The sequence below is a fragment of the Chenopodium quinoa genome, unplaced genomic scaffold, assembly GCF_001683475.1.
Source record: "Chenopodium quinoa cultivar QQ74 unplaced genomic scaffold, ASM168347v1, whole genome shotgun sequence".
NCBI classification, from domain to species: domain Eukaryota; kingdom Viridiplantae; phylum Streptophyta; class Magnoliopsida; order Caryophyllales; family Amaranthaceae; genus Chenopodium; species Chenopodium quinoa.
The window spans coordinates 646,937-719,025 of record NW_018745482.1 but is presented as its reverse complement, the minus strand read 5'-3'; the positions used below and the strand labels follow the sequence as shown (position 1 = coordinate 719,025).

The 72,089-nt window shown below is 39.0% G+C and overlaps 1 protein-coding gene and 1 long non-coding RNA gene across 2 annotated transcripts; one reads left to right on the top strand and one right to left on the bottom strand.

Annotated features, from left to right (window-relative positions):
• Positions 1–45,914: 45,914 nt before the first annotated feature.
• LOC110715191 lies at positions 45,915–47,055 on the bottom strand. The gene is made up of 2 exons (XM_021893763.1): positions 46,573–47,055; positions 45,915–46,194 (listed from the first exon to the last, which is right to left on the bottom strand). The coding sequence occupies exons 1-2, from the start codon at positions 46,853–46,855 to the stop codon at positions 46,100–46,102; spliced, it is 378 nt and encodes a 125-aa protein (XP_021749455.1). The 5' UTR covers positions 46,856–47,055; the 3' UTR covers positions 45,915–46,099.
• A 6,258-nt stretch (positions 47,056–53,313) lies between these two features.
• LOC110715194 lies at positions 53,314–55,753 on the top strand. The gene is made up of 3 exons (XR_002510254.1): positions 53,314–53,644; positions 53,738–53,813; positions 55,680–55,753. It is a non-coding gene; the product is annotated as an uncharacterized LOC110715194 (long non-coding RNA).
• The last annotated feature ends 16,336 nt before the right edge of the window (positions 55,754–72,089 follow it).

Below are 72,089 nucleotides of genomic sequence, written 5' to 3'. Positions count from 1 at the left end.
TTCCTAGCCACTGTTTTCTCAAGAATTACCTTGATTTGGCGATTGGAAACCTCCGCTTGCCCACTTATTTGTGGGTGATAAGTCGTGCCAAAGCGTTGATGGACCCCATTCTTTCTCAGCATCTTTTGAAACACATTATGAATAAAATGAGAACCATTATCGCTAACCACTGCTCTACGGATCCCAAATCTTGGAAATATCACCTTTTTGAACATCTTCATCACTACCTTGTGGTCATTAGTTGGGGAGGCAATGGCTTCAACCCATTTAGAAACATAATCAACCGCCACAAGGATGTATTGATTTCCATTAGATGAGGGAAAAGGTCCCATGAAATCAATGCCCCACACATCAAACACCTCAAGTTCAAGAATCGGTTGTTGAGGCATTTCATTTCTCTTCGAAACATTACCGGTTCTTTGGCAAGAGTCACATGTTTTCACAAAACCCCATGAATCTTTGAAGATATGAGGCCACCATAACCCGCTTTGTATTACTTTCAAGGCTGTTTTGTTGGCACCCATGTGCCCTCCACAAGGATCGGAGTGGCACATCTTCAAAACACTCTTCACTTCATCATTTGGCACACATCTACGGAGTAAACCATCTACTCCTCTTTTGAAAAGGATCGGATCATCCCATATGTAATGCCTTGCTTCCCTTTTCAACTTCTTCTTCTGGTTCCTTGAAGCATTTGGAGGAAACTCCCCACAAGCCAAATAGTTCACCAAATCCGCAAACCAAGGAAGATCTTTCTCGACCAACAAGTAAAGCACATCATCTTTTAAATCATCACAAATTGGGACCCCATCGTCATTATCTTGCACGTTCTCTAACCGGGATAGATGATCCGCAACCACATTTTCGGCCCCCTTTTTGTCCCGAATCTCTACATCGAATTGTTGAAGTGATAGCACCCAACGAAGAAGACGAGGCTTGGACTCTTTCTTTGCCACAAGGTACCTAATAGCCGCATGATCAGTGTAGACAATAGTTTTGAAACCAATGAGGTAGTTCCAAAACTTCTCAAAAGCATGAACCACGACAAGAAACTCTTTCTCCGTTGTGGTGTAGTTCCGTTGAGCTTCATTCAAGGTCTTAGACATGTAGTAAATCACGTGAAGCCTCTTCTCTACCCTTTGCCCCAATACTCCTCCAATCGCAACATCACTTGAATCGCACATAAGTTCAAATGGCAAATCCCATCTTGGCCCTTGCACAATTGGAGTTGAGATTAAAGCCTCCTTTAATTTGTTGAAAGCTTGGAGACACTCTTCATCAAAAATAAAGATGGCATCTTTTTGAAGAAGAGCATTTAGGGGTCTAGCAATTTGTGAGAAATCCTTGATGAATCTCCTATAGAACCCGGCATGCCCCAAAAATGACCTTACTCCTCTCACATTGATTGGTGGCGGAAGCTTTTCTATCACTTCAACTTTGGCCTTGTCAACCTCAATCCCTTTGTTTGAAATCTTGTGACCAAGGACAATTCCCTCTTCCACCATAAAGTGGCATTTCTCCCAATACAAAACCAAATTGACCTTCTCACATCTTGTCAAGCACTTGCCCAAGTTGGACAAACAATCCTCGAACGAAAGGCCCCCTACCGAGAAATCATCCATGAAAACTTCCATTTCGGCTTCAAGCATGTCCCCAAAAATACTCATCATGCATCTTTGGAAGGTTGCCAGTGCGTTGCAAAGCCCGAAGGGCATCCTCCTATATGCAAAAGTTCCATAGGGACAAGTAAAAGTTGTTTTCTCTTGGTCATCCGGGTTTATAGGGATTTGAAAGAAACCCGAATAACCATCAAGAAAGCAATAATACTTGTGCTTGGTTAGTCTTTCAAGCATTTGGTCGATAAAAGGGAGAGGAAAATGATCCTTGTTGGTGGATGCATTTAGACGTCTATAGTCTATGCACATCCTCCAACCAGTCACCGTTCTAGTTGAAATGAGATTACCATTCTCATTTTCAACTACGGTCATTCCTCCCTTTTTAGGGACCACATGAACGGGGGAAACCCATCTAGAACTCGAAATGGGGAAGATGATGCCGGCATCAAGGAGTTTGGTGATTTCTTTCTTCACCACCTCCCCCATTTGAGGATTGAGTTTCCTTTGCCTCTCAATGGAAGGCTTAGCACCCTCCTCAAGTGTTATGTGGTGCATACATAAAGCGGGGCTAATACCTTTGAGGTTATCTATGGTATAGCCTAAAGAACCTTGGTGATCTCTCAAAACACCACATAACATTTGAGTTTGGCACTCGTTCAAAGAAGAATTCACAATAACCGGAAAAGTTGAATTGGGGCCCAAAAACTCATACCTTAGGTGTGATGGTAGAGGTTTCAACTCTACCATTGGAACACCCTTACCTTCTCTTGAGGTAGCTACTTCTAATGCATCATGTGTTGTGATTCCCATGCACACTTGCTCATTGCTTGATTCCGTACTTCCTTCAAGCATCTCTTCATACAATGCCATATCTTTGCTTTGGTCACCTATCTTTTCCTTGTTCAAAAGGACATTCTCAAGGGCATCGTTAGTAGTGAGCAAGTGCTCATGCATAGAAGTTACAATAGAATCAATAGTATCAATCATCATGCAATTATCAAGACTAGAGCTTGGATATTTCATGCTCTCATTCAAATCAAATTCTATCACCTCATCTCCTACTTTTAGTGAAATTTTAGCACTTTGAACATCTATTAAAGCACCCGAAGTAGCAAGAAAAGGTCTTCCTAGAATTATTGGAATGTTAACATCTTCATCCATCTCTAACACAACAAAATCCACCGGGATTACAAACTTCCCCACCCTTAGAGGAACATCCTCTACCTTACCCTTTGGGAATTTAATAGAGCGATCGGCCAATTGTAGGGTGATGTTGGTGGGTAGAAGTTCCCCTATCCCAAGTCTTTGGTATATCGAGTATGGCATTAGGCTAACACTAGCCCCTAGGTCACACAAAGCATTATCAATTTGCATCTTGTATATTGCACATGGGATAGAAAAGTTACCGGGGTCTTTTAATTTGGGTGGCATCTTGTTCATGATAATTGCACTACAATTCTCGGTGAGACTCACCGTTTCAACCAATTCACACTTTCTCCTTCCACTCAAAATATCTTTCAAAAACCTAGCATAGTTAGGCATTTGCTTGTCGGTAAAAGGAATTGAAAGGTGAATTTGTTTCAATGTCTCAAGAAATTTTCCAAATTGCACATCTAATTTGTTTCTAACAAATTTGTGAGGATATGGTAGTTTTTGCAATTGTTTTGTTTCTCTCTCTTTTTCTCTTCTCTCTTCACTCTCTTTTTCAAAATCTTTCTCTTTCTCAAATTCTTTTTCTTTCTCACATTCTTTCTCCTTTTCATTCTCATGGTTTTGCTCTCTCTCTTGTTCAAAATCACTTTTAAAGGGAGGCTCACTCATGTTCATTCTCTCATTGCTTTTTTTAGGAACACTTTCTTCTAAAACTTTACCACTCCTTGTTGATATAACATTTACGGGCCTCTTAGGATCTAGTCCTTGGGGTTGTAGTTTAGAAGTGCTAGTCCCTTCCTTCAAAGCATTGGCCAATTGTGAAATTTGTGTCTCTAGCATTTTATTATGGGTCATCACTTCACTAAATTTCTTTTCACTTGAGGCCATGAAAGAATTGAACATTTTAGTTTGATTTTCCATCATTTCCTCCAAGCTAGACCTACTATGTGGTGCTTGTGCATAGTGGTTGTCTTGGGAAGCCCTATTACCTCTAACATTCGAATTGGACGTATTTTGATTAGAAGAACCTCTATTATTATTGTTGTTCCAATTGTTCCGATTATTAGAGTTTCCCCCTTGGTGAAATTGCCCTTGATTCCCATAGTTTCCTTGATTATTATGATTATGGTTACCATAACCACCTTGTTGGTTGTATTTACCTTGGGGATTTTGGTCCCTTTGGTTCCTACTTCCCCATTGATTTTGATTATGGTAATCGTAATCATTTCCTCTTTGGTTATAGGAATTCCCCCCTTGTTCTCTTCTATTTGGTGGTAAGTATCTTTGATTGTCATTCCTATGTCTATTATCATAAGACAAGGCACTGACTTGTTCATTTTCATTTTCATTACCATCTTCGTATTGGGGTTGGGGTTGGAAATCATAATTACAAGAAGAGGTATCATGGTCATAAGACCCACAATTTTCACAAAACAAACATCCATGAGGCATGTTATTAGAAGTAGAGGGAGAAGAGTTAGAATTCATACCTCTCCCCTTAGATTGGGAGGGATGCTCTTGTGTTGAACTAGAGGTCTCTAGTTTTGCCTTAATGGACGTCATTTCCTTTCCAAGGTTGGCGATTTGGGAGGTCAAATTGTTGATGGCATTAAGGTGATCAACGGAGTAAACCGCATTTCCTCCCTTGTTTAGAGAATCTCTCTCTCCTTCTTGCCAATCCATGTGGTGCCTCACCACATCCTCAATTATCTCTATGACTTGCTCCTCCGTCTTGTTCATAATCGGGCCACCCGCTCCTGCATCCAAGCTAGTCTTTCCTTGTGGGCTCAAGCCCCCATAGAAAATTTGAAGCACTTGATATGACGGAATGCCATGATGAGGGCACTCCCTTTGATATTCCTTGTATCGTTCCCATGCTTCATAAATGGTTTCACTAGCTTTTTGACGGAAACCTTGGATCAAAGCTCTTGCCTCGGCCGTCTTCTTTTGGGAATAGAATCTTCCTAAGAAAGCCGTGGTGACCTCGTCCCAAGTTCTCAAGGAGTTAGGCCTCACCTCCTTCTCAAGCCATTCAAGAGCTCTTCCTATCAAAGAAAAAGGAAACAACTTTAGTCTCACAAACTCTTGAGTTACCCCATTTACCTTGATCGTGTTACAATATTTTTCGAACTCGTTCAAGTGTGCAAGAGGGCTCTCATGTTTTGCTCCACTATATTGCCTCCTTTCAATCAAATTAATCATTGCGGGCCGAATCTCGAAGTCATTGGCTTGAGTAACGGGTGGAGCAATGCTGCTTGAAGCTCTATAAGCTCCCGGAGTTCCCAACTCCTTTAAAGGTCTCTGAGGTGGTGGTTCCGCGTCACCCATTTGATCTCGACCCTCCTCGAAATTGGTCTCCCTAGCTGGGGGAGTAGTAAACGGCCTAGAACCGGCTCTTTTTCTCCTTCTATAAGTTTGCTCAATCTCGGGATCGTAAGGTACCAAGATCCTGTTATGAGTTCTGCGCATACACTCTCAACAAACGCAATTAGTACCAAGGCTACAAGTGTAGCAAAAAAGAAACAATCTTTTTGAAATTTTTTTATGGTGAACTAGACTCAAGTAATCAATTAGCTATCAACAACACCGCTCCCCGGCAACGGCGCCATTTTGATGGGCGTTAGAACGGTCGTACATTCCACACTCAATCAAACACATTTATTAACAAACACCTTACAAACCAAGCATAATGACAAGTAAGAGTTCGGTCCACAAGGAACGGGATATGATTGCCAAAGATCTTTACACTTAAGCTAACTCGAAGTCAATTGGTGAATTGGGGTTCGTCAAGAAGACAAACAAACTATGGTTCTAAATCAATGAATTAAAGATACTAGGGAATGAGATCCACTCAACCAAGGCAAATAGGCAAACGGGGAGTAAAGTAGACAAGATATAGCAAGGACTATATGTAAAATCAACCTCATGCAATTAGAAAACAACTCACACTACTAAACTTAGATTCCTCATTAGTTTAGCAATAGATGATACATAATCAAATTACAATAAGTAATGACGTACTCAATTTACACTTCCATGTCAAATTAGGCATATCATACTATCAAACTCCTTAGTCAAGGGTAGCTAAACCTATCATGAGGAACTAACAAGCAATCTCATATAATCAATTTAATTGCAATACAAACATCAATGCTTCTCCCACATTTGCATAGTTAACCCAAAAGGTCGAGCTTCACCCAACCCCTAGCAAGAAGACTACTCACAACTCATGTTTATCAACATGCAATCAAGAATTAGGGTTCTAAATACTTCAATAATTGGGGAAAAGTGGTTAACAATTGAAATAACTATCATCCAATAACAAATTACCAAGAACTAAGAAGATTTAAATAACATGCAAATACCAAATAAAATCTGAAATTAAAAGGAAGAAGGTTGGAGAAATTACTAATTGAAGCTTCAAATGTTGAATACAAATTGCCAAACTTTGAGAATAATTCTTGAATTTCACTAATACAATGATTTGATTTGATGAAAACTAAGCTAAATTAATCCTAAGGAATGTTTCAAACTAAGAGTGGTTTCTGAAAACTAGGCTACTGTCTTTTTTTCTTTTTTTTTTTTCAAAAACGATCTCAAAAGGACCTTAAATAGTCCGTACAAAATTGGCTGAGTTCGGGAAAAGGTCCGACCGAACTCTGGGTAGGTTCGGTCACACTCAGGGTAGGTTCGGTCGAACCCTGTGTAGGTTCGGTCGAACCTCCCTGATCCTTGTTTGGTCGAACTTTTGAGGTTCGACCTCTTCTGCAAAATTGCTGAAAACTGGCTTGACACTGCCTTCACTGCACCCTGGAGGTTCGGTCAAACTTTTCAAAAGTTTGACCACACCTAGGTTCGACCGGACCTTTCAGAGGTTCGGCCACACCTCCTATTGCACTTCCTTTTCTTTCTTCCTCTCCTTCCCTTTTGCTCCTCTTGCCTTTGTCCATGGCTTCCATACTTGGCCAAGGGGCCTCCCACCGTGCATAGGACCGTCATGGAACCTGCAGAAGATACCAAAGTTCACGAGAGCATGGGGATGATAAAATAATGCATAAAGATTATCAAAATAAGCGCAAATAAGCATTACTTTTCATCAACACATAAAGAAGCCATAAGAGGATAAATGAGGTGGAAAAACCTAAGAAAAATAAGAGGAAAAAGACCTAAATACTACCCCTAAGAGTGACATAAATGTCACTCATCACCTAGCCCGTCTGACAGTATATGTTATGTTTTGGTCATGCAATGCATGTACCCATGGGGCACCAGCCCAACTATTCGATCACCTACTCTATGTTATGGGAACCGACCCATCACGGAAGACGTTCCGCCATGTCATACTGTCTAGCGACTAGCATGTCCACCAAAAAGATTACGAATACATGAATTCTATTAAAGGACTTATGAGAACTCACAAGGATACTCTAGTTTTACAATGTACAGATATGTACGATAGTTCATAAAGATATCTTAACATCATACAAGGTTATAAGAATGCTATGAACGACATGTATTTCTAGTTATTTTATTAATTTATAAATTATGTGTAAGTGAGCTGTTATGTTAAGCCCTTGTTAAAGTTTAATGTTAATGATTATTTTATTCAATTAAGTGGTATGAATTAATGATTATGATATGTGTCAATGTGCTATGAATTTTTATGAAGTGTACAATTGTTCTAAAATGATTTAATATGATATGATAGATGAAACTTTTGTCGGCATTGGAAAGTGAACTGAACGTTGAAAATAGGCGAGTTACAGGTGGAGGAAAGTATGTTAATGAAAGGGGGAAACATTCCCACACGAATGAAAGTTATGTTATGTCCAAAACCTATACTTACCTATGATCTTACACAAAGGGAATGATCCTTGCCGACACAGCTTTTAAGATTAATGATGTTAGATTATTTATGAACAACTATGTATGTATGATATATGCTCAAATGATTTTGAAAGAAAAACTGTTTTTACAAGCTAGAGTAACGTTACTGAGTTTTAACTCATTTTTGGATTTTCCTGTGTTTTCTCTGTTTTCTATTTTTATGGATAATTACAGGGATAATGATGACAGAGCTGAAGTTTATCTAAAGCAAAGGGATTAAAGGAATTTATTTAGTTTAGGGATTATGGAATCAAGGCTTATGTATTAGGGATCATTGAGAGCTGAGATAGATTGATTATTTTATTACAGTAAGGAAGATTGGAGTTGTATTTTTTTTTATTGAATATTCTCTTTAAGGAGTATGTTTATTTGTGGGCCCATAACCCACAAGTGGCTATGAGATTATCTATATATAATTGATTCCGCTTAGTATGATGAGTAAAGAATGGTTTATCTATGGTTAATTAATTCCGGTACAAATGACGAGTTATATACGGTTCGGTGACGCCGATTAAAAGTCGGGGCATTACAGTTGCTCAAGCCAATAATTTGTATAAAAATCAAGGGGTTTTTGGTTTTGAAGGAAAGAGTTCGTAAAATTTAATACTACCTCCACTTCGGATTACTCGCAACAGTTTCCTTAAATGACTGCTTCACATTACTCGCAACAAATTATTTTTTTTCCTTTTTTAGTAAGTTTTTGTCTAAGAAATGACAATGTTACCCTTGCTTTTTTTTTTTTCTAAACATCCTAATTAAATTATAAATCTATTTCTATTACATTAATCCCTAAGGTTAATTAATTTTACTTTACCATCATATCCATCCTAATTCATTCCTCTCCTCATCTACATTCAACATCTTCCTCCATAGTTTTCTCTCTCTTCCTTCATAATCTACCACCTTCAATGGCAACCACCACCACCACCATTTTTAATGGAAACCACCACCTACATCGCCGCCTTGTATTCTCTCTCTTCCTTTGCTTTTTGTTTCCTCATAGGCAATGAAACCCAAATTCGAAGGTTTTATTGTTAAATTTAACCATCAAAACTCTAGATCTACAGTTTTGAAGAGTTTTGATTGTTAAATTTAACCAATTCAACCTTTAATTGATGATAGAGAAGGATAATGGGTTTAATTTCGGTTTCAAATTGTGGGTTTGATTTTGATTGTGGGTTTGGTTTCGGTTTGTGGGTTTGATTTCGGATTTGGGTACGATTTCTAGTTCTTGGTTTTAGAGGGATTCTGGGCATCGTGGGTTGGATTGGAGATTTTTGGTTTCGGTTGCTGCGGGGTACGGTGGTTTTAGGGTATTGATTGGAGGGTTCGTGGGTGGTGTTGGATGCGTCGGTGTTGGGTGGTAGTGCTGGGTACGTGTTTGTGTTGGGTGGTGGTGCAGGGTTCGGTGCTGGGTGGTCAGTGCTGTGGAGGGTTCGTGGGTGGTGGTGGGTGGTTTCAGTGATGCTGGGTGGTGGTGGTAGTTGGCTTTGGTTGCTGCTGGGTGGTGTGGGACTGGACTGTGGGTGGTGGGGTATTTACTTTAATTAAGGTTAAATTTATTTTTTCTTTTTTTTTTTGGGTTGGATTAATAGTTAAACACATACCCTTATTTTTCCATAATCATGCTTACAATCTTTTGCCTCGGCCTCCGCAAACATGTTCTTTGTTGCGAGTAACATGAAGTGGAGGTAGTATTAGTCACTTAATTTAATTGGTTCTCTCAATAGAAATGTGGTTTTTTTTTTTGATAGTGGATGTAACTTCGAATTACACTCAGTCTTTTATAGATGGAATTTTCCATGTAGCATGTGTTTTGAAAATTTAAGTACAAGTATACATTTTTAGTAATATAAAGTACCGTACAATTATTTGTTTGAATATTAGTATTTATTTTTTGCATTAAAACAATTAGTTACTCCACAATTGAAAGTAGACCTGATCGGCAAATTATAATATGCACCATGGTGCATCTAGTTCTATGTGAACCACCAATAAAAATATACTTTTTCTTCTCTTTCCTCCTCTACTTTCCTAATTTCTGATTGCTTTCTCTTTTATTTTCTCTCTATTTTATTTTTCTCTCTCTTGAATTCATTCATCATCCTTTTAATTAAATTCCTTCATCACCATAGTTGATCATCATAGATTGAATTCCTTCGTTATTATAGATTAAATTCAAATTTTGTTTCCTTCAACCTTCGATTTGAAGCTTTGTTAATGGATGGAGTTTTTACAATGAAGTAGTGAAGCTAAAAATGGCGCCGTCGTCAAGGAGAAGGTGGTTAAGACGACGAAGATGATTATTTTCCGATGAGATTTCATTATCTAAATCACCATGGCTAGGTTTGAGTTTTGGAATATGTAGCTTTCACATTCTTTTGATTTTTTTAGTGATAATTGTGTATTTTGTTATGAACAGTTCCGTATTTGATTATATTTTAGTATTATGAACAATTTAAGTTAAAAATATGAACGTGTGATACGTTTCCTATAAATACATATTTTTACCGATAGGTATTTTTGAACATCTTTATTATAATTTTGAACATGAGATACATTACTTATGAACTTTTTTTTTAGATCTATGTATTTTTAATTTTATTAAAATTTTTGACATTCTCTACTTTATAATTTATATATCTGAACATTTGGCATTTTGAGCAGTGTCTTCAAGTGCAGAATTTTTTGAAGGGTGTTTAATGGTTTGTGGTTGGGGTTCATAAGTTTTTGTAGGGGGTTCATAGGTTTTTGTAGGGTGTTCAGTGGTTTGCGGTTGGGGTTTAAAAGTTTTTGTAGGGGGTTCAGAGGTATTTAAAGGGTGTTCAGTGGTTTGTGGTTGGGGTTCAGAAGTTTTTGAAGGGTGTTCACAGGTTTGTGGTTAGGGTTCAGAAGTTTTTGTCGAGGGTTCAGTGGTTTGTGGTTAGGGTTTAGAAGTTTTTGTACAGGGTTCATTTTAAACTCTCGGTAAGTGAGTAGTAGACTAGTCGCATGAGGTTTTTGTAGGGTGTTCAATGGTTTTTGGTTGGGGTTCAAAAGTTTTTGTAGGGGTTCAGAGGTTTTTATAGGGTGTTCAGTGGTTTGTGGTCGGGGTTCAGATATTTTTGTAGGGGTTTAGAGGTTTTGGTAGGGTGTTCAGAGGTTTTTGTAGAGTGTTCAGTGGTTTGTGGTTGGATTCAAAAGTTTTTTTCGGGGGTTCAGAGGTTTTTGTAGGGTGTTCAGTGGTTTGTGGTTGATGTTCAGAAGTTTTTGTAGGGGGTTTAGAGGTTTTCGTAAGGTGTTCAGTGGTTTGTGGTTGGGGTTCAGAAGTTTTTAACAATTAGTTTTTTCTTATATACATCATCTAATTTCTTCTTTTTTGGTGTTCTGACGTTGAACATTTAGCTAATTGTACAATTTAAAAAATTTAGGGTTCAATTTAATACTTAATTCTAAAAATTAAGAATTTAAGATCGATTTGCGAATTTAAACAATAAATTACTTATACATCTTCAGTAGGAGTAGATAATTTCGATTTTCTACACACAAAAAAAAAAAAAAAAAAGAAAGACAATTATATAGTTGAACATAGTTTCAATTTCATAATTTGTTGAATTATATTAGCAAATTTAACAAAAATGTAGGAAAATCAAAGAAGTTTAAGTGATATTAATTTTTTTTTACGGTGTTTTCTTGTGTTTTTTGTCTTTTGTCATGGTAAATTGCAGTTTTTAGAAAGAGAAAAATGGTGAGAGGAGAGAGAAAATACAAATAAATTAATTCAGAAAGGTTTTTTTATGTATGAGAGGAGAGAGAAATTATTTTAAATGAAATAAAAAATTTATATGACAGTTGGAGGGAGGAGGAACTTTTATTTAATAAAAAAAAATAAAAAATAAAAACTGAACTCCAAGGGCTTCTATTGTCTGGGCTTCCTTTATTGGGTACAGATTGGGCCAGGTGTACCTATTTCTAGGTGCACCATGGTGCACATAATACTAATTGGACCTGATCAAAATCAGCCCAACTGCTGGCTCGGGTTTGGGCAAAATTTTCTGGCTCAAAAGTCATGCCTGGTCCAACCCATGTTTTGCCTCAAGCTTAGGCATGCGTGTTAAGCATTTTTTTGGCCCAACCTATAATAAGCCTGAAAATCCCGTATGGCCCAGTGTAGGGAATAATTTCAAGCTTTAATCCCACTAGCTTGAACCCCACTGTGATCATACACTAAGGTACAGTGGCGTCCAAAAGGGAAGAAGATAGAGAAAAAGAGTCGCCAACAAGTTTTAGGAACTTGTAAACCGTTCATAGGATGAAGGTTACACCCCTTAACGATCCAAGAGATCGTCAACTCCATAAGGTCTAGAACCAAATAAGGGTTTGGGGATGAAGGTACAAATCCAACCTAAAAGAGGTTGAATCGCCCTAATAATAGGCCTCTACTTTATTCTGATCGTATTCATGTGCGCTTTTTAATTAACATGCAATCAATAGGATTAACCCTAAATCTGTTTATCTATGTTGGTTGAATTTAATGCACAAATAAATCTATTATTGGCGATCACTTGAAATTATAATCATAATTAACCCTAACAAGATTATTAATTATCTTATTAAGCGTGATTACAATTACAAATTCCCTTTAAACATGCATAAAAGGCGTGATCAAGCAATAATAATATAAATCAAGCAACATAATAAATCAAAGTATAAAATATAATCATGATCATAAAATTATAACAATGAAATAATCATCATAATAACAATCATATTAACCATAATAATAATCATGTTAATATTAAAGCATAATAATAGCAATATCCTAGGCATGATACTAACAAGGTTAATAACAAACCCTAGCATGTCACTAAACAATAAAAATCAAATCTTTAACCCTAACATGATACTAACAATCATAAATATTAGGAAGAGAATAAAAGGCATCATAAATAAAAGGCATCATAGCAATCATATTAATATTAAAATTAACCTAGACATGATACTAGGAATATCATAATAACAATCTAAACATGATTTCTACATCATAATAACAATTAATCAATTAAAGTACTTACTTTGATGCTTCGTACCTCTTTCTAATAACAAAATACACACGTTAGTAACTTCAAGGAAAATAATAATCAAACAACTAAATCAAATAATTGAAATAGAGATTTGGGACCAAACCCTCAGAAATTAAACCTTTCACGTCTAGGGCGAAGACAACTTCGAATATGGTTAGGTGTTTCTAGATCTTGCGAATGCGGAATTTTGTATGTGAAAACAAAGTTTGAATTAAGGAAAGAGAGAGAGAGAGAGAGAGAATAATCAAGTAAATCTTGATGAGAGTTCGTGAGAATTGGTGATGAATGAATCCATGTAGATGATGTTTTTAATACGATATTTATAGAGAAAATCAGCCAAAAAGATAAATTAAACAAAACTGAGTCTGACGCACAAAAAATAGAGCTGGCGCCAACCCTTGCTAGCTGGCGCCAACACTAGCGCCAGGCACCAACACTAGCGCCAGGCACCAACACTAGCGCCAGGCACCAACACTAGCGCCAGGCGCTAGTGGCTAGCGCCAGGCGCTAGTGGCTAGCGCCAGGCGCTAGTGGCTAGCGCCAGGCGCCAGGCCTGGTTCCAGGCGCCAAGGCCTGGGGTTAGACGCCAAGCCTGATTTTAACGCATTTTCAAAAATCAGATAAATTTTCCGTACTGGAGGATAAAATCATATAATTTCCTCAAAAATGCTATTTGATTTTGATTAAAACTCTGAAAAGTCAACAAAAGTCAATTTATCAATGCTAATTGAATTAGGAATGAAAAGAACCTTCTAGAAGAATCTAGAAGACTAAAACCATTCCTAATTGCATTGGGAATGATAAATCATATTAGGTCCTCCCCTATATCATTGGGCCGTATATAAAGCTCAAATCGGGCCCAGTTTAGTAAATTGGCCATAACTTCCTCAATATTCATCGGAATTGGGCTTATAATATATCGTTGGAAAGTTCTTTGCGAGCCCCATCCAACTACACTACTGTTGGACCCGTATCATGGACCAGACAAACTGGATTGGCTGTTTTTTTAAAATAAGTTTTCAAAAACAGAGAGAAGAGAAAAGAAATTAAAACTATCCGCAACACTAGACTTTCCACACTTTCACTTCATTCTATTATGATTCGACGTGAAACGTACTCATCACCGGGTTTGGTTTTGGGGAGACAAAAATGGGTGTCTACAGAAGCCCCCACTTTGACTTAGTTTGGAGAAACGCAAGTTTCGAAAATAAAAGTCAAAGTATCGATAGGGACGGAGAATGATTCAGAACATTCTGCGATCCTAAATCACTCTTGTAACGCCGATACCTGCAAAACTAGCATTAGTTAAACAGATAAAAGAGTTAAGAAACGCGTATCTTGCACCGTCGAGCACACGTCTCTATAAGTAACCGATTGTTTTGATGACCTCCTACAAGCTAGAGAATGTCATCCCGCTTGAAAACCGCTACGCCCGTAACTGCTTTCAAATTAGAAGATTGCTTCGCCTGAAACGATCCTCCTCCGCTTTGATAATATTCCACGTCCAAGGGAATACTATCGAAGATTGCTTCTCTTGAAACAATCCTCATCCGCATTGATAATATTCCACATCCAAGGGAATACTATTGAAGATTGCTTCTCTTGAAACAATCTTCAGTTGCTTTTTGACAACTTCCCACCATCTATGGAACGCCATCTTGCTGTTTGTTTTGACGATCTTCCGCAATCTAGGGAACACCGTCAATCAATGTTGCTACATCTTGAGCCTTTTCTTGAGTCATAGTGACAACCTTTCCAATCATAGCAAAAGTCATCGAAGACCGCCTCATCATGAACCGCTCTTCTCATATCTTGGTGACAACCTCAACAATCTTAGCGAACGCCGTCGAAGACCGCCCATCTCGTGTTATCTTCTCAAATCTCGGGTGACAACCTCCACAATCTTAGCGAATACCGTCGAAGACCGCCCATCTCGTGCTATCTTCTCAAATCTTGGGTGACAACCTCCACAATCTTAGCAAATGCCGTCGAAGACCGCCCATCTCGTGCTATCTTCTCAAATCTTTGGTGACAATTTCCACAATCTTAGCGAACGCTGTCGAAAATAACTTTACTTGAAGTCATCCTCAGTTGTTGCGATAATATTCCGAAGAAAATTACCGAAGACCAACAATTGTCGATCTTTAAAGCTCGCTCGAACTTTGCTTCCGCTATGCCTGTACGTCGGCGCTTTCGTTGCTTTGAACCTATACGTTGGTGCCTTTTATGCTTTTGAGCCAATGCTTAGGCGCTTTAAGCTAAGTGAGACGATCTTTCATCAGGTCGATCACTTATTTGCGGTTGTAATCAAACCGACTACTTAATCATGTCAAATTGCTTATAGGGGCTAACTGGCGTACCAAGGAACCCGAAATCGCTGTATGAGGTCGAAATCACCTTTTGGAGAGGCTTCGAGCTCTGTCGCTGCTAAAATATCTCTGGCGCCAGGAATTGACTCTGTCGCCGAACGCTGTGATAGGGTCTTCCCTATTCTGCGGCACCTGTATTTATTTTTACTATAGAACTTTGCCAATCCCTTTAATTATCTTAGGGTTGACCTAAGGTTTAGCGTTGCTTGACTCATCGACTTGGCACGACTCAAGGCATACACTTGACTCGCTGTGATTGACTCGAGGTTGACTCGACTCAAAGTGAAAAGACACGTGTGACTCATGACCCGTGTGTGCTTTGTAATTTGATCGTGCGACTCGAAAATGCAAAAAAGCAAAAACTTTTCGTCATTTTTGTGGAGGGTACCGACTTTCTCCCGAAAAAGAAAGAAGCTTTCGAATGCATGTTGAATGAGCTTAGTCAAATGTTGTGCAAGGATTATTTCATCCTAGGCTTTCTCAATTGTTGACTCCACGATGAAAGTATTTGGGTAACTTAGGCACGGAGGCTAAGCACTTCGTACTTTGTGATGTAATGATGAGTGATGTTGATATGACAAAGCATGCTTCAACGGTGTATTAAGATTTCATGACAAAGGGTTCCTAAGGGAAGTATATTTAGTCATGTATCTGTGATGTGTGTGATAGTGACACTAAAGTTAGGCCGCAAGAGCTAAGTGTGTGGAAAGATATTATTGAAAAGAGTCAAATGGTGGTGACTCTTAGGCTAGGTAAGCTAATGATGTAAGGATCAAGCCCCCAAGTCTAGCTCTAAGTGAATAGGGATGAGCATAGGATATCCCTTGATATGATCATGGTGTAAGTGTGTGAATTTAAATATGAATGCATGTTTATTATGGCCGCACCTCGATGCAAGGTTGCCTACGTATCCGTTAGGAATCAGGCCGAACGTAGCTCTAGCCGAACCTCGCACAAGTGTGTGTATACCTCAAAAAGGTCTTTTAAGGGTTGTAACGTGGTTAGGCTAAAGGTTTGAAAGAAGAAGGGGATAAAGGGCTCAAGACCCTAGATAAGCCCCCAAGGTGTGCAACCTCGCTTTCGAATCTTTATAATTTTATGCTTGAGCTTCTACTCTTTTTTAGTCTTTTTTTTTTTTTGCTTTAGCATTTATTTTATTTTTATAAGTGTGAGCAATCTCGATCATGCGGTCTATCACTCACTTGGCAGTCATGTTTCTCAGGCACGGTACCGAGCACTCCATAAGAGACGCAATCTGAGACGTGTTCTTATCAAAGATATTTTCACATCAAAGACATTGGAACACTTACCCTTTTGTACACTTTTATTTATTTTTTTGCTATTTTTGCTATCTTTTGAATTACTCAAGCCTTCTTTAGAATTGCATAAGTTGCACACTGTCCCATCCCAAGGTTAGGTAGATGTAGGTTGAAAAAATGAGGGGTCTATCGTTAGACGAGGCTCAAAGTGGTTTATGAAGAAAAGATTGTAAATTTGAAAGGTGAAAGGAGATATGATGTGGCTACAAGGGGTGCCTCAAATCATTGGTATACCTTGTGCTTAGTTCGACATGGATTTTTTTTTTCTTTTTTTTTTATGCAATATAATGAAATGATCATATGCAAGAAAATAAATGCTCATTTTATTAAAAGAAAAGAAAGAAAATAATCTACAAAATTAATCTAAGGAGAATAAAAAGGTGCCTATGCTAGACTTATTGGGGAAAGGAAAAAATGAAAAAGAAATAGAAAAAGAGGTCATGAAATCTTGTCGTTGAAGCTCGCCTCTTGTCTTGTGTTGTTTTCTTTATCATCACTCGCTCTTCTTGTTAATCGGAGGCATGGGAAGCTTGTTGTTATCAATCAAATGTTGGATAGCCTCCTTTAGCTTCCAACAGCTCTCAGTAGCATGACCCCTACCTTGATGGTACTTGCAGTGTTCGTCTGGATTCCAATTAGGCATCTCTTTTCAGGTGCGGGATCTTGAATAGGTCCAATGGGAGTAATGAGTCCTTTGGCATGGAGTCGATCGAAGGCAGTATCGTAGCTCATCGTGAAGTCTTTCCTTAGTTGCTTCTTAGATCCTTGGTTATCTATGGCTAAAACTTCACTGAGATCAAAGGTACTAACATTGTTACTAGAGTGGGCGTTTTCATAAGAATAAGGATTGTCGTTCTTCATTCCTTTCCAGCCACCGTGGTTACTATTGTTAGTAGCTTTTTGCTTTGCGAGGTCATCTTCGATTTCAATTTCGATGTCATAAACGACCTTGAAAGTATTCAAATTGTGTTGATATTTTAAATTCTTTGAATACTTCTCTTGATGATTCTTGATAAACATCCTCACAGACTCCTTTTCGGTGGGGACCTCAATCATCTTAGCGGAAGTTTCCCTCCACTTATTAAAGAAAGAAGTGAAACCTTTATTCTCTTTTTGTCTTAGCATCTCAAGTTGTCTATGGTCGGTTTCCACTTGGATATTACACTTGTACCTATCAATGAAAGCTTTTACTATCAATTCCCAGGTAGAGGTTTTCTCTTTGTTAAGGGAGAAGTACCATTGTCGGCAAACGGTTTCAAGAGATAGTGGAACAAAGAGGGGAAAACCTTTTTGTCGATACTCTTAATGCTCATTATAGTTTCGAAAGCTCTTAGATGAAAGTAAGGGTTATCTATTGACTTGAATTTAGGGATGTCAGTGGCGTTGAACTTATGTGGAAGAAGTTCCTTGTCCAGCGAGACCCCTTGTGAACTCATGCCCTGAAATTTATAGTCACTAGATAGCTTACTTAGACTCTCTTGCATGAGGTTCATTTGTTGTTGCTTCACGGGATCATCGATCTTGAGGGTGAGTAGCTTCAGTGTCTCAGTCACGTTAGTCAATTGACTCCTAAGTTCATTAACTTCCTCTTGAGTTGCCATTATCTTCTTAGCCTTCCTCTTTTGACGAATCGGTTTATCAAAAAGTGAGACTTGAACAAAGAGGTTGTCCTTGATTAATCTCCCTTCTCTCCTCGACCAAGTACTATGGAAAAGGAATTTGGGGATATTCATCATTATTTATTTGACTCAAACTTTATTCAACATGCAATGGATGGAGGAAGTGAAGAAAGATGGAAGAATGTGAAGAAGATTTAGGTGGAGGGATATGAAGAATTAGGAATAAAATGTACCCCCCCAACTCAAATGACGGAAAGACCGACTCATGCATGGACCTAAGACATGGTCATGGTGATGTACTCAAAGTGTGTGCTAAGACTAATGAGTGTAGGTGATATGTTAAGACTCGTGTCATGACCATGTGGCTAGATTATGTGACTAGACTCGATTAAAGACTAAGTTCTCACGTATATGCATTAAACTGGACAGACTGTGGTATTTTAGTCATAACTTTTGATCTGTGATCTGATTTAGATGAAACCAACTCCAAATTAAAGATAAAACTCGGGGCTACAGATTCATAGGCTGTACAACTCGTAGTTCTTTCTAGAACTCCAGATATGACCAAAACAAGTTGACGTTTGTGTAGTATGCGGGAATAAAAATCTGGGTTGACTTAAAGGAACTATGACTCCATTTTATGTATATTTATTAGCTCTAATTAATTAATTAATTAATTAATTAAACAAATTTCTTTAGTCATTAATCAGTTTATTTAGTCTTAACACAAGTCAAACAAACGGTTAGGAAAAATCACATAGAGTATGCACAACAAATAATGCACAATTAGTCAAGTAGGCACAATATGATGCAATGAGTTTGCAACCTAACCATGACTCTAGTTTTCTAAAGTTCGGGATATGGTTTAGTCAATAGAGGGTCCATGGTTAATTGTCCGGATACACCGCGCGGAAGCCTAACCGTGAAGGGTTGGCGCGAGTGGATGGGACAGCGCGAGTTTTAGAAAAAACTCGCTTCCATGGTTTGGTGAATTCAACATCTCGGATGTACCCTTTGTTGCACGGACCGTTCAATCGGGTAGATGGAGCATGAATTTCCAGAGGGTTATGTCCATACGTAGAACACATATGGGTTTCAGAAAAGTGAGAAAAAATTCAATTAGGAATTAGGATCGAGCAAACAATACGAAAAACCGGTCGAAATTAGAACGCATATTTCTGGTTCGGTATTAGGGGAAATTGGCGCCAGCAATCAGAGATTGGCGCCAGCTTTTAACTGTAGTGCCTGGTGCCAATATTGGCGTCTGGCGCTACGACTAAAATGCTGGCGCCAAGCTCTAGCCCCTGACGCTACTTCCCACATGCCTCAACAGCTTTATGTGCTCGATAAAATTTTCCAGTTTCGCGCGGTGTTATTTCAGTCCTAGTTGTGAAAGTGTAGGGAATAATTTCAAGCCTTAAATATCCCACTAGCTCGAACCCCACTGTGATCATACACTAAAGTACGGTTGATTAGGGGATTTTGCTCCTACCAATCGGAATGCGCCACGTGGGCCAATCAGGACCTGCCAAGTGTCCCCTAGTTGGAACTGTCAGGGCTTGCCACGTGGCGCGCGCTTATTCGTCCACCTTGGACCTGTTATGTCACGACATGTGGCATACTCCATGCCTAATGGAGAAACCGGCCACCCAGGCCCAACTTCCGAGGGAAGCCCAATCGGCCCTAGGTTTACCTAAACCTAGGATGGGCACGTTTCCCAAGGTTATAAATACCTCCCTTAATCCTCATTAAGGGGGGGACAAAAACAACACGCGAAAAACATTACGGAACACACTAATAACCGGCTGATCTCGCTAACAAAGCAGATTACCTACATTAAACATTCTCACCTAGAGAGACCTTATTACTTTAATTTCCGCATTAATTACTCCTTAATCAGGTACTAACTTGACCGTTGGAGGCGGAGCTCACAGGAGTCTCCGTTATTTTGCAGGTACAGGCGTCCAGTTCCAGTCTCGGAATTGTAACTCTCCCGCAGGACATCAGAAAACCCCGAAACAACGGTGGCGTCCAAAAGGGAAGAAGATAGAGTAAAAGAGTCGCCAACAAGTTTTTAAGGAACTTGTAAACCATTCATAGGATGAAGGTTACACCCCTAAACGATCCAAGAGATCGTCAACTCCATAAGGTCTAGAACCAAATAAGGGTTCGGGGATGAAGGTACAAATCCAACCTAAAAGAGATTGAACCTGTCCTAATAATAGGCCTCTACTTTATTCTGATCGTATTCATGTGCGCTTTCTGATTAACATGCAATCAATAGGATTACCCCTAAACCTGTTTATCTATGTTGGTTGAATTTAATTCACAAATAAACTATTATTGGCGATCACTTGAATTATAATCATGTTAACCCTAACAAGATTATTAAATATCTTATTAAGCGTGATTACAAGTACAAAAACCCTTTAAACATGCATAAAAGGCGTGATCAAGCAATAACAATAAATAATCAAGCAACATAATAAATAATCAATATCATGACAATAATTATAATCATCATCAAAATAATAATAATCATAATATTCATAATCATCATAAATTATAATCATTATAATCATAATCATGTTCATGTTAATATTAAAGCATAATAAAAATAGCAAAATCCTAGGCATGATACTAACAAGATTAATAACAAACCCTAGCATGTCACTAAGCAATAAAAATCAAATCTTTAACCCTAACATGATACTAACAATCATAAATATTAGGAAGAACATAAGAAGCATCGCAGGAATCATATTTGATATTAAAATTACCCTAGACATGATACTAGGAATATCATAATAACAACCTAAGCATGATCTCTACATAATAATATCAATAAAAACCATTAAATCACTTACTTGGATGCCTCGTATCTCTTTCTAATAACAAAATACACACGTTAGTAACTTCAAGGAAACTAAATAATCAAACAATTAAATTAAATAATTGAAATAGAGATTTGGGACCAAACCCTCAGAAATTAAATCTTTCACGTCTAGGGCGAAGGTAACTTCGAATATGGCTAGGTGTTTCTAGATCTTGTGAATGCAGAATTTTGTATGAAAAAACAAAGGTTTAGAAAGAATTGAATAATTAAGAGAACGCTAATTAAAACTTATTGTAGATGAGAACTCGTGAATGATAGATGTAGATGATTCATGAAAACGGAGTTTTTAATACGATATTTATAGAGAAAATCAGCCAAAAAATATAAATTAACAAAACAGAGTCCGACGCTCAGAAAACAGGGCTGGCGCCAACCATGGCTAGCTGGCGCCAGGCACCACCACTAGCGCCAGGCACCACCACTAGCGCCAGGCGCAAATAGCTAGCGCTAGCCGCCAGGCTTGGTTCCAAGCGCTAAGGCTGATTCCAACGCGTTTTCGAAAATCCAATAAGTTTACCGTACTGGAGGATAAAATAATATAATTTCCTCAAAAATGCTATTTGATTTTGATTAAAACTCTGAAAAGTCAACAAAAGTCAATTTATCAATGCTAATTAGATTAGGAATGAAAAGAACCTTCTAGAAGATTCTGGAAGACTAAAACCATTCCTAATTGCATTAGGAATGATACATCATATTAGGCCCTCCCCTAGATCATTGGGCCGTATATAAAGCTCAAACTGGGCCCAATTTGGTAAATTGGCCATAACTTCCTCAATATTCATCGGAATTGGGCTTATAATATATCGTTGGAAAGGTCTTTGCAAGCCCCATCCAACTACACTACTATTGGACCCATATCATGGACCAAAAAAAATTGGATTGGCTGTTTTCTTAAAATAAGTTTTAAAAAACAGAGAGAAGAGAAAAGAAATTAAAACTTTCTGCAACACTAGACTTTCCACACTTTCGCTTCATTCGATTATGATTCGACGTGAAAGGTACTCATCACTGGGTTTGGTTTTGGGGAGACACAAATGGGTGTCTACAGAAGCCCCCACTCTGACTGAGTTTGGAGAAACGCAAGTTTCAAAAAACGAAAGCCAAAGGAGCGATAGGGACGGAGAATGATTCAGAACATTCTGCGATCCAGAATCACTCTTGTAACGCCGATACCTGCAAAAATAGCCTTAGTTAAACAGATAAATGAGTTAAGAAACGCGTATCTTGCACCGTCGAGCACACGTCTCTGAAAGTAATTGATTTGCCGCTTCGCTGTTGTACCCTTGTTTTGATGACCTTCTGCAAGCTAGAGAATGCCACCCCGCTTGAAAACTGCTACGCTTCTGAAAGTAAGTAATTTTTGGAAAAGTTGCCAATGCTTCGTAACAATCTTTCATAAGAACTTTGCTACGATCGACAATCCACATCTTGGAATATAACTCTTGAAAGCAGTCCATCTTGGAAATTTGCCAAACGCTATGTGACAATCCTTTTGGGGAAATATTGCCGCGATTGACAATCCGCATCTTGGAACATTTGCAAAAAAGAGTTGACCGACAATCCACTTCGGGAAAATTTGCCACTTGCTGAAATGAATGACAATCCATGTTGAGGAACTTTTGCCGAAATTTATGATGAATAGAAACCTACGACAATCCTTTGGGAAATTTTGCTATAGGGAACTGGGTGTATGACAATCTAATCTCGGAAAACTTGCTTAACGAGCCGATGAATGTATGACAATCCAAACTTGGAAAAACTTGCCAAACAAAGAAGGAGCACGACAATCCACGCTTGGAAACTTTGCCAGAGATGACAATCCAATCTTGGAAAAATTGTCGTTGAAGAAGATGCACGACAATCCATTTTTGGAAATATTATCAGCTGGGGATGACAATCCAATTTTTGGAAATATTGTCGTTTTAATAAGAATGCGCGACAATCCATATTTGGGAAACATTGTCGTTTTAGTGCTTGCTTTTGAACCAATGCTTTGGTGCTTGTAATGAGCTAATACTTAGGCGCTTAAGCTAAGTGTGACGATCTTTCATCAGGTCAATCACTTATTGCGATTATAATCAAACTGACTACTTAATCATGTTAAATTGCTTATAGGGGCTAACTGGCGTACCAAGGAACCCGAAATTGCTGCATGAGGTCGAAATCACCCATCTGAGAGGCTTCGAGCTCTGTTGCTGCTGAAATATCTCTGGCGCCAGGAATTGGAGTAGGGTCTTCCCTGTTCTGCTGCACCTGTATTTATTTTTGACTATAGAACTTTGCCAATCTTTTTAATTATCTTAGGGTTGACCTAAGGTTTAATGTTGCTTGACTCATCGACTTGACACGACTCAAGGTATAAACTTGACTCGATATGATTAACTGACTCGAGGTTAACTCGACTCAAACTATTTGACACATGTGTTAGACTCAAATCAAAGTGATATGACACGACATGACTCAATGTGAACATGACTTGTGCAACTCGAAAATGCAAAAAAAAAGCAAAAATTTTCTGTCATTTTTGTGGAGGGTACCGACTTTCTCCCAAAAAAGAAAGGCGCGAAAAAAAATCGAAGTTTTAAAGGTGCATGTTGAATGAGCTTAGTCAAATGTTGTTTGATGCTATTTCTCAGGGTGCAAGGATTAATTTATCCTAGGCTATCTCAATGGTTGAATCAATGATGAAAGTATTTAGGTAACTTAGGCACGGAGGCTAAGCACTTCATACTTCGTGATGCAATGATGAGTGATGAGCGATGTTGATATAACAAGGCATGCTTCAGCGTTGTGTTAAGATTCCATGACAAAGGGTTCCTAAGGGAAGTATTTTGTCATGTATTTGTGATGTGTGTGAAAGTGACACTAAAGCTAGGCCACAAGGGCTAAGTGTGTGGAAAGATATTATTTGTTAAAAGAGTCAAATGGTGGTGACTCTTAGGCTAGGTAAGCTAATGATGTAAGGATCAAGCCCCCAAGTCTAGCTCTAAGTGAATAGGGATGAGCATTGGAAATCCCTTGATATGATCATGGTGTGAGTGTGTGAATGTGAATATGAATGCATGTTTATTACGGTCGCACCTCGATGTGAGGTTGCCTACGTATCCGTTAGGAATCAGGCGGAACGTAGCTCTAGCCGAACCTCGCACAAGTGTGTATACCTCAAAAAGGTCTTTTAAGGGTTGTAACGTGGTTATGCTAAAGGTTATAGAAGAAAGGGATAAAAGGCTCAAGACCCTATATAAGCCCCCAAGGTGTGTAACCTTGCTTTTGAATCTTTATATTTTTATGCTTGAGTTTCTACTCTTTTTTTAGCTCTCTTTTTGCATTAGCATTTATCTTTATTTTCATAAGTGTGGGCAATCTCGATCATGCGATCTATCACTCACTTGGCATTCATGTTTCTCAGGGACGGTACCGAGCACTCGATAAGAGACGCAATCTGAGACGTGTTCTTATCGATGATACTTTCATATCAAAGACATTGGAACACTTACCCTTTTGTACACTTGTTTTCGTTTTTTATTATTGCTAATTTTTTTACTATTTCTTTCTTTTGAATTTGCTCAAACTTTATTTAGAATTGCATAAGTTGCACACCATCCCATCCCATCCCAAGGTAGATGTAGGTTGAAAAAAATGAAGGGTCTATCGTTGGACGAGGCTCAAAGTGGTTTATGAAGAAAGGATTGTAAATTTGGAAGATGAAAGAAGATATGATGTGGCTACAAGGGTGCCTCAAATCATTGGTATACATTGTGCTTGATTCGACATGGATTTTTTTTTTTATGCAATATAATGAAATGATCATATATAAGGAAATAAATGCTCATTTTATTAAAGGAAAAAAAATCGAGAATCTACAAAAGTAATCTAAGGGAAAAGAAAGGGGTCTATGCTAGACTTATTGGGGAAAGGAAAAAATGAAAAAGAGATAGAAAAAGAGGTCATGAAATCTTGTCATTGAAGCTCGCCTTGTCTTGTGTTGTTTGCTCCGACATCATCCTGTCTTCTCGCTAGCTAGAGGCAATGGGATCTTATTTGCCTCTATGAGATCTTGAATGAGGTTTTAAAACCGGTAGCATTCATCAGTAGTATGACCATTTCCTCGATGGTACTTGCAATAGGAATTTGGATTCCATCTCGAAGATCGATTTTCTGGTGTTGGATCCTCGGTAGGGCCAATAGGTTTGATTAATCCTCGATCATAGAGACGATCGAAAGCAGCATCGTAGGTCATTCCAATGGGTGTGAACTCTCGCCTGGGTTTCCTTTTAGATGCTTTATTGTCCATGGCTAAGACATCATTACGGTCAAAGGTATTAACATTATTACTAGAGTGGGCGTTTTCGGAAGGAGAAGGATTGTCATTCTTCTTTCCTTTCCAGCCACCGTGGTTACTATTGTTAGTAGCTTTTTTCTTTGCGAGGTCGTCTTCGATTTCAATACCTATGTCATAGACGGCTTTGAAGGTATTCAATTTGTGTTGATATTTTAAGTGCTTTGAATACTTTTCTTGGAGATTCTTGATAAACATCCTTACAGACTGCTTTTCGGTGGGGACCTCAATCATCTTGGCGGAAGTTTCCCTCCACTTATTAAAGAAAGAAGTAAAACCTTCATTCTCTTTTTGTCTTAGCATCTCAAGTTGTCTATGGTCGGTGTCAACTTGGATATTGCACTTGTACCTATCGACGAAAGCGTTTACTATCAATTCCCAGGTAGAGGTTTTCTCCTTGTCGAGGGAGAAGTACCATTGTTGGCAAACGGTTTTAAGAGATAGTGATAACAAAGAAGGAAAGACCTTCTTATCGATGCCCTTAATGTTCATTATAGTTTCGAAAGCTCTTAGATGAAAATAAGGATTATCTGTTGCCTTGAATTTAGGGATGTCAGTGGCGTTGAACTTATGTGGAAGAAGTTCCTTGTCCAGCGAGACCCCTTGTGAACTCATGCCCTGAAATTTATAGTCATTAGATAGCTTCCTCAAACTTTCTTGCATGAGGTTTATTTGTTGTTGCTTCACGGGATCATCAACCTTGAGTGCGAGAAGTTTCAGTGTCTCAGTCACGGTAGCCAATTGGTTCTTAAGATCATTGACTTCTTCTTGAGTTGCCATTATCTTCTTAGCCTTCCTCTTTTGACGAATCGGTTTATCAAAAAGCGAGGCTTAAATAAAGAGGTTTTCCTTGATTAATCGCCCTTCTCTCCTCGACCAAGTACTGTGGGAAAGGAATTTGGGGATACTTATTGTTAATTATTTGACTCAAACTTCATTCAACATGCAATGGATGGAGGAAGTGAAGAAAGATTGGAATAGAATGTGAAAAAAAGAAAAAGATGATGGAGAGATATGAAGAATTAGGAGTAGAATATACCCCCAACTCAAATGACGAAAAGACCGACTCATGCATGGACCTAAGACATGGTCAAGGTGATATATACTCAAAGTGTGTGCTAAGACTAGTGAGTGTAGGTGACATGTTGTGACTCGTGTCATGACCACGTGGCTAGACTATGTGACTAAGACACGATTAATGACTCGACAAGGTGTTATTGACAGCGAAAATTAACCGAATTAAACAGAAGACTGATTAATTAGACCCTAAGTGATGGCTCGACAAATAATCTGAATTGTCGGCCAAGCGACAGGACTGGCGTCACACTGTGAAGCTTGGCGCCAGACAACATTGCTGTCGTCAGGCGCTACACTCCATAGTGTGGCGCTACAGCTCAGACCTTGGCGCCAATATTTGAGCTTCGGTCTGGGACTGTTTTCGGTGTTATTAGTCAACTGGGGTATGCCTAAAGTCGTACTAGGTCAATTCCGATTAAAATATTAGACTTTATTGACTCAAATTAATTAATTAATTAGGCAAAGTTCTTTAAGTCATTAATTTATATAGTCTCAACACAAGTCAACAAACGGTTAAGAGAAACATAGAATATATATGCACAACAAATAATGCACAATTAGTCAAGTAGGCACAACATGATGCAATGCACAAATAAACTATTATTTTTTTAGAAACGTCTTTCACAATTAGGACTGAACTCATTGCATCATATTGTGCCTACTTGACTAATTGTGCATTATTTGTTGTGCATATATATTCTATGTTTCTCTTAACCGTTTGTTGACTTGTGTTGAGACTAAATAAATTAATGACTTAAAGAACTTTGCCTAATTAATTAATTAATTAATTAATTTGAGTCAATAAAGTCTAATTTTTTTTTAATCTGAATTGACCTAGTACGACTTTAGGCATACCCCAGTTGACTAATAACACCGAAAACAGTCTCAGACCGAAGCTCAAATATTGGCGCCAAGGTCTGAGCTATAGCGCCACCCTATGGAGTGTAGCGCCTAATGACAGCAATGTTGTCTGGCGCCAAGCTCCACAATGTGACGCCAGTCCTGTCGCTTGGCCTACAGTTCGAATTATTAGTCGAGTCATCACCTAGTGTTTAATTAACCTGTTTGCTAATTAATTCGGTTAATTTTCGCTGTCCGTAACACCTTGTCGAGTCATTAATCGAGTCTTAGTCACATAGTCTAGCCACATGGTCATGACACGAGTCTTAACGCACCATCTACACTCACTAGTCTTAGCACACACTTTGAGTACATCACCATGACCATGTCTTAGGTTCATGCATGAGTCGGTCTTTTTCCGTCATTTGAGTTGGGGGTACATTCTATTCCAAATTCTTCATATCCCTCCATCTAAATCTTCTTCACATTCTATTCCAATCTTTTTTCACTTCCTCCATCCATTGCATGTTGAATAAAGTTTGAGTCAAATAATTAAAAATTAAGTATCCCCAAATTCCTTTTCCACAGTACTTGGTCAAGGAGAGAAGGGCGATTAATCAAGGACAACCTCTTTATCTAAGTCTTGCTTTTTGATAAACTGATTCGTCAAAAGAGGAAGGCTAAGAAGATAATGGCAACTCAAGAAGAAGTCAATGATCTTAAGAACCAATTGGCTACCGTGACTGAGACACTGAAGCTTCTCGCACTCAAGGTCGATGACCCCGTAAAGCAACAACAGATGGACCTCATGCAAGAGAGCCTAAGCAAGTTGTCTAATGATTACAAGTTTCAAGAGCATACATCACAAGGGGTCTCGGTGGACAAAGATCTTCTTCGCAGAAATTCAACGCCAACGACATCCCAAAATTCAGAGCAATTGACAACCCTTACTTTCATTTAAGAGCATTTGAAACAATAATGAGTATCAAGGATATCGATAAGAAGGTTTTCCCTTCTCTGTTCTCACTATCTCTCGAGACCGTTTGCCAACAATGGTTCTTTTCTCTCGAGAAAGAAAAGACCTCAACCTGGGAGTCTATAGCAAACGCTTTCGTTAATAGGTACAAGTGCAATATCCAAGTTGAAACCGACCATAGACAACTTGAGATGCTAAGACAAAAAGAGAATGAAGGTTTTACTTCTTTCTTTAATAAATGGAGGGAAACTTCCGCCAAGATGATTGAGGTCCCCACCGAAAAAGAATCCGTGAGGATGTTTATCAAGAATCTCCAAGAAAAATATTCAAAGCACTTAAAGTATCAACACAATTTGAATACTTTCAAGGCCGTTTATGACATCGGAATTGAAATCGAAGACGACCTCGCAAAGCAAAAAGCTACTAACAACAGCAACCACGGTGGCTGGAAAGGAAAGAAGAGCGATAATCCTTCTTCTTTCAAAAACGCCCACTCTAGTAATAATGTTAGTACCTTTGACCATAATGATGTCTTAGCCATGGACAATCAAGGATCTAAAGGGAAATCCAGGCGAGAGTTCACATCCATTGGAATGACCTACGATGCTGCTTTCAACCGTCTTTACGATCGAGGATTAATCAAACCTATTGGCCCTACCGAGGATCCAACACCAGAAAATCGATCTTCGAGATGGAATCCAAACTCCTATAGCAAGTACCATCGAGGGCGCGGTCATACTACTGATGAATGCTACAGGTTTCAAAACCTCATTCAAGATCTCATAGAGGCAAATAAGATCCCATTGCCTCTAGCTAGCGAGAAGACTGGGTGATGACGAAGCGGATGACACAAGACAAGAGGCGAGCTGCAACGAAAAGATTTCATGGCCTCTTTTTTCTATTTCTTTTCATTTTTTTTCCTTTCCCAATAAGTCTAGCATAGGCACCTTTTCCTTTCCTTAGATTTATTTTGTAGGATCATTATATTCTTTCCTTTAATAAAATGAGCATTTATTTCCTTGCATATGATCATTTCATTACATTGCATTAAAAAAAAAATCCGTGTCGAATTAAACACAAGGTGTACCAATGATTTGAGGCACCCCTTGTAGCCACATCATATCTCCTTTCACCATTCAAAATATACAATCCTTTCTTCATAAACCACTTTGAGCTTTGTCTAATGATAGACCTTTCTTTTTTCAACCTACATCTATCTATCCTTGGGATGGGATGGTGTGCAACTTTTGCAATTCTAAAGAAAGCTTGAGCAAATTCAAAAGATTAAAATAGCAAAAATAGCAAAAAAAAATAAAAGTGTACAAAAAGGGCAAGTGTTCCAATGTCTTTGATATGAAAATATCTTCGATAAGAACACGTCTCAGATTGCGTTTCTTATCGAGTGCTTGGTACCGTGCCTGAGAAACATGAATGCCAAGTGAGTGATAGACTTCATGATCTAGATTGCCCACACCTATAAAAATAAAATAAATGCTAAAGCATAAGCAGAAAAGAGAGCTAAAAAAGAGTAGAAACTCAAGCATAAAAATACAAAGATTCAAAAGCAAGATTGCACACCTTAGGGGCTTATCTAGGGTCTTGAGCCTTTATCCCTTTCTTCTTCAAACCTTTAGCCTAACCACGTTACAACCCTTAAAAAGACCTTTTTGAGGTATACACACTTGTGCGAGGTTCGGCTAGAGCTACATTCGGCCTGATTCCTAACGGATATGTAGGCAACCCTGCACAGATACATGACCAAATATACTTCCCTTTAGGAACCTTTGTCATGAAATCTTAACATAACGCTAAAGCATGCCATGTCATATCAAAATCACTCATCCATCATAATCATCATTGCATCACGAAGTATGAAGTACTTAGCCTCCATGCCTAAGTTACCCAAATACCTTCATCATTGAGTCAACAATTGAGATAGCCTAGGATGGGTTAGTCCTTGCACCTTGAGAGATAGTATCAAATGACATTTGACTAAGCTCATTCAACATGCATTCGAAAACTTCGCTTCTTCTTTTTCACGTCTTTCTTTTTCGCGAGAAAGTCGGTACCCTCCACAAAAATGATGGAAATTTTTTTGCTTTTTGCAACACATTGAGTCATGTCGTGTCATATCACTTTGATTTGAGTCTAACACATGTGTCATTTCACTTCGAGTCGAGTCAACCTCGAGTCAGTCAATCATATCGAGTCAAGTTTACACCTTGAGTCGTGTCAAGTTGATGAGTCAAGCAATGATAAGCCTTAGGTCAACCCTAAGATGATTAAAAAGATTGGCAAAGTTCTATATTCAAAATAAATACAGATGCAGCAGAACAGGGAAGACCCTATCACAGCGTTCGGCGACAGAGTCAATTCTTGGAGCCGGAGATATTTCAGCAACGACAGAGCTCGAAGCCTCTCAGAAAGGTGATTTCGACCTCATAAAGCAATTTCGGGTTCCTTGGTACGTCAGTTAGCCCCTATAAGCAATTTGACATGATTACGTAGTCAGTTTGATTACAATCGCAATAAGTGATTGACCTGATGAAGGATCGTCTCACTTAGCTTAAGCGCCTAAGTATTGGCTCATTACAAGCACCAAAGCATCGGTTCAAAAGCAAGCACTTAAACGACAATGTTTCCAAATATGGATTGTCGCGCATTCTGACTAACCGACAAAGTTTTCCAAATAATTGGATTGTCTTCTCTGGCAAAGTTTCCAAGAATGGATTGTCGTGCTCCTTTTTTATTGGCAAGTTTTTCCAAGCTCGGATTGTCATACATTCATGGATCTTTGGCAAGTTTTCCGAGATTGGATTGCCATACATCCAGTTCCCTATGGAAAAATTTCCCAAAGGATTGTCGTAGGTTTCTATTCATCATAAATTTCGGCAAAAGTTCCTCAACATGGATTGTCATTCATTTCAGCAAGTGGCAAATTTTCCCGAAGTGGATTGTCGGTCGACTCTTTTTTCCAAATGTTTCAAGACGCGGATTGTCAATCGCGGCAATATTTCCCCAAAAGGATTGTCACAGAGCGTTTGGCAAATTTCCAAGATGGACTGCTTTCAAGAGTTATATTCCAAGATGTGGATTGTCGATCGTAGCAAAGTTCTTATGAAAGATTGTTACGAAGCATTGGCAACTTTTCCAAAAATTGGATTTTGGCAAATTTTCCGAGATACGGATTGTCGTTTCATCGTGGCAACATTTCCAAGGATGGATTGTTACGAAGCATTGAAAACTTTCCCTAAATCGGATTGTCATACATCATACAAGAGTTGTGTTGGCAACTATTCCCAAAGAAAAGAGGATTGTCATCACAGCAAAAGCACCGACGTACTGGTTTACAAGCAGCAAAGCGCCGATGTACTGGCATAGCAACATTAAAAAGCAGTGATCTTTTCGAAGACTATCACAGCGAAAAAGAAGCTCTTTGTTCAGAGACGAGTGAACATCGAAACAGCAAGGTGGCATTCCCTAGCTTGCGGAGAGTTGTCACAAACATTTGGAGGTAATTTCAGGCGAAGTTGTCTTCGATCATATTCCTTAGGCATGGAAGATGATCATAATGCAGATGAGGATTGTTTCAAGAGAAATAATCTTCGATGGTATTCCCTAGGATGTGGGATATTATCAATGTGGATGAGGATTATTTCAAGAGAAATAATCTTCGATGGTGTTCCCTTGGACGTGGAATATTATCATTGCAGGGAGGATCGTTTCAGGCGAAGCAGTCTTCAAATTTGGAAGCAGTTACAAGCGTAGCAGTTTTCAAGCGGGATGGCATTCTCTAGCTTGCAGAAGGTCATCAAAACAAGGATACAACAGGGAAGCGGCAAATCAATTACTTTCAGAGACGTGTGCTCGACGGTGCAAGATACGCGTTTCTTAACTCATTTATCTGTTTAACTAAGGCTAGTTTTGCAGGTATCGGCGTTACAAGAGTGATTCTGGATCGCAGAACGTTCTGAATCATTCTTCGTCCCTATCGCTACTTTGGCTTTCGTTTTTTGAAACTTGCGTTTCTCCAAACTCAGTCAAAGTTGGGGCTTCTGTAGACAACCATTTGTGTCTCCCCAAAACCAAACCCATTGATGAGTACCTTTCACGTCGAATCATAATCGAATGAAGCGAAAGTGTGGAAAGTCTAGTGTTGCGGAAAGTTTTAATTTCTTTTCTCTTCTCTCTGTTTTTGAAAACTTATTTTAAGAAAACAGCCAATCCAGTTTGGTTGGTCCATGATATGGGTCCAATAGTAGTGTAGTTGGATGGGGCTTGCAAATACCTTTCCAACGATATATTATAAGCCCAATTCCGCTGAATATTGAGGAAGTTATGGCCAATTTACCAAACTGGGCCCGGTTTGAGCTTTCTATACGGCCCAATGATCTAGGGGAGGGCCTAATATGGTTTATCATTCCTAATGCAATTAGGAATGGTTTAAGTCTTCTAGAATCTTCTAGAAGGTTCTTCTCATTCCTAATCTAATTAGCATTGATAAATTGACTTTTGTTAACTTTTCAGAGTTTTAATCAAAATCAAATAGCATTTTTGAGGAAATTATATTATTTTATCCTCTAGTATGGTAAACTTATCGGATTTTTGAAAACGCGTTGGAATCAAGCTTGGCGCCTAACCCTAGGCATTGGCGCATGGAACCAGGCCTGGCGCCTGGCGCTAGCCATTAGAGCTAGTGGTGGTGCCTGGCGCCAGCTAGCCAGGGTTGGCGCCAGCCTTGTTTTCTGAGCGTCAGACTCTGTTTTGTAGATGATGAATGGTGGATGTAGATGATTAACAAAACAGAGTCTGACGCTTAGAAAATGCGAAAAAGCAAAAATTGCAAAAAATTTCCGTTATTTTTGTGGAGGGTAGCGAGTTTCTCCCGAAAAAGAAAGACGTGAAAAAGAATCGAAAGTTTGAAGATGCATGTTGAATGAGCTTAGTCAAATGTTGTTTGATGCTATCTCTCAAGGTGCAAGGATGAATCCATCCTAGGATATCTCAATGATTGACTCAATGATGAAAGCATTTAGGTAACTTAGGCACGGAGGCTAAGCACTTCATACTTCGTGATGCAATGACAATTATGAGTGATGTTGATATGATAAGGTATGCTTCAACGTTGTGTTAAGATTTCATGACAAAAGGTTCCTAAGGGAAGTATATTTGGTCATGTATTTGTGCAGTGTGTGAAAGTGACACTAAAGTTAGGCCACAAGAGCTAAGTGTGTGGAGAAAATATTATTTGTTAAAAGAGTCAAATGGTGGTGACTCTTAGGCAAGGTAAGCTAACGATGTAGGGATCAAGCCCCCAAGTCTAGATCTACGTGAAAAGGGATGAGCATTGGAGATCCCATTGATATGATCATGGTGTAAGTGTGTGAATGAGAATATGAATTCATGTTTATTACGGTCGCACCCCAATGTGAGGTTGCCTACGTATCCGTTAGGAATCAGGCCGAACATAGCTCTAGCCGAACCTCGCACAAGTGTGTATACCTCAAAAAGGTCTTTTTTAAGGATTGTAACGTGGTTAGGCTAAAGGTTTGAAGAAGAAGGGGATAAAGGCTCAAGACCCTAGATAAGCCCCCAAAGTGTGCAACCTTGCTTTTGAATGCTTGAGTTTCTACTCTTTTTTAGCTCTCTTTTATCTTTTGCATTAGCATTTATCTTTATTTTCATAAGTGTGGGCAATCTCGATCATGCGGTCTATCACTCACTTGGCATTCATGTTTCTCAGGCACGGTACCGAGCACTCGGTAAGAGACGCAATCTGAGACGTGTTCTTATCGAAGATATTTTCATATCAAAGACATTGGAACACTTACCCTTTTGTACACTTGTTTTCGTTTTTTATTATTGCTTATTTTTTGCTATTTCTTTATTTTGAATTTGCTCAAGCTTTCTTTAGAATTGCATAAGTTGCACACCATCCCATCCCAAGGTTAGGTAGATGTAGGTTGAAAAAAAGATGGGTCTATCGTTAGACGAGGCTCAAAGTGGTTTATGGAGAAAGGATTGTAAATTTGGAAGATGAAAGGAAATATGATGTGGCTACAAGAGGTGCCTCAAATCATTGGTATACCTTGTGCTTAATTCGACACGGATTTTTTTTTTTTTTTTTTTTGCAATGTAATGTGATGATCATATGCAAGGAAATAAATACTCATTTTATTAAAAGAAAATAAAGAATCTACAAAATTAATCTAAGGAAAGGAAAAGGTTCCTATGCTAGACTTATTTGGGAAAGGAAAAAAATGAAAAAGAAATAGAAAAAAGAGGCCATAAATCTTGTCGTTGCAGTTCGCCTCTTGTCTTGTGTCATTCACTTCGTCATCACCCAGTCTTCTCGCTAACTAGAGGCAATGGGATCTTATTTGCCTCTATGAGATCTTGAATGAGGTTTTGAAACCTGTAGCATTCATCAGTAGTATGACCGCGCCCTCGATGGTACTTGCAATAGGAGTTTGGATTCCATCTCGAAGATCAATTTTCTGGTGTTGGATCCTCGGTAGGGCCAATAGGTTTGATTAATCCTCGATCGTAAAGACGGTCGAAAGCAGCATCGTAGGTTATTCCAATGGGTGTAAACTCTCGCCTGGGTTTCCTCTAAGATCCTTGATTGTCCATGGCTAAGACACCATTATGGTCGAAGGTACTAACATTATTACTGGAGTGGGCGTTTTCGGAAGAAGAAGGATTGTCGTTCTTCTTTCCTTTCCAGCCACCGTGGTTGCTGTTGTTAGTAGCTTTTTGCTTTGCGAGGTCGTCTTCGATTTCAATTCCAATATCATAAACGGCCTTGAAAGTATTCAAATTGTGTTGATATTTCAAATGCTTCGAATACTTCTCTTGAAGATTCTTGATAAACATCCTCACAGACTCCTTTCGGTGGGGACCTCAATCATCTTGGCGGAAGTTTCCCTCCATTTATTAAAGAAAGAAGTAAAACCTTCATTATCTTTTTGTCTTAGCATCTCAAGTTGTCTATGATCGGTTTCAACTTGAATATTACACTTGTATCTATCAACGAAAGCGTTTACTATCGATTCCCAGGTAGAGGTTTTCTCCTTGTCAAGGGAGAAGAACCATTGTTGGCAAACGGTTTCAAGAGATAGTGAGAATAGAGAAGGGAAGACCATCTTATCGATGCCCTTAATGTTCATTATAGTTTTGAAATCTCTTAGATGAAAATAAGGATTATCTGTTGCCTTTAATTTAGGGATGTCAGTGGCGTTGAACTTATGTGGAAGAAGTTCCTTGTCCAGCGAGACCCCTTGTGAACTCATGCCCAGAAATTTATAGTCACTAGATAGCTTGCTCAGACTCTCTTGCATGAGGTTCATTTGTTGTTGCTTCACGGGGTCATCGACCCTAAGTGCGAGAAGTTTCAGTGTCTCAGTCACAGTAGCCAGTTGATTCATAAGATCATTGACTTCTTCTTGAGTTGCCATTATGTTCTTAGCCTTCCTCTTTTGACGAATCGGTTTATTAAACAGCGAGACTTGAACAAAGAGGTTGTCCTTGATTAATCGCCCTTCTCTCCTTGACCAAGTACTGTGGAAAAGGAATTTGGGGATACTTATAGTTAATTATTCGACTCAAGCTTTATTCAACCATGCAATGGATGGAGGAAGTGAAGAAAGATTGGAATAGAGTGTGAAGAAGATTTAGATGGAGGGATATGAAGGATTAGGGATAGAATGTATCCCTAACTCAAATGACGGAAAGACTGGCTCATGCATGGACCTAAGACATGGTCATGGTGATGTACTCAAAGTGTGTGCTAATACTAATGAGTTTAGATGGTGCGTTAAGACTCGTGTCATGACCATGTGGCTAGACTATGTGGTTAAGACTCGATTAATGACTCGACAAGGTGTTATTGACAGCGAAAATTAACCGAATTAATTAGCAAACTGGTTAATTAGACATTTGGTGATAAGTCGACAAATAATCTGAACTATTGGCCAAGCGACAGGACTGGCGTCACACTGTGGAGCTTGGCGCCAAACAACATTGTTGTCGTCAGGCGCTACATTCCATAGCGTGGCGCTACAGCTCAGACCTTAGCGCCAATATTGGAGCTTCGGTCTGGGACTGTTTCGGTGTTATTAGTCAACTGAAGGTATGCTTGTGGTCGTACTAGGTCAATTCCGATTAAAATATTAGACTTTATTGACTCAAATTAATTAATTAATTAATTAATTAATTAGGCAAAGTTTTTTAAGTCATTAATTTATTTAGTCTCAACACAAGTCAACAAACGGTTAAGAGAAACATAGAATATATATGCACAACTAATAATGCACAATTAGTCAAGTAGGCACAACATGATGCAATGCGTTCCCAACCTAACCATGGCTCTAGTTCTCTAAAGTTCGGGATATCGTTTAGTCAAAAAGGGTCCATGGTTAATCAAACCTATTGGCCCTACCGAGGATCCAACACTAGAAAATCGATCTTCGAGATGGAATCCAAACTTCTATTGCAAGTACCATCGAGGGCGCGGTCATACTACTGATGAATGCTACAGGTTTCAAAACCTCATTCAAGATCTCATTGAGGCAAATAAGATCCCATTGCCTCTAGCTAGCGAGAAGACTGGGTGATGACGAAGCGAATGACACAAGACAAGAGGCGAGCTGCAACGACAAGATTTCATGGCCTCTTTTTTCCATTTCTTTTTCATTTTTTTCCTTTCCCAATAATTCAAGCATAGGCACCTTTTCCTTTCCTTAGATTTATTTTGTAGGATCATTATATTCTTTCCTTTAATAAAATGAGCATTTATTTCCTTGCATATGATCATTTCATTACATTGCATTAAAAAAAAAAAATCCGTGTCGAATTAAACACAAGGTATACCAATGATTTGAGGCACCCCTTGTAGCCACATCATATCTCCTTTCACCATTCAAAATATACAATCCTTTCTTCATAAACCACTTTGAGCTTCGTCTAATGATATACCTTTCTTTTTTCAACCTACATCTATCTATCCTTGGGATGAGATGGTGTGCAACTTTTGCAATTCTAAAGAAAGCTTGAGCAAATTCAAAAGATTAAAATAGCAAAAATAGCAAAAAAATAAATAAAAGTGTACAAAAAGGGCAAGTGTTCCAATGTCTTTGATATGAAAATATCTTCGATAAGAACACGTCTAAGATTGCGTCTCTTATCGAGTGCTCGGTACCGTGCCTGAGAAACATGAATGCCAAGTGAGTGATAGACTGCATGATCGGGATTGCCCACACCTATAAAAATAAAATAAATGGTAAAGCATAAGCAAAAAAGAGAGCTAAAAAAGAGTAGAAACTCAAGCATAAAAATACAAAGATTCAAAAACAAGATTGCACACCTTGGGGGCTTATCTAGGGTCTTGAGCCTTTATCCCTTTCTTCTTCAAACCTTTAGCCTAACCATGTTACAACCCTTAAAAAGACCTTTTTGAGGTATACACACTTGTGCGAGGTTCGGCTAATGCTACGTTCGGCCTGATTCCTAACGGATACGTAGGCAACCTCACATCGAGGTGCGGCCGTAATAAAAATGCATTCATATTCACATTCACACACTCACACCATGATCATATCAAGGGATTCCCTATTCTCATCCCTATTCAATTAGAGCTAGACTTGGGGGCTTGATCCCTATATCATTAGCTTACCTAGCTTAAGATTCACCATCATTTGACTCTTTTCAATATATCTTTCCACACTTAGCTCTTGCGGTCTAGCTTTAGTGTCACTTTCACACACTGCACAGATACATGACCAAATATACTTCCCTTTAGGAACCCTTTGTCATGAAATCTTAACATAACGCTGAAGCATGCCATGTCATATCAAAATCACTCATCAATCATAATCATCATTGCATCACGAAGTATGAAGTTCTTAGCCTCCATGCCTAAGTTACCCAAATACCTTCATCATTGAGTCAACAATTGAGATAGCCTAGGATGGGTTAGTCCTTGCACCTTGAGAGACAGTATCAAATGACATTTGACTAAGCTCATTCAACATGCATTCGAAAACTTCTCTTCTTCTTTTTCACGTCTTTCTTTTTCGGGAGAAAGTCGGTACCCTCCACAAAAATGACGGAAATTTTTTGCTTTTGCAACACAGTGAGTCATGTCGTGTCATATCACTTTGATTTGAGTCTAACACAGGTGTCATTTCACTTCGAGTCGAGTCAACCTCGAGTCAGTCAATCATATCGAGTCAAGTTTATACCTTGAGTCGTGTCAAGTTGATGAGTCAACCAATGATAAGCCTTAGGTCAACCCTAAGATGATTAAAAAGATTGGCAAAGTTCTATAGTCAAAATAAATACAGGTGCAGCAGAACAAGGAAGACCCTATCACAGCGTTCGGCGACAGAGTCAATTCTTGGCGCCAGAGATATTTCAGCAACGATAGAGCTCGAAGCCTCTCAGAAAGGTGATTTCGACCTCATACAGCAATTTCGGGTTCCTTGGTACGCCAGTTAGCTCCTATAAGCAATTTGACATGATTAAGTAGTCAGTTTGATTACAATCGCAAAAAGTGATAGACTTGATGAAGGATCGTCTCACTTAGCTTAAGCGCCTAAGTATTGGCTCATTACAAGCACCAAAGCGTCGGTTCAAAAGCAAGCACTTAAACGACAATGTTTCCAAATATGGATTGTCGCGCATTCTGATTAAACGATAAAGTTTTCCAAAAACTGGATTGTCATTTCTGACAAAGTTTCCAAGCGTGGATTGTCGTGCTCCTTCTTTATTGGCAAGTTTTTCCAATATCGGATTGTCATACATTCATGGATCTTTGGCAAGTTTTCCGAGATTGGATTGTCATACACCCAGTTCCCTATGGCAAAATTTCCCAAAGGATTGTTGTAGGTTTCTATTCATCATAAATACCGGCAAAGGTTCCTCAACGTGGATTGTCATTCATTTTAGCAAGTGGCAAATTTTCCCGAAGAGGATTGTCGGTCGACTCTTTTTTTGCAAATGTTTCAAGACGTAGATTGTCAATAGTGGCAATATTTTCCTAAGAGGATATTCGCATAGCATTGGAAAATTTCCAAGGTGGAATGCTTTCAAGAGTTATATTTCAAGATGTGGATTGTCGATCGTAGAAAAGTTCTTATGAAAGATTGTTACGAAGCATTGGCAACTTTTCCAAAAATTGGATTTTGACAAATTTTCTGAGATGCGGATTGTCACTTCATCGTGGAAATATTTCCAACGATAGATTGTTACGAAGCATTGATAACTTTCCCTAAATCGGATTTTCATACATCAAATAAGAGTTATGTTGGCAACTATTCCCAAAGAAAAGAGGATTGTCATCACAGCAAAAGCACCGACGTACTGGTTCACAAGTGGCAAAGCGCCGATGTACTGGCATAGCAACATTAAAAAGCAGTGATCTTTTCGAAGAATATCACAGCGGAAAAAGGAACTCTTTGTTCAGAGACGAGTGAACATCGAAACAACAAGGTGGCATTCCTTAGCTTGCGGAAAAGTTGTCACAAACAACTAAAGGTAATTTCGGGCAAAGTTTTCTTCGATCTTATCCCCTTAGGCATGGAAGATGGTCATAATGCAGATGAGTATTGTTTCAAGAGAAGCAATCTTCGATAGTGTTCCCTAGGATGTGGAATATTATCAATGCGGATGAGGATTATTTTAAGAGAAATATTCTTCGATGGTATTCCCTAGGATGTGGAATATTATCATTGCGGAGGAGGATCGTTTCAGGCAAAGCAATCTTCCAAATTTGGAAACAGTTACAGGCGTAGCAGGTTTTCAAGCGGGATGGCATTCTCTAGCTTGAAGAAGGTCATCAAAACAATCGGTTACTTTCAGAGACGTGTGCTCGACGGTTCAAGATACGCGTTTCTTAACTCTTTTATCTATTTAACTAACGCTAGTTTGCAGGTATCGGTGTTACAATATTGATTTAGGATCGCAGAACGTTCTGAATCATTCTCCGTCCCTATCGATACTTTGACTTTCGTTATTTGAAACTCGCGTTTCTCTAAACTCAGTCAAAGTGGGGGCTTCTGTAGACACCCATTTGTGTCTCCCCAAAACTAAACCCAGTGATGAGTACCTTTCACGTCGAATCATAATCGAATAGAACGAAAGTGTGGAAAAGTCTAGTGTTGCGGAAAGTTTTAATTTCTTTTCTCTTCTCTCTGTTTTTGAAAACTTATTTTAAGAAAACAGCCAATACAGTTTGGTTGGTCCATGATATGGGTCCAATAGTAGTGTAGTTGGATGGGGCTTGAAAAGACCTTTCCAACGATATATTATAAGCCCAATTCCGATGAATATTGAGGAAGTTATGGCCAATTTACTAAACTGGGCCCGGTTTGAGCTTTATGTACGGCCCAATGGTGTAGGGGAGGGCCTAATATGATTTATCATTCCTAATGCAATTAGGAATGGTTTTAGTCTTCTAGAATCTTCTAGAAGGTTCTTTTCATTCCTAATTCAATTAGCATTGATAAATTGACTTTTGTTGACTTTTAAGAGTTTTAATCAAAATCAAATAGCATTTTTGAGGAAATTATATTATTTTATCCTCCAGTACGGTAAACTTATCGGATTTTCGAAAATGCGTTGGAATCAGGCTTGGCGCCTAACCCCAGGCATTGGCGTCTGGAATCAGGCCTGGCACCTAGCGCTAGTGGTGGTGCCTAGCACCAGCTAGCCAGGGTTGGCGCCAGCCCTGTTTTCTGAGCGTCAGACTTTGTTTTGTTAATTTATCTTTTTTGGCTGATTTTCTCTATAAATATCGTATTAAAAAATCCGTTTTCATTCAACATCTACATCTATTATTCGCTAATTCTCCTCATTCACAAGCAATCATCAACAATCATTAATTCTTTAGCATTCTCTAAATCATTCATCTCTCTTCAACATTCTTTCTTTCTAAACTTTGTTTTTACATACAAAATTCCGCATTCACAAGATCTAGAAACACCTAGACATATTCGAAGTTGCCTTCTCCCTAGACGTGAAAGGTTTAATTTCTGAGGGTTTGGTCCTAAATCTCTCTTTCAATTATTTAATTTAATTGTTTTGATTATTATTTTCCTTTAAGTTACTAACGTGTGTATTTTATTATTAGAAAGAGGTACGAGACATCAAAGTAATTATTTTATTTGATTAATTGATATTATGATGTAGAAATCATGTTTATATTGTCATTATGATATTCCTAGTATCATGTCTAGGGTATTTTTAATATTAAATATGATTGTTGCGATGCTTCCTATATTCTTCCTAATATTTATGATTGTTAGTATCATGTCAGGATTAAAGATTTGATTTTTATTGCTTAGTGACATGCTAGGGTTTGTTTTTAATCTTGTTAGAATCATGCCTAGGATCTTGCTATTTTTATTAATATGAACATGATCATGAATATTATTATTATTGTTATTTTGATGATTATTTTATTTGTGATTATTATTGTTATGATTATAATTTTATCATGATTATTATTGTGATATTTATTATGTTGCTTGATTATTTATTGTTATTTCTTGATCACACTTTTATGCATGTTTAAAGGGAATTTGCACTTGTAATCACGCTTAATAAGATAATTAATAATGTTGTTTAGGGTTAATTGTGATTATAATTCAAGTGATCGCCAATAATAGATTCATTTGTACATTAATATTCAACCAACATAGATAAACAGGTTTAGAGTTAATCCTATTGATTGCATGTTAATCAGAAAGCGCACATGAATACGATCAGAATAAAGTAGAGGCCTATTATTAGGGCAGGTTCAATCTCTTTTAGGTTGGATTTGTACCTTCATCCCCGAACCCTTATTTGGTTCATGACTTTATGGAGTTGACGATCTCTTGGATCGTTAAGGGGTGTAACCTTCACCTCGTGAACGGTTTACAAGTTCCTAAAAAACTTGTTGGCGACTCTTTTGCTCTATCTTCTTCCCTTTTGGACGCCACCATACTTTAGTGTATGATCACAGTGGGGTTCAAGCTAGTGGGTTTTTTAAAGCTTGAAATTATTCCCTACAATTTTTGGCGACTCCACTGGGGACGCTCCGTGCAACAAAGGGTACATCCGAGATGTTGAATTCACCAAACCATGGAAGCGAGTTTTTTTTCTAAAACTCGCGGTGTCCCATCCACTCGCGCCAACCCTTCACGGTTAGGCTTCCGCGCGGTGCATCCGGACAATTAACCATGGACCCTTTTTTACTAAACCATATCCTGAACTTTAGAGAACTAGAGCCATGGTTAGGTTGCGAACTCATTGCATCATATTGTGCCTACTTGACTAATTGTGCATTATTTGTTGTGCATATATATTCTATGTTTCTCTTAACCGTTTGTTGACTTGTGTTGAGACTAAATAAATTAATGACTTAAAAAACTTTGCCTAATTAATTAATTAATTTGAGTCAATAAAGTCTAATAATATAACAAGATTAAAAAAGAACCTAAGCCAGTATTAATTAATATTATTATGTTTCTATAATATTATAATTTTAATCTTGTTATTACACTATAATTTTAAATTAAATATTATTATGTTTCTACACTATGTAAAACATATATTGTGATCACTTGAATTAAATAACAAGATTGAAAAGGAACCTAAGCCAGTTGTCCAAATTATCTTATTAGGCGTGATTTCCAATTACATGTTCCCTTTAAACGTGCAATATAGTGATCGTAAAAATAATAGAAATAACATTAATATTGGAAGCAATTCAACCATAATTCCAACAATATAAAAATCGTTGAAAAAATAATAGAAATAAAAGGAACATAATTCTTACTTTGATTTTGTTTGTTTGCAACTACAAAATAATAAACGAGTTAGTAACTTCAAGGAAATAATAATAAAATAATAATTAAATTAAATTAAATTAAATTAAATTAAGTAGAGTTGATTTGAGGCCAAACCCTCAAACAGTTCTACCTTTCACGCCTTGGCTTAAGGACAGAACCACGAGTAAAGTATGGACTCCTTGGAGTACTTGAAGAAGGAATTTTGAAATAAGAAGGGTAGGCTAGTGTTTAGGCTAAAGCATAGAAGAGAGAAAAAACTAGAGAATTAATTGATGCCCCGTACATCAGAAATGAGGGGTATTTATAGAGAAAATATTCTAAGGGAACACACGGAACCCTAAAATGATAAAAACCCTAAAAAAGTATCCCGCGACACGGCAAACTGTACCGTGACACGGGAAACCCCACCGTCAGACGGGAAACATTCCCGTGACACGGTGCAATTTTAGAGGGGACGCGGGAATTTTTTAGTAAACGGGACAGAAAACGCGTTAAGGGTTTACGCGGAAAGGACACGGAAATTCCCGTGTCACAGCAGGTTTCCCGTGTCACGGGAAATCCCACCGTCAGACGGGAATGATTCCCGTGACACGGTGGATTCCTGCCGTGGCGCGGGAATTTTCAGCCCGCTTTTCCGTCTAAATACATTTTTAACTCTAACTTCGTTCAGCATTTTAAGTGCCAATTGATAATTTCGAACCTTTTTCTGATTTATTATTATTTGGGCTAAAATAAGGAAATAAGGAAATAAGCAAATAAAATAAATAAAAGGTTTGGGCCAAAATTAAATAATAAAACAATAAAAAAAAAGGTTTGGGCTAAAATCAAATAATAAATTTGGGCTGAAATAAAATCTATGCTTTTACCAAACATCAAGACTAATCCATGGATTGTTCAAAAATACGAATTTTATCAAATACGATTTTTAAAGCACTCTCGGGATTAAATACTGAACCCGACCAATAGTGGCGGTGAAAGGTTGTTCATCATCGGGTTTGGTTTTGGGGAGACATTTTTAGGTGTCTACAACTATCAGATGAACTTGATCTTGAATAGCTTTTTAAAACCAACATTATTTGTGTTAACTTTAGTAAAAGTTTTGTGGATGTTTTGAGTGTGTATTGCAAACCATTCACATAGTCTTTATATAGAATGAAATGGACACATTTGTTCAGATACTACGATTCACATAGTTGGCATAACAATTTTCAATCTTAAGGTGACTATGACTACACAATTCCAACAAATAACATAGATGTGACTATAGAGGCAAACATTTCATTGTGATAAGGATTACACAATCCATAAATAGACATGTATGTGACTTTCGGAGGCACACAAACATTGTGAAAAGGACTTTACAAAACCATAAAGACTAGACAATGTTATAAAACATGCATTACACAATACCGTAAAGATTACACAATGTCATCGATAAGTGTACACAATGTCATAAACAAGACTACACAATGCCATAAATAATATTATACATAGTACAGGGGAAGAATCAAGAGGGGGCTAGGGTACGCCATGGCCACCCCCTTGATTTGATTTAAGAATTAATTTTCTATCTTAGTATGATATATATTCCATAACTAAGTTGGTTAAGATGTGAGATTTTAAGGATTTCTTTTTAACAGCTAGAGTTAGACTCTTTACACCATTATTATTATTATTATTATTATTATTTTAATCCTCCAATCTTTAGATATCAACGCATCACTGATGATTCCCTAACTTTCACATTATTTATTAGCGGGCTTGTTTCATTTTGGATCTGTAAGGAGGTTGTGCCCATCGTAGGGGATCCTTCTCCTTATATGCCCATGGCCCTTTAAAAGCCTATGACTTTACACTTTTTAGGGTGTATTAATATTTGAATTCCTAACTGTTTGGGGGACCTTGAATTAGAGTTGATCCTATCATTACGCTTTTTTGTAAGAAACAAGTAAGGAGTCGCCAATGAGTTTTAGGAAAACTCATAAACCTCGTTCATACTTTTCTTCCAAGTAGAGTTCAAGGGATATTTAGCATGAATCATAAGTTTTCCCCATGCCCAAATTGGTCTACGTGTACCAGAAATGAGTTCGGGAGTGAGGGTACTAAAATAACGTTCCCTTTAGGGGGAATCGCTATTCTAGCCCTAGTGCAGCCTCTACTTGCTCTTCATTTTTTTTACTATTTCATCACCAACAATATATGCAACGTGGCTCCTAAAAACTAAGTTAGTTGATTTATTTACAAACATTAATCACGTAGGAATTACATTGCAAAAGTCATTATTCTTTTGTTATTCAAATTCGTGAAAAGAACAAAAAATAAACAATGTTCGCCTTGACAAATGTGACAAAACAATCAATTAATTATTCAAATTCAAGTCTTGATTAACACAAGAATGCTCTATGTGAATTAAATTAATTAAAAGTTTTTTAAAGTGATAAAACAACACTATTTATTCATTTAAAGTTATTTAAACCATAAAAGAAAAGTGATTTATATATGTGCTCAGGAAACTAACCGTTTTTCTTTTATATTACATCTCCGTTTAATGCGTTTATGGACTTTCTTTATTCTTCTTACCTTCAAGGATTTCAATGGATTCAATTAAGGTTGAAAAGTATTTGCGAAGAGAGAAGCACTACTACAAAAATTAGCAAAGAGATCCGTTGAAATATGCCTGAGAGACCTCTTTATAACGGGTCTCTATCTCAAGGGTTTGTTTATGAAAACAAAGAGACCCATTGTCACTTATAGTGGGTCTGTTAGGTAAGAAAAAAGTTAATATTTAAGAAGACAAAGAGACCCGTTATGAGAAATATGGGGTATGTTTAGTTGTATCAAACAAACCTATCATGTCAAATAATGGGTCTGTTTGTTCTCTACTTTTTTTTTTAAAAAAACAATAATAATTTTTGCGGTTTGCTTTTGAATTTTGAAAATTTCGTTATTTATGCTCCATAAATATTTGCAAAAATTTCATATATTGTAATTTAAATTTGAATTTATTGAAATTTACATAAATTATTACATCATGTAAAATTGATGTGAATGATACTAAAGATCATCCAACATATAAAACTCAACAAAAAAAATTACAATAATAATTACATTAACAAGGGTTGAGTTCCATTTCGATTGAGTACTCCATTTCGGCATTTCTTATCTCCGTTGAGAATTTTGTGTGATATGATGAATTAAGCAAATCTGACAAAAACAAAAACAAAATAATTCATCATTATAATTAAGAAACATTCTACACTAGAAAAATTATATTAAAACACATTCAATTATTTTCATAAAAGTACAAACAAAATTGCAATCAATCATGAATGTAATACTCTGCATGAAGGCTATTCTCAATTAAAACCAATTTTTTTTAGAAATTTTCAGCAAAGCATTAACGACGATGAAGACCATCGACTAATGCAAATTTATCTTTAATATAAAGCAGAGTGTACAATTATACAAAGCCTTTGAGATCAGATCTAATAGTACAATTTACTCCTTCAATAATTTCTCACCAACAAAAAAATCAAGAAAAGAAAACCCATATTAAAGGAACAAATTACATGAAAAACTAACCTGCATATAACATCAATAGGAACATGAAGAACATTTGAATCTGTCGAGCTCTGGCTAACGAATCGTTGTGGATCGGAGGAAGGAGAAAGATGAATTCGCCAGAAGCGGCGGTTGCTGTGACGGCGGTTTTCTCACGAGTGTGGCACTTCGGAGGCGCCGGTGATGAAGTGTTGGTGGGTTTACGCTTTTGGTTTTTGCGGCAAGGAGCTGGTGGTTCTGTTGCCGGAAAATCGCCGAATTTTATGGAGGATGCGCGGGAATTAATACTCCGTTTGTTTTTCATGTGAAAATATGATGCATTATTTCTGTAAATATGATGCTTTATTTCTGTAAAGAATTCAATAGAGGAAGAGGAGGATGTGAGGGCGGCTAATTAAAAGAGAGGATGAGCTAGGGTTTTAATTTGGGGTTTGGGTTTTGAAGAAAGAGAATGAAAATTAAATATCATTGTTGCTGCATTTAAGGACACGGTGATTAAAAACAAATAATAAAAAAAGAAGTACGAATCCAATATGGGCACTCGTTATTGCTACAAGGAACAAAGGTAAAAGACCCGTTAACAATGAGAATGGGTCTCTTATCTTTCTAATAAGCCAAAGATGTGGGACCTAACATAATTTAGAGACCCGTTGAGTTTGACAACAATTTTTTTATCTCTCTTCTTTTGTCATTAATACATGTAAGAGACCCGTTACAATTAATATTAGATCTCCTTTATCAAACAGACCCGTTGGTTAAATAATAGGTCTTTAATTGGGGGTCTCTTTTTCAAGTTTTGTAGTAGTGAAGAAAAGTAGTATGATAGTAAAAGAACCTAAGAGATTAGGGTTTTGAGAATTCCAGGGTTGGAGTTTTGATTTTTCCGTCCCCTTTAGGGTTGAACGAAGACCCCTATTTATAGGCGTAGGAATATAGGTTTAGGGTTTTAGAGCCGCGCCGTCAGGTGGTGCGCAAAACTCGCTGAGCAACACTGGGTGCAGGCGCGCGCATCTTACTGAGTTGCGCTCGGTGCGGTTTGCCTTATACGAAAATACACTTTTAAAACTTCCATAACTTTTGATTGCAAAGTCGGATTAAGGCATGTGAGAAATCATTGGAGAGATCTGAATGTCTAATTTCCATAGCCATTAGAATTAGGTTAAGATATGTTATGGATCAAAAGATATGGTTGTTGGAGTGTAGGGGTGTCGGTTTTAGGGCCCGGTTTAGTGTTTTGATCATAACTTCTTCGTTTGAACTTGGAATTGGGCTTATAATATACCGTTGGAAAGATCTTTGAAAGGGCTATCCATATGTATTAGCCTTGTATCAACAAAAACAAACTTTTTTCCTCTCCAGGCGGCAAGAATTAAGTCATAAACAACCACAAAGACAAAGCACGATGCAAGCTTATCACCAGGATTTCATGTTTTCTTCTTCTTTTGTTTCAAACCCTTCCCCCTAAAAAGTCTAGAATAGGTTCTCCTTATCCATGTGTCTATGTGTCACATTTCTTACCTTCTTCATAAATGAGCATCTCTTTCTTACATTCGATCATGTGATTAGCAAAAAAAAAAAAAAAAAAAAAAAAAAAAAATTGCCGAACCGAACACAAGGTATACCAATGATTTGAGGTACCTTTGCAACCCATTCATTCCCCATTAACCATTCAATCACATGTCCATTTCTTCATAAACCACTTTGAGCCTCGTCTAACAATTGACCTTATTTATTCAACCCACATTCACCTAACCCTAGGATGGGAAAGTGTGAAATTTGTGTAACATTCAAAAAAGTAAGTGAAAAAAAACAACAAAGCAACAATAAAACAATGTCTAAGGGCAATTGTTCCAATGTCTTTGATATGAACACGTTTTAAATTGCGTCTCTCATCGAGTGCTTGGTACCGTGCCTGAGAAACATGAATGCTAAGTGAGTGATGGACCGCATGATCAGATATTGCCTACATTGATTCAAAAGAATGAAAAAAAAAAATCAAAGAAAAAAATAATAATAATATTGAAAATAAACTTGCAAAATTCAAAATTTTCAAATTCACAATTACACATCTTGGGGATTCTCTCGGGTCTTGAGCCTTGTACCCTTTTCTTCTTTAAACCATCAACTTAACCATATTACAACCCTTGAAAGACCTCTTTGAGGTGTACACACACTTGTGCAAAGTTCGGCAAGAGCTATGTTCGGCCTGATTCCTAACGGATACGTAGGCAACCTCTGATTGAGCTGCGGCCACATTCATATGCATGATCGAGTCGAATAGAATATCCAATGCTTATCCCTATGTCCCTATCCATCTAGAGCTAGACTTTGGGGCTTGAACCCACATCAATTAGCCTACCTAGCCTAAAGGGTTACCATTTAAACTCTTCTCACATCTCTTTCCATCACCATAGCCTTTGCAGCCTCACCTTAGTATCACTTTCACACACTTCTTTCACACATACATAGCCAATCATCTTCCCTTAGGAACCCTTATCATGAAATCTTGTTTCCCTACCGCGCATGCTTCATCATCTTTCAAGATAACATTCATTAAAAGAAACATTGTATACTTGCTTAGCTTCATGACCTGAGCAGTTCATTGTTTCACACATCGGATAATGTGTTGAGCAACATTTATATATCAATGATTTGTAATCATACAAAGCATATCGTCTTGATTTGTAATCATACAAAGCATATCATGCTTAGCTCCTTGACTTAAGCAATGTTCATTATGCAATAATCACTTCATCTATATACGTGCTTAGCTTCCAGACCTAAGTGATGTTCAAGGTCGTTTCTTTACACCATATATGATGCTTAGCTCCATGACTTAAGTTCATTCATCTATCGTATCACATGATGTAAATGTCTTTAGCCTCTTGGCCTAAGAACATGCATGATGCATACATTATTTTCAAGACAAGCAATTCAATCCATACGATTCATTTCGTCTTGCTCAAGGAGGAAGTTCAAAACTTCTTCCCTTTTTCATCTTTTTCTTTTGGGGAAGTTCAAACAAAACTTTCGTCTTATCGAGGGAAGTTCGAAAACAAATCTTCACTTTTCACGTCTTTTTTTTTTCTTCAGGAGCAAGTCGGTACCTTCCACTTGTCTCACGACAAAAATGACGGGAAATTTTTTCTTTTGCATTTTCTGTTGCTTGTGTTTGCACACACACACCATATACACACACAATACAAGTTATACACATGACATATCATGTCAAGTCAAGCTATTAGTCAAGTCAATCATAGTCTATCGAGTCCCCAGGCAAATTTTATTTTGCAGGTCTCAATTACAGCCTACGTCCGGGGACAAGCGGACCATCTACAACCCACGTTTAGGGACAAGCGAACCATTTATAGCCCACGTTCAGGGATAAGAGAACCATCTACAGCCCACGTCCAAGGACAAGCGGACCATACACAACCCACGTTCGGGGACAAACGAACCATCTACATCCCACGTTCGAGGACAAACGAACCATCTACAGCCCACGTTCGGGAACAAGTGAACCATCTACAACCCACGTTCGGGGATTGACAAGCTAAAGTCGTATCACCTAATCAAAAGTAATTCCTAAATCCTCTAACTAATGTAGATAGGGAAGTAGGGTTGAATCCACATGGAAACTAGTTTTTCTATTCCTAATTAATTATTATAATCTAAATTATTAAGTAACCAAATTATTATTGTAAAAGGTATATAAGCTAAGGAGAGTAAAGTAGGGAAGAGTAAGAATAGAGAAAATTAATGAATAAAAGACCTAGATCATAGGTTCACTAATAAGTAATATTTTAGGGTAAAACATAGTAGTCAATCATCAATGCATCAAAACCAGATCATAAAGGGCTTTCGCTACGTATTACAATCACAGAATTAATCTACCGGTATTAAATCTCATCTCTCGAATCTTGACTTAACCATTTATAAATTAACCTGCCTATTGAAACTAGGCCTAAATATCAATTCTCATCTCTCGAATCTCGAATCAATATTGCTAAACTCATACATAAAAGACCAGCGCTAATCTAGTTGCATAGCATTAAATCAATCAATAGGAAATTAATCAAGCATTGACAAACAACAATAATAAATTACCACTTCATATTATTTATGGATCCCCATAAACCCTAGAAAGAAAACTACTCACACATAATTAAATATAAACTAAACAAAGCAATTAAAGGAGACATGATAAGGATCAAAGCAAAGAAAATAAGTAATAAAGGAGAGAATAAATAGTACCAAAAGAAAGAAATATAAAATTGCATAAACTAAGAGTTTTGAGAGAAAAATAAGAGAGAGATAATACTAAGAATTTAATTAAGAGGAGAGAGAGAAAAGTTAAAGAGAGGAAGAGAAAAGAAAACTAAAACTCAAAAAAACTAATTAATAAAACTAAAACTAAACTAATGAAAACTTAAAACTAAACTAAGATAAACTAGTAATTAAAAGCTAACTAAAGAAAATCTCCACCGTAAAACTACTACTTCTCCACCTTAAATAAGAAAAGAAATAGGAGTTCAATACAAGTCAACTTCTTCTAATTCCCACTCAAAGCCAAAGCTGCGGGAACTTGGAGCAAAACAACGAAGCCCAATAGATGAAGTAACATGCGCTGAAATCCGCCTGATCAGGCCAGGCCTTGCCCGATCGGCCCATCTTTCTGGGAGCGAGCTGGGCTTCAAAGCTCTACCTCCCTTTTGTTCTTGGACTTGGTCTTTTAGAGTTCATTAGCCCAAATTCATTCACTTATTTGGTCCGTCGTGATATAATAACTTGTAAAATCTAGGGTATTCTTTCGTATCAAGTCTTTAATTACCGAATTAAATTTCTCTAACTCGGCCTTGGGCTTAAAATATACGGTCATAAAATATGCTTCGTCTCTAATATATTTGTAGTGATTCAATAAGCTCTGAAATTGTCATAATTCTGCAAATTCCTACAAAATAATACCAACTCTACAAAAATATTAAAAACGTATATTAGTAATAAAAATAGCTCCGTAGAGCTCAAATAAGCACAAATATGACCATGGGACAGGGAATAAAAAAATATATATAATAGACTCATCAAACTCCCCCAAGCCAAACATTTGCTTGTCCCTAAGCAAAGCAATGAATAAATAAATTAATACTTTACCCAAAAAAAAAAATTTTAATTAATAAATATAATTCAAGGTAAATCTGACAAACAAGTATCAAAGTCAACCAATCAAATCCGTCCAACTACCAATCTTTCCTAACAATTGTCAAATAGAGAAAACCACAAGAGCATATAGAATTCAAGATTAGTGCTCACACACTCAACTCTCATTTATGTGGCGAGTAAAAGATGTACTCGATCGCTCCCCAACCAACCCCTTTAATGTGAATAATGCCCTCCCAACTCACACTCTCGTATGTTTAAAAAGACAAGCACTCAACCTAATAGTCGACTCGAAATATGTCAAATCATTCTTAGAATTGATAAACAACTAATTTCACATTCACAAAACTCTATGCACAAAGGTCGGAAGGTCTTCAAATCTTGTAATGTAAGGCTAGGATAAAAGGGTAGGAAATATTTGAGAAAATGTGAGAGTAAATCCATGCTTAAGACCGGGAGCCAAATCCTAATAAAATCAAGATCAAAAATAAATAATGACCAACAAATCTCCAACATACTCAACTCCACCAAAAATTCACCAAATACAACTCCAATCATATCAAATAATTTTCAACACTTACAATTTCACTCCTAAAATATAATAATGTAAAACTTGAGTGAATAAACAAACTTTACTAACAAACATGAAAATTTTCATTGAAACTCAACTTCTAAAATTTTTTCTTTCTTTTGATCAACCTCCAACTAGAACATTTAATTTGAACATTAAACAATTTTTTTTTCTTTTGCTCTTTTTTTCTATTGAAGTTCACCTATTTTTTCACTTTTTTTTTTTTTGAATTTCTCTTTTTTTCTCATAACATCATACTTTATTTTTTTCAAGAAGATTAAACTTTCAAACTCATCAAAAATAAACTACGATCAAGAACAAAATAACTTCTCAAAACCCACCCAAATTGTGCAAATAATAAGCACACTACAAACTCCCTCAGCTCACTCACTAATAGCTCCCCAAGCCAAATTTGGGACTAGTAACCAATGGGGCAAAATGGGCTTGTAATGTGGTTTATAAACAACAAAAAGTCAAGGCAACAACATGGGTAAGCAAGAAGGGAACGAATGTATCTAAAATCATCTGAAGGTTACCTAAAAGAACAGATGCCTTCGTCCTCCACAATGTGCATAATAATGAGTCATATAAACATTACTTATAGTTGCAAACCAATACTCAAATTCATTGACATACTAGGAACTAACACACATTCCTAACCAAATCAACTAGTCAAGCGCCATATTCACAAGTAGTTGGCCAAAATTGACGCATGTTAAGGTTTCAAGGTAATCAAACAACAAATCATGATCAACTTGTAACGCCCCATATTGTTGAACTAATAAATTTTGAATTATTATGTGTATAATGTTGTTTTCTATTAAAATAATAACACTTTTAATTTATGATTGATAAGAGTGTAAAACTAATTTAAAATATTAATTGTTAATTATTTATTTACGGTTTTTAGTTGAGCCGGTTGAGGCGAATTATACCGAGGTTACTTTTATGGACTGAACCAATTTTCGGTGTTTAGGCTATAACCTAGGAGGTGTTGGGCTGATTTGGCATGGGATTGGAGTAGTATACAAGTATTTGATTGGTTTTTGGAAGTTAGATATTGGATTCTTTCATTTGACTCTTTAATTGCCAAGTTAATGCTCCCCTTAATTCTTGCCTTCAATTTATATTCTCTTGCCTCTTACAACTCCCAAACCCATTATATTTGCTGCCCTCATTAAGAAAACAATCATCAATTTCTTTTCCCATTGACCATGGGAATCAATCCTCAAAAGTTTTTGCACTCTTCCTTCTTTCACCTCCATATTACATCTCCTTATTTCTCAATTCTTGTGAGATTTGTTGCTGGGTTTCATTGTTGCAAGGATCATCATATTTTCCCTCTCAATTTGGCTGTGAAAATAAGTAAGTTTAATGGGTTTAACCCTTCCCTTCTCGTCCCCCTCTTGTATGGTTTGTTATACATGCATCTTCTTATTTCAATCTTGTTTTGTATAGGTTTTCAAGTTCATCAAGAGGACTAGTTTGTATTGAGTTCTTCTGGTTTCTTGGGTTTTATCGGAAGTGTATCGAGGTAACTAGAATTATTCCATACTCTAGAAATCATGGGTGGGTTAAGATAAGATTAGACGCGTCTAGGATTTGTTATTCGGGTTTTCGGTTGCGGTTTCTAATAAACTTGTAATAATCTGTTTTGTGGTGTATTTTGCGTGTGAAATGGCTGCTTGTGGTTCATTTTTTTTTTCTCTTTACATTATCATGTCTATTATTGGGGTTTTTATCATGTTTATTTGTGTAAAGGAAATTGGCCTGAATGGAGTTGTCTTGGTCTCGTTTTCTTTCGATTATAATAATGGTTGTTGTGTGCTTTTGGTTCAAATACCTTCTGCCTACTTATTTACTCTGCGTGAGGTATGCTAGAAATTGTAAGTGCATTTCTTTGCCTTGTTGTCATGAATCTCATGAATTAAATCTCCAAAAGCAAGTGTTGTTATATTTAAACTAGTTGAAGTAAGCATGCTCTAATAATAATAATCTCGTCTAAGTCACAATCTGATATATATATTCACATGCTATGTCATCGTTGCTGCTGCAAGTTCATACATCTTACCATGATCTTATGCCTATTTATTGATGTTTTGATTGTTGGTTTCACATGTAGCTATTAGTATAATTGTGGGTAGTATTAGCTGAGCAAAAAAAAAAAAAAAAAAAAAATAGGATGATCTGATGATTGTGCATAGTGGGTTTGGCAAATATTCGTGGTTATATACTAAGTTGTTCGTGGTAACTTATCTTGATTAATCATTTGATTGAAGTACTAAATACTATACATTGGGTAACTTTATTTATGTATGTAATTTTATATTTTAATTAGTCGTATAAAGATAGTTGATTTTTCTATGTATTTAAACAATAGGTAGTGATGGAAATTTTGAATAAGCAGCAATGTTGATTTAAAATTCTGAGTGTTTATATAGAGTAAAAAAAATGGTTTTAAAGTGTCAAGTAAGTTGTCGACGTCGTTGTGCTTTAAAGTAGAATAACACTGTTTTTAGCACCGCTTCGCCAAGGGTTGTGTACGGAGTGTATTGTGATATTTTGTTATAATTAGCTTCGTACCCAAATACAGACAATAAGAGTGACACCTTAGTATGATATATGAGTTATTTTATATTTTGAAGAATTTTGAAGTTAAACTCTTTCGAAGAATTTATATTGAATTTTGGTTTTAGAAGTAAAGACCTGCAGTTACTTTAAATTGGGGTTGATGATCCCTAAATGTGTTTAAATGATTTTTAAGAAGTATGTTTATAAATTTTATATATTTTTTGTGAGTGTAAGACAACCATTGGGCTGCGGAATTCAATGGTTGGAACATGCCAACATCTTGGGCTGCGGAATTCGAGTAGGAAAACTGGGAGTTTGGTCATTCTCAGACGCAGACGGCTGCGGAATCGTCTGTAGGTTCGCCCTGACAAACCTTTGATGGTGGGCTGCGGATTTCACCGGCGTTCATATTTTATATGCTTGCCTCACTATAAATCTTATTTTCAAAAGGGTTAAAATTTATTTATTTTAAAGATACTATTGTTTTGGGAAGGGACCTTTACAAGTGTTAATTATCGTCTATATGAGTTACTAATTGTTTTGAGTTACTATATTCAATTCTAATTTCTTGTGGTAATATTTTTTTTCTTACGCTGTTATATTTACATGCTTGATCTGTATTATAATCATGATTCCATGTTTTATTTATTTATTTATTTTTCCCTCGAGTTTAACTGGTAAATATTATTTGAGTTGATGTTCCCACATGTTGTTAAGTTTTGTGCTAGTGTCTAAGCTTTTCTATAGTACTTAGCTTTGTATTTCTACAAGTACTAGGAGAACTGCTAGTTACTCCCCGCTGATTGTGGAACCTTAATGTTATTTGCAGGTGAAGAATAGTTCCTTTTGAGTCTGGGCTGAGAGCAGTGTGTTTACTTTATTTCTTAGCAGTTTTATAGACTTTGATTAGGGGATTTTGCTCCCACCAATCGGAATGCGCCACGTGGGCCAATCAGGTCCTGCCAAGTGTCCCCCAGTTGGAACTGTCAGGGCTTGCCACGTGGCACACGCTTATTCGTCCACCTTGGACCTATTATGTCATGACATGTGGCATACTCCATGCCTAATGGAGAAACCGGCCACCCAGGCCCAACTTCCGAGGGAAGCCTAATCAGCCCTAGGTTGACCTAAACCTAGGATGGGCACGTTTCCCAAGGTTATAAATACCTCCCTTAATCCTCATTAAGGGAGATTACACACGAATAACAGGCTGATCACGTTACAAAAGCAGATTACCTACATTAAACACTCTCACCTAGAGAGACTCAATCACTTTAATTTCCGCATTAATTACTCCTTAATCAAGTACTAACTTGACCGTTGGAGGCGGAGCTCCCACCACCAGGAGTCTCCGTTGTTTTGCAGGTACAGGCGTCCGGTTCCAGTCTCGGAATTGTAACTCTCCCGCAGGACATCAGAAAACCCCGAAACATTTGGCGCCGTCTGTGGGGAGAGTACTTCTGAGATGGCATCCAAGTCTGTACCGACTCCTGAAGAGAGGCGTCCCCTAGACGACCCTCAAGTTCAGTCGAACGGTACTGAGAGTGAATTTGAAGTTGAAGCTCACACAGCTTCAGACGGGACCCTAAGGGCCCGACGTACCCGTCATACCGAAAGGAGGGAACGGGAACATCTTCAAACTGGAAGTGAGCCAGCAGGCGCACCGCCTGTTCGGCAGCAGCCGACTGATGGATCTGCTCCCATCACAAGGAACGATCTCATGACCTTCATGAGGGACTTCAAGGGAGAAATTCAAGAGTTGATCAACAAGAAGCCGCCTGCTCTGGACAAGGAACAGTCGGCTAAGAAACCCTCCTCTTCACAGAAGAGGAAGCCAGTTCAAGGGCGAGAGGCGACTCCTCATCCTAAATCTAGGAAGCGGCAGCCGACTGCCCTTGATTTCACAAACTACTGTTTTCCTACTCCAGGAAATAGGAAACCTGTTCGTCATATTCAGGCGGACGGGTCGAGGAAATCATACACAGACGCTCGGCAACTGCTAGAGCAGAAGAAGAGTGACCGATTGTCAGAGTCGGCCTCTACTTCAAACTTCCAAGACAGTCTGCGAAATACCTCAATGAGGCATACGCAGTCGTATCATGATAGTCAGTCAGGCGGCACCTCCCGTCAGTCCGGCTTTCACCATCTGATGGCATTCACCAACCTGATGTACCTTCAAGGGTTGGATGATCCCACTTGGTGCAAGTGTTTCCCAGCGACTCTCAAAGGAATCGCACAACAATGGTTCGGCAACCTGCCGACTGGTTGTGTAAATAACTTCAGGACGCTTGCTTACTTATTCACCTCCAACTTCGCCATGAACATCCCTGCGAAGAAGACGACCCTTGATTTAGGAACAATTCAGCAGGGCGAGAAGGAGGGGCTTCGTTCTTACATCAGGCGGTTTAACCTGATGAGAATACAGATTCAAGGGTTACCGGATGAAGTAGCCTATACTGACTTTTTCAGAGGTCTCAAGGACAGGTCGACCTTCAAATTTGATTTGGTCCGAAAGAGGGTGGCGACTCTTCAAGAGGCCTTGATTGAAGCGGAAGCCTATATACAGGCGACTGATCTTTGTACGGTAAAACAGTCGGACGGGAAAAGGTCCAACAAAAGAGAAGGACGACAGAAACAGTCGTCAAACAAAGATGAGAAGAGAAAAGAGGTCTGGGCGGCTGATTCCTCTAAACAGCCGGCCCAGAAAAAGAAGAAAGAATTCAAACCATACTCCCCAAAGTATGCGTTTAACAAGGATAACCAGTTTATCCTAAAAGAAATCAAGGGACGGATCTCAATTGAGAAGCCGGTCCCCATGAAGGGTTCTGCAAGCAACAGGAACCAAGAAAAATTCTGTGATTATCATGAAGATGTTGGTCATCACACCAACGAATGCATCAGTCTCATGCGGTATCTGGACCGCCTGGCTGAGCAAGGTGATCTTGACTCTTATGTCAAGAAATCCACGGGGAACACTTCCTCGAAAAAAGCAGTCGGCCAAAAAGAGTCAACAGGCCGACAGCTTTGATACAGATGATGCAGTCGTCTACACCATTGCAGGCGGCTTCGCCGGAGGCAGTCCCACTATTAGGGGCAACAAAGACAATATCAGGTGGCTAGATGTAAATTCCGTTCACCAAGAACGGCCCTCCAAATATTCATTTCCTGAGATTGTCATCACTGAAGAAGATCTAGGAGGGGTAAGAGGGCCGCATGACGACCCTATCGTTATTGAATGTAAAGTGGCCAACCAGAGAGTTGGCCGAATCCTCATAGATACCGGAAGCTCCTCAGATCTCATCAGTAGCAAATGTCTGTCGAAACTAAAATATCAGACTGATTGCATACATCCGGCATCCCACCCTTTAATAGGGTTTGGAGGAGGAGTCGTCCACCCATTGGGACGAGTGGATTTACCCATCCGCCTAGGCGAAAAAGGGGAAGGACGACACATGGTAGTCCGGTTCCTGGTAGTAGAAGAACTCTCGGCCTACAACATGATTCTGGGACGACCAACCCTGAATAATTCCAAGGCTGTTATAATCCCATCTCTTATGTTGCTCAAGTTTGAGAGGGATAATGGAACAGTCGGCTCCCTAAGGGGAGATCAGAGGATGGTCCGAGAGTGCTATCTCTCGGATGTCAAGCCCACTGTTATGGCCACTGGGTCGACTGGTGGAAAAACAGACCTTGACAAAGTCAAGGAGAGTGCGCCTGTTCAAGAAGCAGGCGGCAAGAAGAGAAAGGCATCCCAGACAGGGGCCGCAAGAAAAGACAAAAAATAGCAATCATTGGCAGAGGAGCGGTCGGATGAATTCCGCCCTCAGCCGTCTGGTGAGCATACGGACTTGATCTTAGACGACTCACGTCCTGAGCGAACAGTCAAAGTTGGGACGACTGCTCTGAGAGACCTTGGTGACGACTTTCACAAACTATTGAAAGAATACAAGGGCATCTTTGCATTCGAAGTCCATGAAATGCCAGGCATTAGTCCTGATCTGGCGGTACATAAACTGGCCGTGGATCCAAAAAAGAAGCCGGTACGGCAGAAGAAACGGAACCATGGCGAAGAAAGAAGTCAGGCGGCAGCCGCCGAAGTTAAAAAATTACTTGATGCAGGGTTCATTCGGCAATGTTACTTCCCAGACTGGGTTGCAAATGTAGTGCTTGTTAAAAAGCCGAATGGCACTTGGCGAATGTGTGTAGACTACACAGACTTAAACAAGGCGTGCCCCAAAGACAGTTACCCTCTGCCTAAAATTGATAACCTGGTCGACTCAACAGCCGGCCATGCCTTGATGAGTTTCATGGACGCCTATTCTGGTTTCCATCAAATTCCCTTATGGAAGAAAGATCAGGAGAAGACGGCCTTCGTCACTGATCAGGGGTTATACTGTTACACGGTCATGCCGTTTGGTCTTAAGAATGCCCCGGCTACCTTCCAACGAATGATAAACACTGTGTTCTTTGATCAGATTGGGAGAAATGTCGAGGCATACATTGATGATATGATTGTCAAGACTAAACTTCAGAAAGATCATCTGTCGGACCTCCGAGAAACTTTCGCCACACTCAGGCGGCACCATGTCATGCTCAATCCCAAGAAATGTGTATTTGGGGTTGAGTCTGGGAAATTTCTCGGATTCCTTATCAATCAGAGAGGAATAGAGGCGAACCCTGAGAAGGTGCAGGCGGTCATTGACATGCAGTCGCCTCGTACCATCCGAGAGGTTCAGAAGTTAACAGGTTGTCTGGCGGCCTTGGGAAGATTTCTAAGCCGATCAGGCGACAAATGCTTATACTTTTTCCAGGCAATTAAGAAAAAGGCAAGGTTTGAATGGGGGCCGGATGCTGAGGCCGCCTTCCATAAATTGAAAGTTCACTTGCATTCCTTGCCGAGGCTGGTCAGCCCTTTGCCCAAAGAAGTACTCTACATGTACCTGGCCGTCTCTGATCATGCGTTAAGCGCTGTTCTCCTTGCTGAAAGAGACGGCTGTCAGCTCCCGGTCTACTTTGTCAGTCACGTACTGAAAAATGCCGAGTTGAGGTATCCCTTAGTGGAGAAATTTGGTCTTGCACTCTTCATGGCTGTTAAAAAATTGAAGCCCTACTTTTTGGCACATGCAGTCGTCGTGTGTACAGACCAACCTATCAAGCGGCCACTGACCATCATGGAGTCGTCAGGCCGAATGATCAAGTAGGCCATAGAAATTCAGAGCCTCGAAGTTACTTTCGAGCCTAGAAAAGCAGTGAAGGGGCAAGCCTTTGCTGACTTTATTGTTGAGATGACTCGTCCCCCTGACTCTCAAGTTCCAGACCAAGTCTGGAAGGTATATGTGGACGGAAGCTCTACTTCAAATGGTTGTGGAGCAGGCGTCATATGTCAGTCGCCGGAGGGCGACATGTACGAGTATGCTCTACGCTTCAGTTTTCAGGCCTCAAACAATGAGGCAGAATATGAAGCTTTACTAGCCGGAATCCGCATGTGCAAGGCGGCAGGGGCAAGAAAAATAGACGCCTGTTCCGATTCACAATTGATAGTGAGTCAGTACAATGGCGAATACGAAGCAACCCATCCGGCCATGATCAAGTATTTACAGGCGGTCCGACAAGCAGTCGGCTCCCTTGAGGATTTCCATCTGATCCAAGTGCCGAGATCAGAAAACAACCAGGCGGATGCACTTTCAAAATTAGCATCATCCGCCTCCTGTGATACTCCTCGAACTGTTTTTTGGGAAGTAATGGTTAGGAGAAGCATTGAGGAAGAACCTATTGCAATCCTAGACAGAAGCTCAACCTGGATGGATCCAATCAGGGCATATCTGACAAACGGTACCCTGCCGGATGATCATCAACAGGCGGCAGCACTGAAAAAACGAGCAACCAGTGTTGAAATAATAAAGGGAGAACTTCACAAAAAGGGGTACCTTCAACCCTTCTTAAAGTGTGTTACTCCAGAAAAGGGACGAGAGATACTGGACGATCTTCACTCTGGTTACTGTGCTTCTCATATAGGCGGTAGGACGCTTGCTCAACGGGCAAGGCGGCAGGGCTACTTTTGGCCTACTTTAGAAGCAGATGCAATGGAGATGGTGAAAAAATGTGACAAGTGCCAAAGGTTTGGCAAGCTAATTCACCGTCCGGCTACCGACCTCACTACTATTCATAGCCCACTACCGTTTGCTAAGTGGGGCATGGACATTCTGGGTCCATATACGCCTGCTACAGGCGGAAGGAGGTACATACTTGTTGCTGTCGACTACTTCACTAAATGGGTAGAGGCGGAGGCTGTAAAGGGAATCAAGACGAAGGATGTAATTTCATTCATTTGGAAAAATGTCATCACTCGGTTCGGGGTTCCCATGTCTATGGTTTTTGATAATGGTCCCCAATTTGAGACGCCTGTTCTCAAAAGCTGGTTGGGTGACCAAGGAATTGCACACTACTTTGCATCTGTCGGCCGTCCACAAGCAAACGGCCAGGTAGAAGCCTTTAATAAAATCATCTCAGACGGTCTCAAGAAAAAGATTGAACGAGCAGGCGGCCTATGGGCGGATGAATTACCACATGTTCTCTGGGCCATTAGGACGACTGAAAAAGGGGCGACTGGAGAAACTCCATTCCTCCTAACTTATGGTGCGGAAGCTGTTCTTCCAATAGAACACTACGAGCCGACTCTTCGAGTAATGCTATATGACGAAGAGGCAAACTGGGAAGCCATGCGCCTGACATTAGACTCACTTCCTGAAAGGAGGGGCAATGCTGTCTTGCGCCATGAAATTTACCGCCTGAGAATGACTAGATCATACAACAAAAAAGTACACAGGCGTCTACTCAAAGTGGGGGACTTTGTACTTAGAAAAATGGAAGCAGTTGGTAGGGCTAATGAGTCTGGCAAACTAACTCCCAACTGGGAAGGACCCTACCGAATCTGTGAAGAGGTCAGGGACGGTACCTACCGGCTGGAAACACCAGACGGACAACCGTTGTCTCGAACTTGGAATGTAGATAATCTTAAGAAATATTTCTTTTGAATGATGTAAATAATCAAGGGCTACTTAATAAAAGTTTGCACTTAATATTCAATTTTGTACTAAGAGGGGCACGCCTACTAACAAATAGTCGGCTACTCTCCATGTATAAATTCTTGCTTAAGAGGGGCATGCCGTCTGTACCTTTACAGTCGGCTACTCTCCATTGAGTATTTTACTCTATCTTCAGAGGGGCATGCCGTCTTTACCTTTACAGCCGGCTACTCTCCATTGAGTATTTTACTCTATCTTCAGAGGGGCATGTCGTCTGTACCTTTACAGTCGGCTACTCTCCATTGAGTATTTTACTCTATCTTCAGAGGGGCATGCCGCCTGTACCTTTACAGTCGGCTACTCTACATTGAATATTTTACTCTCACCATAGGGGCATGCCGTCTGGACATATAGTCGGCTACTCTCCATAGAAGAGGGCCGACTGGTTCCAAACACACAGCCACCCCCCTTATACTTAGCTAAAAAAGATTAGGTCCTGACCGACCCTGTGCCTAACAGGCGGCTACCCTCCTTTTACTTAGCACCTACGTTCACCAAGAACTAACCAAGGCCACAGGCCGAATGATCAGACCAGGCGCCAAGCCAACTGATCCAACCTTCAAAACTAATACGACCTGTCCCAACATCATAGCAGGCGTCCGGCGGCATCCCTCCGGATGAAATTCGTCGCAGAGAGCAGCTCCCTTTTGGGTGGAACATTGCTCTATAAACTAATTACACGACACCTATACGACTGTCCCCAAGGGCAACCACGTAGCCGTTTTTGAGACAAGGATAACTCTATCACTAACCAAACCAGTGGTAGCAGTTGACATCTGAGTCAGATGACCGCCTGTATTACTTGGGATAAATGCAGGGGGTACCTCTTGAGTTAATAGCCAACAAACATTGGCGAATCAAGGGGTCTAGCCGGCCTCCGCCGCCTGGTACCTCTACTTCTCAAGCAAGAGTGACGGCGACTGAGTAACACCAACGTTAACTCATAGTCACTCCCTCAAACTTGGTATGGAACCTAAAAGGTTTGAGTAGACCGCCTGTTTTTTGGCAAACAGGGGCACTCAAACCCCTATTCCTACTAGGTAACCTCTTGAGTTAATAGCCAACAAACATTGGCGAATCAAAAGGATCAGCCGGCCCCCGCCGCCTGGTACCTTTACTACTCAAGCAGGAGTGACGACGACTGAGTAACTCCAAAGTTAACTCATAGTCACTCTCTCAAACTTAGTATGGAGCCTAAAAGGTATGAGTCGTCCGCCTGTTTTTAGCAAACAGGGGCTCTCAACCACTACTCCTGCTAGGTTAACAACTTATAGTTAAAAGCCAACAAACATTGGCGAATAAAGGGGAACAACCGGTACCCACCGCTTGATACCTCTACTACTCAGTTACTTGGCGACTAGGTAACAATCATGTTTACTTGGTCAAACCACTTTCCTACTTGGTTAATTTTACAAATGACAGGACCGCCTGCCTAAAGGGGATCCAGTCTTTAAAATGGTTCGAATACCGATTGGATAAATGGCCGACTGATCGTCTAGCCTGGAAACAGACAACCAGTCGTCCAGGGGCATAGGCGGCGTGACTAACTATCCGTACCTGTCTACAACTATCGGCCATGTAAAACAGTCGGTATAGTGAACAATTGGATATCAGAATATTCAATACTTAAACAAATTTGAAGCAAAACAAAAAAAAAAAAAAAAAATCATTAAAAAGAAGCCAGTCATTAAAGACCGGCAAAATATTCAGAGCCCCGGCCCCCTGGCCGGGTAAATACAAAACAAACGGCACGCAGGCCGTGGAAAGAATACATAAAGCTTAAGAAGGGGGCAGATCTTCAATATTAGTAGCTGCCGCCTGATCAGCACTCTTCTTGCTGGACTCGGCTTCAGCTGCATCCTTCTTTGATGCATTACCCCCAAGCGGCACAAGCGCCACTACCGGCTCCTCCTCCTCCAACGCTTCCTCCAACGCCTCTTCCTCAGCAGCCGCCAGGATCTCTTGATTATATGTGTTAGAACACTGGCGGTACGTTTTTTCCCATGAGGCAAAGTCGGCATTGGGGAAGAGGCGGCCCCAAGTCATGCGCTGGATTTGAGCAGAGTCTTCCATCATCTCTCGGACCAGCTCTTTCTTTTCTTGCTCGGCCTTTTCCGAGAGCTCCTGAGTAAGACTCTTCTCCTGGGTCACCAGGCGTTCCTTTACGTTGACCAAGGATTTCTCCAAGGCTTCGTATGAGGACATCTTGTGGCGAAGAGGTCTCAGCTCGGCCTTGAGGTTGTTGATGGTCGCCTCCAGCTCGCCATTCCTCTTCTGGGCCGCCTCTAGCTGAGCCCGGATAGCGACGGTAGCCTGCGCCTGATAATAAAGAATATCAATGGTCAGAACTTCATTTTGGGCAATTTGAAACATTGCCTTATCACAGTTGGAGGCGGCCATAGCTTTTGCAGCCTTTACCTCTTTGTTCTTCCGGTCAAGCGGCTTGCGAAGGCCGTTCACTCGGAGCAGGGCCTAAGTAAAAAGGGGAACAGGCGTCAGTTTCCAAACAAAAAGAAAACAGGCGTCCTGGAATTCAAATACTCAAAAATATGCTAAGTATACCTCAGCAAGGACCCCTGCAATCCCGTCTAGGTCAAGGGTGCCGACACCCCTGACCGCCTCCCTTTTAGCTGGAGGAACGGCCTTGATCATAGACTTGGCCACCTCGACCAAGTCAGGCTCCTGAGGGCCGGCTGCATCAAGCATAAACAAACGGATTAGACCTAGTAAAGGAGGGAGCAAGTCTAAAATTTACAAGGACAATTTCATACTTCTAGGTGGCCCAGCTGGAGTTTTAGAAGAAGTGGTCGGCTGTTTCTCAGCCGCCGCATGTTTCCTGGCAGAACCAGGAGAGTTCGCAACAGTCGTCCTCCGGGCCTTGGGGTCCGGCTGTTGGGAAGAAGAAGCTCTTGGAGCACCCGTCTAAAAAAGAAGAAAAAAGTCAGTATATGCATAAACACAACTCCAAAAAGAGGGTGAAAGGTTCGAAGCCCACCAAGGGTGCCCCTTGTTGGGGGAGTCGGTTGAAGCTTGTTGCATGATGGAGGCCCGCAACATGGCCGCCGCAGTCTTGGAGGCGGTAATTTTGCTCATGGCGTCCGCTACAAAAACAAATAGCAAAATTAATAAAAGTCATAACAAGAAATGCATGGAACAACAAAGTATTCGACAGGCCGGCTACCTCTTGAGCACCGACTGCTGAGACCACAGGCGGCCAAAAAGTACTCGTCGTAGAGCCATTTGAAGCTCGGGACGCAGTGCAGGGGTACTTGCTCGCGTACCCCTGAAATAGAGTTCACCTTCGACTCTACTTTAAAGAGTCCTTTATCAAGGATCTCTTTCTTAGCCTTGGGGGGAACAGGCGACATGCTGCGGCCGCCTGCAAGAAGGGGCGGATTCCTGTTCCACCTGTTGAAGCGCTTGTTCAGCTCTGTGTCTGAACTCTCAATGATGAAGAAGGTGCACCGCCAGTCCTTCCATTTGTTTGCTTTACCTCTCGTCATGAGGTAGCCCCTGTGGCTCGTCAATTGATACCAGCCGGTACCGCCTGCCTTAGGGGTCCGGCTGAGGTAGTTAATGTGGGCGAAAGCCTCGAAGCTCGGCTCCACCCCGTGCAGTTCGCACCCGGCCACATAGCCGAGTACGTTGACCCAGGAGTTCGGGCTAACTGCCATAACCCCAACTCATACCCATCCAAGATCCGCTGAACAGCCGGATGTAATGGGAAGCGCAGCCCAACCTTGATGGCCGCCTCGTAGCAGCCAAAGCAGGCGCTATCATAACTGGTACCAGCCGGCCAGACGACTGTGTCTTCTGGATCCGGCACAAACACTAAAAAGCCGGGGCCCATTGTGTGGTTTGCGATAAAGCTCTCCACTTTCTCTTGCATGGCCGTGATCCGACCCCGAGGTACCGTGCAGTAGTAGGGGGTATTTTGCTCTCGGTAAGAGGCGGATGGCTCCGCCCAATTGTCCCCCTTCTCAACTGCGTGAGAAAGCCTCGCCTCTTGCAGGCGACTGTTTTTCTCTTCTGTTTCCAGAGAAGCATGGTCAGAAGAGCTAGACTCGGAATCATCCTCTGACGAGTCCGAAGAGGACGACTCCTCCCCTCTCCCGGAGGGGCCCGCCTCCTCTCCTTTAAAAGGAGCAGGAGAGAATGAAGAATTGTCAACTGTGTAATGGGAAGGGGTCACTTTGATTCCTCCCTCAGAACAGCCGGCTTTCAAGCCGCTTTGTTTCACTTCCACATCTGGCGCCTGGTCAGATGTTTCACTAATCGGCACCCTGTGGGAGGAGCCGTCTGAATTTGAGATCCTAGCAGTCTTTTTTGTTCTGGCCATCATGCTCTGCATAGACACAGATACAGTCGGACTTTGTATAAAGGGCAAAGATGGGTCCGGAAAAGGGCAGGCGACACTCCTAGTCCTAGATTCAGCCGTCCCCGGTGACCGGCTGATCACTAACCTAGGTCGTGTCGTGTGCTTCCGTGGTGCCATTTCAAAAAGAATAAAAAAAGAGAAAATTAAGAGTAAGAGAACCGACAGTTACCTGAACGAGTGACGATTGATGAAGTGTTGAAAATCCTGTGCAGTCGGCTTGTCAGAACAGGCGGTAGGCAGAAAGGGTCCAAAATGTCAGAGCAAGTTCAGGGGTCTGAATGTTCTCTCACAAAGTTCTCAAGTGTGAAAATGACTCAAGTCAACACTCCTTTATATAGGCGAAGTGAGAAGGCAAAGGGTCACTTCCAGAATTCAAAATTTGGGCGGGAGAATCTCTCGGCCTTTCGCCGAGTGACACCTGTAGCAGGCCGTCGCCTGTTACAGTTCGGCACCTGTCACAGGTAACACGTGACCAGTCACGTGCCACCTGTGAGGGGCAAATGATTAGGGGATTTTGCTCCCACCAATCGGAATGCGCCACGTGGGCCAATCAAGTCCTGCCAAGTGTCCCCCAGTTGGAACTGTCAGGGCTTGCCACGTGGCACACGCTTATTCGTCCACCTTGGACCTATTATGTCATGACATGTGGCATACTCCATGCCTAATGGAGAAACCGGCCACCCAGGCCCAACTTCCGAAGGAAGCCCAATCAGCCCTAGGTTGACCTAAACCTAGGATGGGCACGTTTCCCAAGGTTATAAATACCTCCCTTAATCCTCATTAAGGGAGATTATACACGAATAACAGGTTGATCACGCTACAAAAGCAGACTACCTACATTAAACACTCTCACCTAGAGAGACCCAATCACTTTAATTTCCGCATTAATTACTCCTTAATCAAGTACTAACTTGACCGTTGGAGGCGGAGCTCCCACCACCAGGAGTCTCCGTTGTTTTGCAGGTACAGGCGTCCGGTTCCAGTCTCGGAATTGTAACTCTCCCGCAGGACATCAGAAAACCCCGAAACAGACTTGCTTTAGTTTCTCTGGACCTTCTCTTTTGGGATTATCAGATTTGAGGTTGTTTCCCCTCGTTGGAAGTGTTTATTGTTCATTTGAGATTTCTTTCACTTTATTTTATTTGTCTCAAATATTTTAATCATTGTCTTTATTTTTTTATTTTTTTTGGTAACCTTTAGAGTGACATTTCCGTCTTGACGTTATTTCCGCGGACGTCATGCCTTATGTTTTAGACGGGGTGTTACACAACTAATCCACAATATTTATCGTCATATACCAAGAAACAAAATAATTTTGAAAATTTTTAATCAAGGCACACAGGGAAGCATGATTTATTATTCGTTGGAACGTATTTTTGGATTTTTTTTTTTTATTTTTGAAAGCAATAAAACTAACCTAAGAAAGCAATAAAATCTATACTAAGCACACCAAAAGAAAAAAAAATAAAAATAAAATAAAATAAAAAGAGAGAGGGTGAAAGATATACTAAGCGCACACGAAAACTCCCCCAAGCTAAATTAGACAATGTCCTCATTGTCTTAAAGGGAAGCTAGTAGTCAAGGTGACTACTCCTGATCATCATCATCACCACATCAATGTCATCAAAGCCTCAAGGATTGCAATGCATTTCTTTGGAACAAATTTTGGCAAGAATGAAGCAAAGTGTTTGTGGGAAAAAGTCCAAATTTGAGTCAGGTGTACTCTTTTGACCATAAATTTTGATATATAAGTGATAATGCAGTGATTCCAATTGAATTGGAAAGTAGACTTGAAGAGATTTCCAACGATAGGTCACATGCAGTGGCAGATCCAGGATCCGACTTGGTGAGTCACTATCAATTATTGATTACTTGTGAAAGTACAAATAATTTTTCCAAATCTTGTTCATAATTAATTTCAATCCAAAAATTATATATATAAAAACAATATATATTTCACCAAATCGATTTCAATCTAAAATAGGACACAAAAATCCATAATACAACCAAATACTCCGTACTACTTAAAAATTCAATCTTACAAGTTGAAAATATTACAAATAACATGTTACAAACAAATAGTAATATAAAACTATTACATTAACTTTATGATTTTTTACTTAGATTTGTGGGAAAATATTAAAATTGGTTACACAAATATAGGATATAAAATTATAAATAGAAGCAAAAATTATTAATAATTATTAAGTAAAAAAATGAGATAACTTAAGAGACTTGTTATTAAGTATAACTGGTCTCTTTAATGAAGAAAGAAAGCAGCTCTAAAATGTGAAATGCAATAGCAGCATCAAAGAGACCACTTACCTTAATAGTTGGTCTCTTTGATATTTTTATAAAAGGAAACCTGTAGACCGCCTCTCTACAATAAGCGGTCTCTTTGATATTTTTATTTTAAAAAAATCAATTTTTTTTTGGTGCTGCTGAGTCACGTGACTCAGTGTGCACCAACACAGATCCGCCACTGGTCACATGTCAAAATCCGATAAGAAACGCAAAAGTTATGGCCTATCGAAGTTGACGAATTTTGTTGACGCATACGCGCGCCCGATCGGGCGAGCTCTGCCCGATCGGGCCCGTGCTACTGATTTGACGGGGCAGCTTGATGCTGCTAATTGCCCCGGGATTCCTTTAGCCCCTTCGATCTTTTCTCAAATTTTCTAGTATCTCTGCACAAAATCACACTCCCACAAATATAAGATATACTCTCCTCTACCTCTCTAAAACAAAACAAAAAGAAAACACACAAACAAATAAATAAATAAATAAATAAACTAAATAAAAAGCAACAAAATACGGGTTGCCTCCCGCAAAGCGCTTCAAGGTCTCGCTCGACCATACTCCTTCTCTCAATCGGAAGAATTCAATGCCTTGAGTAACTTTTCAAACGCTCCTGCAAACATTTCATTAAGCACTATATAGGGCTTAATAGCAATCACATTTATCCCTACAAAGAAAAAGTTAGGAGCACATAAAGAGAACTCAAGGTAGAAGGAAAAATCAAAAGAGGGAGATGAAAATACACCACAACCTTTCACTTCCTCCGCTAAAAATTTAGAATTAATAGAACGAACATGGAGGTAGTCATTGTCTTTATCATCCAATAATGACTTGAAAATTTCACCCTTACGAATAACCTCATCATCAACAAAGGAATTTTCAACCACCGTTTCTACAACTAATGATTTTTCAATCACTGATTCGTCAACCAATGATTTTTCAACCACAAATTATATGACCGATGGTTCTTCATCCTCAATAACATTCGTATTATTATAGTGTCCATAGACTTTTTCATCAAGAGCCTTCCAATAACTTTCATTAGCAACTAATCGTTTCCGAATATGATCATATGTATATGGAAAGACTCTAAAATCATCCAGAGCACGCACAAAAACGTTGACAAGAACAGTAGTCAGGTGTTGCATAAAAATTATATAATTCTTGTAGTGACGTAAGCATGGATATTTTCAACTCATAAAGATAAAAATAAAATTAAAAATAAAAAAATAATCTAGACTTAAATAATAATTAGAAATAAAAATAAAATCGTGTCCCCGGAAACGGCGCCAAATTTTGAAAAGCTAAAGTCGTATCACCTAATTAAAAGTAATTCCTGAATCCTCTAACTAATGTAGATAGGAAAGTAGGTCAAATTCACAGGGAAACTAGTCTTTCTATTCCTAATTAATTATTATAATCTAAATTATTAAGTAACCAAATTATTATTGTAAAAGGTATATAAGCTAAGGAGAGTAAAGTAGGGAAGAGTAAGAATAGAGAAAATCAATGAATAAAAGACCTAGGGCATAGGTTCACTTATAAATAATATTTCAGGGTAAAACATAGTAGTCAATCATCAATGCATCAAAACCAGATCATAAAGGGCTTTCGCTACGTATTACAATCACAAAATTAATCTACCGGTATTAAATCTCATCTCTCGAATCTTGACTTAACCATTTATAAATTAACCTGCCTATTGAAACTAGGCCTAAATATCAATTCTCATCTCTTGAATCTCGAATCAATATTGCTAAACTCATACATAAAAGACCAGCGCTAATCTAGTTGTATAACATTAAATCAATCAATTAATAGGAAATTAATCAAGCATTGACAAACAACAATAATAAATTATCCCTTCATATTATTTATGGATCCCCATAAACCCTAGAAGAAAACTACTCACACATAATTAAATATAAACTAAACAAAGCAATTAAAGGAGACGTGATAAGGATCAAAGCAAAGAAAATAAGTAATAAAGGAGAGAAGAAATAGTACCAAAAGAAATAAATATAAAATTGCATAAACCAAGAGTTTTGAGAGAAAAATAGAAGAGAGATAATACTAAGAATTTAATTAAGAGGAGAGAGAGAAAAGTTAAAGAGAGAAAGAGATAAGAAAACTAAAACTCAAAAAAACTAATTAATAAAACTAAAACTAAACTAATGAAAACTTAAAACTAAACTAAGAGAAACTAGTAATTAAAGCTAACTAAAGAAAATCTCCACCGTAAAACTACTACTCCTCCACCTTAAATAAGAAAAGAAATAGGAGTTTAATACAAGTCAACTTCTTCTAATTCCCACTCAAAGCCAAAGCTGCGGGAACTTGGAGCAAAACAACGAAGCCCAATAAATGAAGTAACATGCACTGAGATCTGCCTGACCGGGCCAGGCCTTGCCCGATTGGGCCCGTCTTTCTGGCTGCGAGCTGGGCTTCAAAGCTCTACCTCCCTTTTGTTCTTGGAATTGGTCTTTTAGAGTTCATTAGCCCAAATTCATTCACTTGTTTGGTCCGTCGTGATATAATAACTTGTAAAATCTAGGGTCTTCTTTCGTATCAAGTCCTTAATTACAGAATTAAATTTCTCTAACTCGGCCTTGGGCTTAAAATATACGGTCATAAAATATGCTTCGTCTCTAATATATTTGTAGTGGTTCAATAAGCTCCGAAATAATCATAATTCTGCAAATTCCGACAAAATAATACCAACTCTACAAAAATACTAAAAAACGTATATTAGTAATAAAAATAGCTCCGTAGAGCTCAAATAAGCACAAATATGACCATGGGACAGGGAATAAATATATATATATATATATATATATATATATATATATACATATAATAGACTCATCAGGGATAAGCGAACCATTTACAGCCCACGTTCGGGGAAAAGCGAACTATCTATAGCCCACGTTCGGGGACAAGCGAACCAACTACAGCCCACGTTCGGGAACAATCAAACCATCATCATTTTAGTGATCATCTCCCAAGCGAAGACAATTCATGACGCAAGGTTCTCGATACATAGAGACTTGCAATCTCATCATCAGACAAGTTTTTCCTCAAGTATGGAAAATTGTCGGTCGTTGCCACCTCTCAAGGCGAAGAAGTCAACGATTATATCATCTATCGACTTTCCTCAAGCATGGAAAGTATCTCAATCGATGGATTTCTTCAAGCATAGAAAACCGCCAAATTCATCAGTAAATTTTCCTCAAGCATGGAAAGTATCTCAATCGGTGGCTTTCTTCAAGCATAGAAAACCGCCAAATTCATATGTCGACTTTCCTCAAGCATGCATGGAAAGTATCATCCGGTAGATTTCTTCAAGTATAGAAAGTTACCAAACTAATCTGTCGACTTTCCTCAAGCAGGGAAAATATCTCAACAAAACGTCATCCTGTGGATTCCTTCAAGCATAGGAAGCTACCAAACTCATTTGTCACCGATAGACTGGTGTCAA

Excerpts from the sequence above, each read along its gene's own strand:
- LOC110715191 (XM_021893763.1), bottom strand. The coding sequence starts at position 46,855 with ATGAAAAACAAACGGAGTATTAATTCCCGCGCATCCTCCATAAAATTC. Across the intron at positions 46,195-46,572 it reads CCTATTGATGTTATATGCAG|ATTTGCTTAATTCATCATAT; the intron begins GTTAGTTTTTCA and ends TGTTTTTGTCAG.